Source organism: Glandiceps talaboti, chromosome 10 (genome assembly GCF_964340395.1).
Source record: "Glandiceps talaboti chromosome 10, keGlaTala1.1, whole genome shotgun sequence".
Classification (NCBI taxonomy): Eukaryota; Metazoa; Hemichordata; class Enteropneusta; family Spengelidae; genus Glandiceps; species Glandiceps talaboti.
The window spans coordinates 16,834,332-16,905,770 of record NC_135558.1 but is presented as its reverse complement, the minus strand read 5'-3'; the positions used below and the strand labels follow the sequence as shown (position 1 = coordinate 16,905,770).

Here is a 71,439-nt window from a genome sequence, read left to right as displayed (position 1 = left end):
TTGATTTAGCATGTATACAGCTACAAAAAAAATCCGTTTACCCAACGGTGATGCAATATTCTTCACGGTGTATGATATGATAAGTAAGTTATTGTAAAAAAAATGAACGTTCCAGTTGCAAATACACATTAACCTTTATATCTGCATTGACACGTGATTTCATGTAATGTCTGAATAACCATAGACCAATTAAACATTTTATTATAATCATAAAGATATTGATCAAAGTATTATCAACTTTGCTACGACAATTAATGGTCAATATTGCAATATGAGTTATCGATCGAAGGATAAAGAAATTTAAATCCGCCATTCAAATTTTGATTGCAATAAAACGACGTCTTTTTGTATGCATCGACTTTAAACTATGTAAATGACAGCTATAGACTTAGTACTTTGTTTTTGCTAAGTGCACCTTAAAGAGAGACGCCGTCATTTGAAAGCGACTGACGCATGAAGGTTGACGATTTAATAACTCTATCTGAGTCAACTGAGTCAAATTATTGTTCACGACTATATCTGTGTATCAGCAACCCCCCATGTGTTATAATAACCACGAGGTGTTTGGTATCGCTGATATCATTGATATAAAAAAACTGACACACCTAGCCTGAAGGTCATGATCATTGAACCCTCTGACGAAAATAGACCGGACATTACGCAAAATTGTCTTGTATAATTTTTCACACAATTGCAACAAATCGTGACTGGCTGACGTAACAACCGCAATTTGACACACTTTACCAAGTCAGCCGCAGAAAGTCACATAAACAGTACATGTATGCACACACACATACACACACACACACACACACACACACACACACACACAGACAATATATATATATATACATATATATATATATATATATATATATATATATATATATATATATATATATATATATATATATATATATGTGTGTACATGTGTGCGTGTGTGTGTATTGTGTACTCTAAAATGGCTCTAACGTCTTGAGAGGTCAGATTACAAGGTTATAGGAACTGGAACATACGTTAGGTCGGTAGAGATGAGTCGTATATATATATATATATATATATATATATATATATATATATATATATATATATATATATATATATATATATATATAAGCAGAGGTCGATATTCACTTGGTGTATACATATATACAGAGCAGTTATGATGGAACTCCGTAGGATGCATCTCTCGGGGGTGAATGACATACTCTGGGTAATAAGATATCACCCTGTTCACAGCAGCAGATCTAGAAGTCGATATTCACTTGGTGTATATTGATCGCCCTTTATAGAAGAGTCAGGGTGTGACCACTATCTTGTGATCGGAGATTTACAGCAGTAAACGTGTACATTCACCGAGATTGAAATATACACAATTTATGATACATAGCAATTCGAATTTAGTTGTTAGGTACGATGGAGAATGGGTAACTATGGATTTAAAGCAATAAATGTGTACATTTCACATCCAGATTGAAGTAGACAGTAACGTACAACACAATATCAATACATATATAATACTAAGTGAATTGTAAACAGTTTCGTATTCTTATATTTACAGTACCATGATTTTCATACCATATATTTTTTAATCGATTGAAATATACAATACTGTACAGCACACGCAATTGCACATGTAAGACCGATGCATTAATAATACTAAGTGAACTGTAAACAGTTTCGCTTTCTTATATTTGCAATGATTTTCTTACCTTGAAAAAACGTAGATTTCAAGTAGTGAACGTGTATATTTCACATCTTTGAAATATACAATATATTCAAGTAACGATATATATTATTCAAAACATGTGGATGTGAACGCCTCACCTGAATTGAATTGAGTATTTTGTATACATCACATGGTAACGACAGTTCAGTTGTTAGGCGTGATTGATTCCGAGTAGAACCGGAGATTTGAAAAAAAAGTGTACATTTCACATAAATTGAAATATTGAAATATACAATATAGTACAACACGTGGCAAAGCATTGAATTTTACGGTATTATTGGTATTGTATAACCTTAAATTTAAAGAGAAGCGTGTACATATGACATAAATTGAAATGTACAATGTATGCTGTACAACACATGTCACTTTCAATATAGTTATAAGGTATGATTGATGTCCATTAACCAACAAATTTAGACTAGTAAATGTGTACATTTGACGCAGTTTGAAATTTACATAAATGTACAACACGTGGGAATTAAAATACAGTAGAAAGGTACGATCGGTATTGAGTAACCTTGGGTTTTATAATAACAAAAGTGTATATTTCACATGAACTGAACAGGAATATATGCAACACATATATAGTATTCACAATGTGGTGATATATTCATTCGTGTAATAAATTCATTCCAAAATATAAACAAGTGAGTTACAAACCTTAGTAAATGCGCACTCTCTTCCTCTTTATCCTTGACCACAATTTCCTCGTCTTTCTTTCTATCACTCAGGTACGTCAGTATCTCGTGGAAGAGCAGTATGTACAGCATCAGTACTAGTGCCCCGGCTACTGGAATCATCCCTGCATCATTTCCCCATCTTCGTGTTCATCTTATATAACCATTCTGTCGAAATACTAATCATTACATGTTCCTTTTATCTGTACGTACAACACAGTTGGCCAAATACTGCCTGTCAAAATATTGATGGCACCGATATGGCTAAGGTGTAACCCGGGGGTGTAACGCACGGCATGTGTTATGATCATCCTTTGTAAAGCATTCTGAACTCTGACCCTGGCAGTCCTCTCTCTCTCTCTCTCTCTCTCTCTCTCTCTCTCTCTCTCTCTCTCTCTCTCTCTCTCTCTCTCTCTCTCTCTCTCTCTCTCTCTCTCTCTCTCTCTCTCTCTCTCTCTCTCTCTCTCTCTCTCTCTAAGCTATAGTTCTTATTGTTGGAATATTAAAGTGGAGATAAAGGTAACGGATTCCCTCTTTCGTAAATAAAAGTGTATACCATCTGACATTTACAGGATTGCGACAAGTTGATTCATTGTATTGCCATATATAGATAATTAGAGAGATACATGACTGAATATTTGCACGAGATAACCACGCCTCTCTTTATATCTAGCAATACGAAGCCGAGGTTTCTTTATAATATTTACCCATAATTCGATCTAGAGAGGCGATGATATTATTCACTATGTTGTCATTTGGATCGATATGCATTATCACAGTGTTGCACGTCCTCTGTCTGTCTGTCTGTCTGTCTCTGTCTGTCTGTCTGTCTGTCTGTCTGTCTGTCTTTGTCTCTCAAACGTGGCAAACGGATGACTGTAGCTTTGAGTGGATGAAACTATAGAAAAATGGGAATACAAAAACGCTACAACTGCACGAAAACGAAAGTTGTATGAAGATAGCTAAAAATGGAAAAAGACACCACAGACGAGAAATAATTTACCTAACGGCTAATATCGCAATGTTATAAAATTGAAAAGTAAATTCCGGAATATTGTTTGCTATTAAAAGACACAGGCACTTTATAATAACACTGTACGTCACACCAATTTTCGCTCTTATAATGGTTTCCATGGAGTTGAATAATCTACTTTCACTCCATCCCACTGGCGTAGTTTTATTTGAAACTGCAGTAAATGGGTTTCGCTTCTTGATTAGATCATCCATGACTATGATTGCCTTGGCGTTATTCATGTATATTGTGACATAGAAACCACGAATCCTAATATCAAATTAAAGTGGCAAAATGAATGAGAAAAGGGTGATTTTAAATTTACAAATTAAACAAATTTACCATGCCTTCCTACATGAAAAAAAAAATATTATGAAAATATAGACAGGGTCCGTGTTTTTAACTGAATAATTACAAAAAAAACTTATTATAAAAAGAAGTATAAACAGTTTGTTCATAATCCGTAGTGATTCGCATCCATCATTATTGTCCTTTCTAAATTTTCAAGAAAAGGTAATTGATAAAAACTGTTAATATTATCTATTTTGCATTAAACCGTGTTATGTTGAACCATTGTTTTAAAAAAATGTGTAGGCTATATTTATTTTAGTATCAATGTACTGAAGGAAAATTCCATTCTGTGCTGGCTTTGCTTGATCACATTTCACTGTCCTAATATCAGAAAGAGTTAAGCACACTCCTTCACGTGACGTCTGTTTTTTTCTCCTTGTCGCTTTCTTCCCTTTTCATCATAATGGCGTGAGTTCAAATTGGGCAGAGTTTACTTTTTGAGTTTTTCCCGCGTGTGACACTGCATGCACATGGAGGATTTATATGGGCGACATTTTCAGATTCCGGTAGAAATGATTCACATTCATTTCCCGCCAAACGGTTTGCTACACCTTTCCTCAATATTACAGCACTCATGTTTATTTTTTTATTTTACGAGGAAATACAATTTAGGTCAGATATGCTTTCCGTCTCCAATAGGTAGGCGATAGTTTGTACATATTAGGGCATGGAATGCCAAGACAACTGGTTTATTAATTGAGGAAAGCTTCACGAGACAGTTGATTTCCGAGGGACATAATCACGGCATAATCACTGGAATTTTAGATATTGTCTTTCTATCTGTAAGTTTGGGGGATGTGTGTGTGTGTGTGTGTGTGTGTGTGTGTGTGTGTATGTATGTATGCGTATGTATGTATGTATGTATGTATGTATGTATGTATGTATGTATGTATGTATGTAACATGTATATATGTATGTATGTATGTATGTATGTATGTATGTATGTATGTATGTATGTACATTTCGAATGTTTTTGTTTCCTTAATTGAATACAAACACCAATATCAATGGGGCTAGTAAAGATTTACCATTGGTGATGTGTCGGTTGAGTTTAAACTATTCTTCTACTGCAGTAACCTCTACACCATCATCACCAAATGAATCGGTAACAAGCAGCCAAAACGTAAGGTACGTTGGGGCGCAATTGTTAAGCCAAAACATTGTGATTTCTACTATGGGCTGCTAAAGATTTACCACTGAGGGCGTGATTGTTAAATTTAAAGTATCCTTCTCTAGTGATTTCTTTCATAATTATGATTTTAAAAGCATAATAGTGACCAATAAGATGGAATGATAATTGACAAAACTCTTCACTGTCAATTCACACACTTTTCACTTGATAGTAATTTCACCAAAATCTAAGACAAGAGGTTTTTGCAATTTTGATCAAATGCAACTTTATTTCTATTTCATTACACATTGTTATGCATAATAAATGTACCTTGTTACATTTCCTAGCGAAAGAGTTGTTAAATCACTTCTTTATTGTCAAAAATATAAAAATACACAATGTATATGACAAAATATAATCTCCAAAATACTTTACAACTAAATCGAGAGTTTGATATATAAATACTAATATAAAATATTAATGACACTGTAATTTTGGTAATAATTTGTAAACGTGGTCATTTTCACATTACAAAATTATATTGTCAACAAGAATTACAAATTCATGTATCGAGCCAATACTAAAATGTATTAGTTTTTGTAAACTTTACTCTTGAAGACATTTTCTTAAATCTTGTACTAATATTCTTCCTATATTATGCTTCTGGTATATGTACAATTTCAGAGTGCGAAATTGTTTGATGTGCTTTGCTTCCAAACCATTCATACTTCATAAATATTATAGTGAGATAATGCTCACCAAATAATGAACCCTCTCAAATGCATCTACATTACAATTGCAAACTGCCAATTTTTGTATTTTACAAGCAAAAATCAGTTACATATTCATGATAACAAAATAGTTAATATTTTTGATTACATTTGACATGGTTGTACATGAAATAGATTAAGTACTTAAATCTTAAACCATAGTCATCCACACCGTGGTATTATAATGAAGTACTGTTTCAATCAATTTATGGATTTGTATTCTTAACAGGTGATGGATAGGCAGACACTCTGTGTATCACTACTGGTAGAAAAGGGTATCCTATGTAACAGAGAGGAATCAGTTCAAACACACAGAAATCTGACGCATTTTCTGTTGAAAGTAGATCCATTATTATTCCTTGTTGTCTGGTCCTTGGATTCTCTATAGCTGCTTCTACTGTCATACACTCCAACTGAATTCGCCTCTGTGTCATTAATTTCACTACTGGCAGCAAAAAATATTCAATATTAGAGAGTAAACCAGCTATATGAGAACTTAAACAATTGATAGTAAATGACTTAAGTGATGAATTCAGCTTCAAAGCTTGACATAGCTTACTTTGTACTCTTACTAGTATTTCATCGTTGGTGTCAGTGTTCATTCGTTCATTATGTTTACATTTTTTAGACTGATCGCCTCCTCTAAAAATGTAGAGGAGGCGATCAGGCTAAAAAATGTAAACATGTACTACGAAGGTCAATTCAAGCTAAATAACGATGGTAAGATAGCAATGCACGATTAGCCGACATCTACATCGGATTTTAATCAGATTGCTGTGAGATAAGAATACAAGTTGTCAGATTAACTTGAGTGAATGTTGAAATCTTTGACCGAAGTCATACTTTTCCTGATAACTGTTTGCGGAGCTATTTTTCAGTCAAGGAGATTTAAAATTATCTGAATATGATGATGCAACAAAAATTAGCAGTTTGTCGCAGTTTGTCTTGCTGTAAAGAGGTCTGTGGTTTACTACAATGTGTTGTACACAAAGAAATCATTTCATTACTTATCAAGTAATTAATGATAAGTAATTTAACTTTTCACCATTGAGGGACCTGTGCTATTCTTTACACATTTGTATTTACTTGTTTACCAAAGCAGAATTCATATATTAAAGAAAAGGTCGAATCAAATGACATAGCCATTTCTAAAGATAAAATAAATGTATGACAAATGATTTATACCATTTTGTGAACTCAGTTGTCTTTGGAATGGTTAAACCATAATGCCAATAGCATTGTAACACAATTGTATACTTAATTTTTTTTGTCCACATGCTAGGTATAGGTGTTCATTTTTAAAAATATTTATTCACTTGTCTATTTATCCCTGTTATCTTTGCAATATATACGTTCATTTGACTGTTGCTATGGGCATGGTGTTGTTGATACGCATATTTGTAGCAGAATCGTCAACAAGGTGCTGATGCATTTGAAGCAAACAGTTGGGTATCCGTACTTATTAGCTCCCAATTGGTGCTGCCTGAAGGGAGCTTATACATTGGGTTCCATCTGCTGTGTGCGTAAGTGCGTACATGTGTGTGTTCAACCTAATATCACAATATGCATCATAATTTTGTAGGCATAATATGTAGTGATTTCATTCAAGTGCATACTCCCACATTATCAAATATGACCTTTCTTTTACGACCTTGATCTTTGACCTTGAAAGTCTTCTTCAAGGTCAAATAGCCAAATTTGGGTTTTCTTCATAGCTTTTCGAACCAAACATTTCAAATTAAAAGCCTACTTTTAATCGTAAATGTGTGTAATACCTTGAATTTGAATGAATGAATGAATGAATGAATGAATGAATGAATGAAAGGATGGATGGATGGATGGATGGATGGATGGATGGTTGAATAGGTGGGTGGGTGGGTGGATGGATGACTGTATGGATGGATGAATGGATGGATGGATGAATGGATGGCCATGGATGGATGGATAAATTGAAATGAATGAATGGATAAATGGATGAATGAATAAATGGAGGAATGGAAGGAGCAATGAATGAACGAATGAATGAATGAATGAACTTTCAACATTGTCTTGTATAAACAATAGATTTCACTGTTAAGATGGCAAAACAAAACCAAATGAAGACAATGTAGTCTATACATTTATGGAGCACTTTCTCTATGAAGCAACCTTCAATGTCACAATAACATTGGATTTAAAATTGACACATTACAGGCACATCAGATTGAGTATGAGTATGAGTTAAGGACTAAAGGTGGTCCTCTTTATGTCTGTGTTTCTCTTGACATGACTATTAAACCCTGTTTATCTTGAATCGGACAAACATACGCCCTCTATGATCAGATCAGAAAAGTAACCTTCACTGTTGCCGACGACATCTATCATACTAAGCAGTAGTTTTGTCCGGGAGTATTTTTCAATTCGGCCGAATAGATTAGAAAAATGTTGGCACAGTTTAATATTTTCACAAAACAGTTGTACACGAAATGTGTGGGATACCCGGGATGGGATATCATTGCTGTCGATGATGGCAGTCGAGCACTACTCCACAGAAACGATTTGAAATTTTATGAATATATCGAGTTGTGATTATGTCATATACTATGTCTATACTACTAAGTGGACATTTTGTCCGGAGGTATTTTTTTATTACGAAATTTAGATTTGCATAGAATTCGTCACTACCGATGATGTCTGTCGCTCGTGCTGTTCATATGAAGCGATTGCCATGTTTGTGCATAATAATATTTAACTACTAGACGAAATTCCAAACAAGAACAGGACATTGATTAGATTAGCTGAGCTAGTTGTGTTTTTCTTTTAATTTTATACAACAGTGAAACGATACATGTACAGCCGAAAGCCAACAATGTTCATATTTATATGTGCGTATGTATATTCCTTCAATTCCGCCAGACAACACTCACTAAACAAGAAATACATTGCCATTGTACACTCGACATAGATTGTATCAATTGAATCTAACCCAGCAGTTAACTATAATTAGGCACAATAAAAACTAGACTTAATTCTTGCATAACAATAAACATTAGAAAAGTACATTTGATTTTGAGGACATTGACAGTGTAAGTGGCCGATAAGATGTAACGATAATTGATAAAACCCTTCATTTTCAATTCGCACACTTTTCTCTCGATAGTAATTTAACCAAAATTAAAACACAAGAGGTTTTTGCAACTTTGATGAAATAGAACTTTATTTATATTTCATAACACATTGTTATGCATAATAAATGTACCTTGTTACATTTTCTAGCGAAAGAGTTGTTAAATCACTTCTTTACGGTGGCCCTACATGACAACACGAAATTTCTTGCTTTGAATAAAACTTCCATTTTCCAAGAATAAACTTTTAGTTCTTGAAAGGAAACTTTTATTTTTCGAGAGTAAACTTTCCATTCTTTGAATAAAACTATTCTTTCAAGAGTAAACTTTTAATTCAATAAACAAAACTTTACTTTCCAAAGAATGGACTTTGAATTCTTGAAAGGAAACTTTTATTTTTCGAGAGAAAACTTTTAATTCTTTGAACAAAACCTTTCCTTCCAAAGAACACACTTTTGATTCTTTGAATAAAGCTTTTTTCCCAGAAAACGAACTTTGAATTCTTGCTTGATATAGCTTATTTAGGAAACTTACTAGTCTATCATTTTTGAAGTCAATGTACATATTAAGAGGAAACTTAGTTCTGTATTATGGTCAAATACCTGGATAGTTTAAAAAAATTCTGCCAACTTGATTACAATTACCATGAACGTGTCCGTCAACAAGTATTCATACTAATAGTTTATTTTTATTTTTTCATCCGTTTGTTTTAAAGTGAGCATAAAATTCATTACATAATCATATTTTCACTAATTAAATGATGCCATTTTACAACAAAAAATCGTTTATAATTTGTGACGAATCATTTCCTCATATAGCGGCATGAATGTTTCAATCCATTTTTGCAGCTCCTCTGGTAATTCTGATAGGTCGATGTTTTGATCTGATGAAGGGTGGAAATTTGAACTACGCATAGAGGTGCCATGAAATGCTGCCATGTATTCAGGGTCATCCCTTAGTATTTCAATGAAATGTCCGGAATTCCCTGGTTTCCAGTTGAGGAAGGATTCCTTGAAAGTAATCCCAGTTGCCTGGCAGTATTTCTGTAGTGTTTCCCTGGGTGAATTGGCCAGATCTTCTGAATCTATCACTATAGGTCGCTGTTTGCTTTCTTCCGTCATGTACTTGAAAATTTGATAAATAGGTAACACGCTCCCATCTTGCTTGGTAAGCTCAATCAACGTTTCGCCATCGATGAGGTGAGATTCGACTGATTTTGTTGCTCTATAATATGACAGGATAGAAGCGCGAGGATTTCGGACTAGGAACGTATTCAGATAACCTCTTGGAATATACTTGTAATGATCTCTGCCTACTAGTGCTCCGGCCCCTTCCTTTGCAAACACTGCTGTCTTTCCAGGAAATGACTTTTCGAGTTTTGCTTTGATATCACTATACCTAAATCCCTGCATTGGAGGGTTCAGTCTACTATCAATAAGTTTCTCATGACATTGCCGTTCCTCCCCTCGAAAGTACGCATTGTAAAACTCTTCGTGGAAGACCTTGATATTTTCGTCGGATGCAATTGCCATCTCAAGAGCAGTTGATCTCGACCTTGCATGGAACCATAGAATCACTCTCGTTGACGGTGGCAGATCTTCAGAGGCCATTGTAGAGTGGTTAATGATTGACGATTTTTTTGAACGACTGTATACAACAATTTGGTTATGTGTGATTGAGATACTGCACTAGGGTCTCCGTGATGATACCTGAAAGAAATAATGTTTTTCATTATCATATACCCATCAGATATAGACCGTATTGATGTATTAGAAATTACAATAATTATTGATTTTAAAAACCGGTGTATACTGATGGGCCTTTTAAATCCGCAGCTACTCGCCTTTGAGGGACATCTATTGACCTGATCTCTAGAGAACAATTACTTTGGGTTACTAAATAACAAGAAACCTGACATATCTTAACAGGCTTAAACCCCCCCCCCCACCCTTAATACAAACACCTGACCTCAGCTGACCTACCTTAACTGAAAGAAATTAATTAAGCCTTAATTAATTACAAGGGGTGGGGCCGGGGAAATAAGGGAGGGTCACATTTTGATTTTGACTAATTTATTATCAGATTTGCATTTTTTCTTAATCCCATTGCTGATAACAGTGCCATATCCAACTGCTGTCACATCCCACCACTGCCACCATTGTTCTGTAATATCGCACTATACGAAAAGTCATATTTGACCATATCTTTCCACCGGGGTAAATCTTTAGCAGACGATGTGTAAATGTGGTGAGCATGAGACGAAGTTCCACCTTTTACTGAATTTACCCCCAATGCTCTCTCCCCTGGGGCTGTAGACAGTCAAAAGTGCCACTTCTTGATATACTACCCCTGTACAGAGATGGTGGTTATGTGGGTCACAGGTAGGGTAAATGTGGGTAAATTGGACTTTTCGTGTAGTATATCTGAAGATATCAGTCAAATCGATTCTTAGATTCCTGCAGTGAATCAAGTGTTAGGAGATGAGTTTCACAGGAATGAAGGGGTCAGTGTAGCAATGTATTCAGGGTATAGTGTGGTAGAGTAGGGATTTTGACTTTAGACCCGAGTATTGTCAGTAGAGTACTCATCAGACTAGTCTTTTGTGGGTTTTTGCAATAGTCAACTTCTGATAACATCATTTTCATAAATTTCTTGGCTGCATCTGGTCCCCTATACATAACACTTTCTTTACTGAATGTGTCATCATGACAACAGACAAGTTTATAACCAAAACTACATACTTCATGCTTTTGGTAACGGTGTGTGTATACTGTGTTTTCGTTAGGATGGCAGGTATTCACTGTTTTGAGTTATAGATTCAAAATAAATAACAAATGAAGCATTTAATTGTTTTGGGTAATTTTTAAATGATAACCACTTGTTCTTCTCAGTTGGCATTCGTATAGCTTGTGTCCCATTTATTTCAAAACTAATAGGAATGTGTTGCTCTAAAATCTCTACAGTTGTAAAGTGTTGTAAACAATATCTACAGAAATGCTTTCTTCCTTTATAGTTTGTTATACTGTACATGAATCGATTAAAGTCTTTAATCCAGACATAATGACTTTTATCACCATGACTTATTCGTAGTAAGTCAAGGTGATCTTTATAAGTTTGTTTATTAACATAAATTGGATATGCTTTTTTATTTTCATACCCAAATACAGAAATAGATATATTGTTTTGTTTTTCAATCTTTGGAATTTGTTTTATAGTAACTGGGAATATTATTCCTTTATAATCTACATCAACGATGTGTTGACTGTATAAAGATGGTCTATTTTTCTTAATTCTGACTGGAAACTTATATGCTAAGTGACACCATCTAAAACATTCTTGTCATAGTTTTGTATATTAATGAGACCTTTCATTGGATTTTGTAACTCTTTTGGTAATTTAATATATGAGTTACCTTGTAGAGGGTTGTATCGTGCAATATTTCCATAAAGATTATGAAGTGCTTTTATTTGCCAACCAGATCCTTCACGTAACCATTTGGTAATGTGTTCAATAATTCTTTCGAAACTTGCATTCACTTGTTACTCTATTTGTTCAGTAGTTATTATTTGTAATGAATTACTATTAAAATAACCATCACTTGTTATCTCCTCCATGTTTTTACCACTTTTAACACATTTTATCTTCAAGGTTAATATCGCTTTTATTCCATCTGTATCTTGTAAACTTTGTTCTAAGATTTCCTTTATTAACAATTTATTTTTAGTTAATTGTGTTTGAGGTTCGTTCCCAGTTATATCAATTTCATATGACTTCACATATCCTTTAAAAGCGCTCTCGAGTTCATGGTATTTGGGTGGTATAAAAACACCACCTACATGTCGGTAGCCTCTGTTAATAAGAGTTTGATATGTATCATTACCTATTTTAACAATACGTTTTGTGATAGGATTCATGATATATTCTTCTGTTAATGGTCGAGGAAGATTATTAGGCACCGGCCAATCCAAAATATTATCTTCCCTTAGAGGTGTGGTATTAGGAATGGGTTGTAAAACACCATTCTGTATAAGCTTAAAGTACACATGACCACCGATTTTTATCATTCGGTTAGTGAATTGATTCTGAATCTTAACCATGTTATATAAATAAAATATATTTTTATCCATATTTATATAATATTGTATTTGATCAATTGGTAATTCACAACTTATAAATTTTCTTTCTATGTCTATACAATGCAAAATAACTACCTAATTCTAAACCACATTCACAGAAATATCTCTTGGGTTCTTTAACGCAATGTGTTCCTCTGTTAAGATGTTTCCTTAAATGACACACATATTTATCAATCTGATTAAAATCCGATGTAGATGTCGGCTAATCGTGCATTGCTATCTTACCATCGTTATTTAGCTTGAATTGACCTTCGTAGTACATGTTTACGTTTTTAGCCTGATCGCCTCCTCTACAGGAGGCGATCAGGCTAAAAAATGTAAACATGTACCAAGAAGGTCAATTCAGGCAAAATAACGAAGGTAAAATAGCAATGAACGATTAGCCGACATCTACATCGGATTTTAATCAGATTGACATATTTATATGCAAACTTACATTTATCACATGTGAACTCTGTATAAACAAGATCACATGTTGGGCATACATAAGGATATTGACATTTTTTATTCTTCTTTTATATTTCCATGTTTAATAAAATTATGTCTATGTTTAAAACGCTTGTTGCATTTTTTACATTTGAAGTCAGGCGCTGACCTACCACAAATAACATGGTATGTACTACTATACATATATTTAATAATGATTTGTTTAGATGGTCGCCCCAAAGGTCATACAGGTGAAGGACGATGACGTCATAATTGATATGTAAATGTATTGACCTTTGAACCCTCCGAACAGTATGTTGTGCCTATTTAAACCATGGTCGGGAGTAGTAATAACCTAAGGTCGTTGTCCTCTAAGGGGTGAAGAGGGTTGTTGTTCACTGTCGTTCCAGATACCCTTATCTATAAAACGGCAGTGAACAAGAAAGGCCATATTTGTATTTACTAAAATTTAACATAGATTGGACAATGAGATGTATCAGGGTGGCACTGAATTTTCCAAAAGAGACACGTAACACATTTCACAGTTCATAGTTCTCGAACACCAAATCCCACAATACGATTTGTGTTGTTACACAACCTCCCATGCTGTGTCATAGTATAGTAGTGTGTGCACGTGTGCTACCTGACCTATATATACTTATTTATATTCTGAAACAAACTCATGGGCCAATTGCCCAATTAACACATTGCGCATTGAGTGTAAACATCTTCTGATCAGACTAATGGCAGTACACTGCCAGTGCCAGCAAGATCTATCGACAAACAAGTAAACGCCTAACCCCGAAATCACTGAGTTCCTAAATTTGCCAGGGTATAAGGTCAAAATACCTCATTTCTTTTCAGTCATTGACTGCTGAATACCCAGACGTCATCATAGGCACTGAGTCATGGCTAAACAAGGATATCACAATTGGAGAAACATTTCTAGATGACTACCAAGTTTTCAGGAGGTACCGTATCCATGCCACATAATGAGGCGGGTTTATAGCAATCAATAATAAAATAATTGCTACAGAAAGGCCAGATTTGGCCAATGATTGTAAAATTGTTTGGGTTACGATATTACTCACCTAAAATGACTAAAATCATTATTGATGCAATTTTACATACCTCCATCAACTGTTTCCATATATCAATGGACTACTGAAATCGCTTGGAAAGTACCTGATCATGCTCATGTATGGCTGCTAGGATTATGAAATTAGAGGACAGATACACAGAAAACAGAAAATGTACATTAAGACTTGAACATATGGCAATTATCGTGGATAAAAATAGTAGCAGTGAAGTTACCTTATTAGAATATAGTTTTTGAAGCGAGTAGTACCTTTCGTCCGAATCACTCAGCCGTCATCAGCATAATGATTTAATGTCGTTTGGTCAGGTGACTTCGTAGTGGAATCACCTGACAGTTGACTATTGTAAATAGGTGGGAGATGGTATCCATTGTCACGGTGTTGACGGACGGCTGGTGTTCTCTAATTTAAATGCCATTCTCATATTTTACTAGGCCAACATTTGTCTTCTCTGCCCATGACCTTTGACTTACTAAACTGTATTTTTCCAGTTATAGCTAATATTATCTACATTACTGAAGGTCAATTTGAATTCGAAAAATGAAAAACAAATTACCACTGTATGTTTTAGAATTAAGATATAGAATAGACGTATGGAATTAAAAAAAATAAATTCCATCACATCCTACAGCTGTTAATTAATGTACAATACTTCTTATTAATTCATTGAAGCCAGTGGGCAGTCAAAGTCAAAGACCTCAAGAAAAATGAAAACTATACCTTTCTCGCCATAAGAGGTGGACCGGTGACAAGCACCTACACCATATCGTTGGGGACGTGCTTGCTAAGCCAAACATTTCTACTGTTCTTCTCCATACTTGAATACACACACACACACACACACACACACACACACACACACCAACAACAACAACAACAACAACAACAACAACACCAAATGGGCAGGTAAAGCAGCTTAGATTTACTACTAAGGGCGTGATTGTTAAGTTTAAACTATTCTCCTCCAGTAACTACTTTCATAATTATGATTTGGAGAACATTGACAGTGTAAGTGGCCGATAAGATGTAACGATAATTGATAAAAGTCTTCATTTTCAATTCACACACTTTTCACTCGATAGTAATTTAACCAAAATTAAAACACAATAGGTGTTGCAACTTTGATGAAATAGAACTTTATTTATATTTCATTACACATTGTTGTGCTTAATAAATGTGCCTTGTTACATTTCCTAGCGAAAGAGTTGTTAAATCACTTCTTTACGGTGGCCCATAGGTGACAACACAAAAGCTATTGCTTTGAATAAAACTTTTAATTCTTGAAAGGAAACTTTTACTTTCCGAGAGTAAACTTTTCATTCTTTGAATAAAACTATTCTTTCCAACAGTAAACTTTTAATTCTTTAAACACAACTTTACTTTCCAAAGAATGAACTTTGAATTTTTGAAAGGAAACTTTTATATTTCGAGAGTAAACTTTTAATTCTTTGAACAAAACCTTTCCTTCCAAAGAACACACTTTTAATTCTTTGAACAAAATATTTTCCCAAAGAAAGAACTTTTAATTCTTGAAAGGAAACATTTCTCTTTCGAAGCTTGACATAGCTTACTTATTAAACTTACTAGTCTATCATCTTTGAAGTCAATGTACATGTTAACAGGAAACTTAGTTCTGAACTCTGGTTCATTAACTGGATAGTTTTAAAAAATGTCTGCCAACTTAATTACAATTACCATGAATGTGTCCGTCAACAAGCATTCATACTAATAGTTTCTTTTTAGTTTTACACCCGTTTGTTGTAAAGTGTGCATAAAATACATGTATATAGCTCAACCTAATGTAAAGGCTATCCGTGTCTTCGCATATCTTCTCGCATCTAGCTCAATGAGGTCCTGAGATGAAATTGCAAAAATCCAAAACAAGCCACCCACACAGTCATTAAGACATTGTCATTGTTAATCAATCACAGAATTCAGCTCAATAATAAATTAGCGTTTATTGGAGGCCGTTACATAAATGTCCATATTTGGTACATTTGTCATGTCAGGATGATACTTGTCCACTGTTTACATCATTCTATATGGCGATCATTCCTAATAGCTGGAGGGAGTGGGGGGGGGAGGGGCGGTTACAAATTCGCATAAGTAATTTTTGGTTCAGGATTTCTAATTAAGCTATACGGGGTGAAGAGAGATCTCGAGATTTGAATAACGGATACTATCTTGACTACTCTCAAATGCAAAATTGATTTATCTTTAGACCAAGTTGTTAACCACTAAGCTGTAAAGTGGTACATAACAAGCTGTGTTTTGATCAATATTCCTCTTATATTGAATACGATAACGAGTAAGTATTATAGTAATATACACTGTATGGTGTCTTTAATTAAAATAATTAACACTAAAACACTTTTTACGTTTCACTGCTGGGTATTATATAATCATATTTTCACTAATTATGCCATTTTACAATAAAACAATTTGTTTATAATTTGTGACGAATCATTTCCTCATATAGCGGCATGAATGTTTCACTCCATTTTTGCAGCTCCTCTGGTAATTCTGATAGGTCGATATTTTGATCTGACGAAGGGTGGAAATTTGAACTACGCATAGAGGTGCCATGATGTGCTTCCATGTATTCAGGGTCATCCCTTAGAATTTCAACGAAATGTCCGGAATTCCCAGGTTTCCAGTTGAGGAAGGATTCCTTGAAAGTAATTCCAGTTGCCTGGCAGTATTTCTGTAGTGTTTCCCTGGGTGAATTGGCCAGATCTTCTGAATCTATTACTATAGGTCGTTGGTTGCGGTCTTCCATCATGTACTTGAAAAGTTGATAAACAGGTAACACGCTCCCATCTTGCTTGGTAAGCTCAATCAACGTTTCACCATCGAAGAGGTGAGATAAGAGTGCCTTTGTTGCTCTGTAATATGACAGGACAGAAGCGCGAGGATTTCGAACCAGGAACGTATTCACATAACCTCTTGGAATATACTTGTAATGATCTCTGTCAACTAGTGCTGAGGCCCCTTCCTTTGCAAACACTGCTGTCTTTCCAGGAAATGACTTTTCGAGTTTTGCTTTGATATCACTATACCTAAATCCCTGCATTGGAAGGGTCAGTCTATTACCAATAAGTTTCTCATGACATTGCTGTTCCTCCCCTCGAAAGTACGCATTGTAAAACTCTTCGTGGAAGACCTTGATATTTTCGTCGGATGCAATTGCCATCTCAAGAGCAGTTGATCTCGACCTTAAATGGACCCATAGAATCACTCTCGTTGACGGTGACAGATCTTCAGAGGCCATGGTAGAGTGGTTAATGGTTGACAACTTGGCTGAACGACTGTATACAACAATTTGGTTATGTGTGATTGAGATACTGCAAAGTGATGATACCTGAAAGGAATGATATTTTTCATTATCATATATTCATCAGATATAGACCGTATTGATGTATTAGAAATAACAATAATAATTGACTTTAAAAACCGGTGTATACTGACGGGCCTTTTAAACCCAGTTCTACTCGCCTTTGATACCTTCCAGTTGTTGGTTATACACATGTACAATGGGAACAGGTTGAATAAGTCAAACAATCATTCAAAACTCAGCAGCCCGACTTAAGGAAATATGTGACCATGTTACTCCAATTCTTCATGATTTACATTGGCTCCCTGTTCAGCAGTGAATTGAAATCAAAATTTTAAGTATTACTTTTAAAGTTCTCGATGGAATTGCACCATCTTTTATATTAAAGCTAACTGCTCACAAGACGGGCCACTGATCTTACCCTTCGTTCGCAGTCCAATGGTGCCATTAATTTTAAATCGGCATATTGGCTGTACTATATATTATGGTAATCTAGCTTCAATCTGTGGCGCCCCGGACCCTCGTCTATGGGCCGGAATCCCTTGCCATCACATATCCCAGCTTCTCCTTCTTCATTTCGAGAGTACCATTTTAGGTCATTTTATCATTTGACATTTTTAAATATTTTACCTTTATGTATAGGTAAGGTTGTGCTAGTTTTTATTGCATTTTATCAGCTTTTCGAATGGATTATTTTGTTGTTTTTTATTCATTCCAGTTGTACAGCACATAATTTTTAATGTAATGCGCTTTGTAAGAAATAAAGGTTATGATCATAAGTATTCGAGGACTAGATATAACTGCAAAAACATTTTTTTAAACTTAAATTTGATACATCACATAACACAAACTACTTTCTTTTTGATATGTGGATGTCGACGAATTAGCCAGGATTCGACCTACCTACCGAGAGAGGCTGTCAGAAAAGGACATGTTTGCGACAATGCAACGGGGTTTAAAGGTGTCACGCTGTGACATCACATGATATACATTGTGTCTTGTTTGTTGAACGATTAAATCCTAGGATAGCGATGTAATTTACTTATATGAAATCCAAAAAAAATGTATTTTTGCATACTACCAATGTTTTCCCACTGTAAGTCGTCATGTTATGTCAGTTTATTTAACATATGTCATATCGTTAAAATAATTTATGGCTAAACAACTTGCTAACTCGACAACTGTGGCCATTTTATACTTGAATAATCGTACCACTCAGACAGTTACTGCACTTTGCCCTTTAATTTTTTGTCGATCATTTTATTTATCAACATATATACCTTGTTTGTGACTGAATTCTGCAAGCTACATCTCTTCATATGGCGACAGCTATCTTTTTGATTTCCTGACACAATTTTACATGTTGACAGCTGTTGCTGAGTGGTTAGAAATATACTTTTGTATTTTCCTAAATTTTAACATTGATATTTTATACGCTATCCTCCAAATCTCGCTCGTGGTACGCAGATCTTCTACGAGTAAGAATGATAAGAGTATGAAATGAAGCATATAATTCATGATATTAAATATAATTTACAAACTATTCACTAATTCAGTGGTGTGATTCTAACACACAATAACAAGTATGACATCAAGTCAGATTGTCAGCAAATGTATAGTTGTCAGGGAGGTCACATTTTCAAAACATTGTATAGTTTAATCTCTATCTAAAGGATCCTTATTTTGGTGACGAATGTATTCTACACCATATCAAAACTAAATCTGAGTTTCAAAAGTGTGATGTTTACCTTGACCTGTGCTATTTGATGATGTTGTAGTCCACACTCTTAGATCTGTACTGATGTCTCCTCTGTTAAGGACACTTGACTTTAGAAACGCTACCAATGAAAGACTGTATTATACACTAAGTGGAGTTAATATTTAACAAATGGCACTATACCAAAGTTTGATGTGAATTGTGGGCACAAATTATATTGAATTCCGAATCGTAATGGGTCCAAACGGGCATCCATTTTCCTGATCTCTAGAGAACAATTACTTTGGGTTACTAAATAACAAGAAACCTGGCATATCTTAACAGGCTTACCCCCCCCCCCCACCCTTAATACAAACACCTGACCTCAGCTGACCTGCCTACACTGAAATAAATATATTAAGCCTTAATTAATTACAAGGAGTAGGGCCGGGGATATATAGGGGAGGGTCACAGTTTAATTTTGACTCTATTATCAAACTTTACATTATTTCTTAATCCCATCGCTGCCACCGGTGCCACATCCCACCAATGCCACCATTGTACTGTAATATCACACTATTCGAAAAGTCATATTTGACCCAATCTGATTAAAATCCGATGTAGATGTCGGCTAATCGTTCATTGCTATTTTACCTTCGTTATTTTGCCTGAATTGACCTTCTTTTTACATGTTTACATTTTTTCAGCCTGATCGCCTCCTCTACATCTGAACAGGCGCACATGCAAACGAATTTCTGCTCAGTGAGACACACAGCCAATCAGGTTGCGTCTTACTTGTCATGGGCATACATGTACGCATTGAATATCAACAAACATCAACAAACATTGAATACCAACAGGAAGTCCAGTAATGGAACGCGTAGGCGTTCTCTGCAGTAGGCTTCTCCTCGAACGTAATCAGGTTGCGTCTTACTGAAGACAGTTGTAGTGTACGCAGCGCAATGCAATTCAATGCAAAGCGACCGAAATTTTCACGATGAGGACTTTTTTTAGAAATTATATCTTAAATTTTACAATTGAATCCTGCATAAATGGATGCAAATAGAAGCAAATACTTGTACTCTCACATAACTAGGTGAATCCTGCAGATCTTAGACATGCAGTTAATGTTTACATTCTCTTCACATGTAATGGGGCTTATTCTCTTCACATGGGGCTTGGGCTCAATGAGTGATCTAATCGTTGAAACAAACAAACAAACAATCAAACAAACAAACAAACAAGCAAACAAACAACACATGAAGGTAAAAAAATATGGGATGAAATAATGTAAATAAAGGTATTTATCCATAGAAATTGACAGTCATATTGCCATCACACTACATATAACTTTATAAGAACAGAGGTCCTGGTCCCCACCTATAAGTTTACAGGTCTACAGGTAGGACCAGTACTACTCCTCACCTCTTACATATATAGTGTGATGGCAATATGACTGTCAATTTCTTTAGATAGATACCTTTATTTACATTGTTACTTCATCCTATAATTTTCAACGTCATATGTTGTTTGTTTGTTTGTTTGTTTGTTTGTTTGTTTGAATGGTTAGATCACTAGTTGAGTCCAAGCCCCCTGTGGTCTGTGATGCTGTAAAGCTGTCAATGTTGCTTGCAGGTTTATTATTCTTTGTATAACTCGTCATCTTCCACAAATTCTGCACTTTGAAACCAAAGCCTTTATTTTGACAGTCAATGCAACCCAGTCATGTTTCAGTGCCATTTACGCTATGCTTTTTGTGACAAGTCTTTCACTACGTTACATTTTCCTGCCTTGAAATAAATGCATGCTGTTCATATGAAACACTGACTCATACTTTGTTTTAAAAACCCATCTATTTATTTTTTCTAAATTGTTGGATGTGGTGAATGCTGTTTGTGTTTAATAGTTGTGTGTTGAGTTGGTGAACATGCTTTCAACTGTACCAAAATAATCTCATAGCTTTCTCAGCATTAAAAGAGGATTATGTTACTTGATTAGCCATACTGCTCTTTGTTAGCCTATATCTGATGGGATGGGTCATGTTCACACATCACATCATTTCAGTAGTTTTTGGAATCTTTTCATAGCTTACTTTGTACACAAGTTTTCCAATGTACTCCCTTGCATTTTACAATCAGCTTTGTCTAAATACATATGTTTGTTGTTAATTCAAAATTTGCATCAAAACAGTGCTATAGAGAAAAACAGCATAAGACTGTAATCTTGCGCAGATACTTTCTAATTGGTGTTGTGATGAGATGAAATTCCATTCATTATGCCAATCAAAATTCTATGTAATTTGACTTCTGTAGATATCTATAATAAATGTTCATGCAAAACATTGATAAAGAAATTTTCAGCAGAGCATACAATCTACACTATTTCTTTCACTGGTAAAAATATTTAAGGGCATCTAAGCTCTTGGTGTAGCATGTCTATGAATGACCAGCTTGTTTTAATGCCTCCTTTTTTGCTTTTTCTGTTTGTCTCTTATCTTAAGATTTCACATAAATTCAACAGTGCCCTAACTCATTGCCCTATTGGCAATCTTAGGTACACTCGTTCTAAATTTAACAGAGATATGTTTAATATCTGACTACATATTCACTAAGAATGAAAGACCATCAAGATTGCGATCGGTTCAAACTGTAAAGTAGTAGTAGTAGTAAAGGTAGATCCAGCCGTTGTACTTCGGCTCAGGAAGTTGAATTACTGGACTTCCTGTTGATATTCAATGTTTGTTGATATTTGTTGATATTCAATGCGTAAGTAAGTAAGACGCAACATAATTGGCTGTGTGTCTCACTGAGCAGAAATTCGTTTGTGCGCCAGTTCAGATGTAGAGGAGGCGATCAGGCTAAGAAATGTAAACATGTACCAAGAAGGTCAATTCAGGCAAAATAACGAAGGTAAAATAGCAATGAACGATTAGCCGACATATACATCGGATTTTAATCAGATTGTATTTGACCATATCTTTCCACCGGGGTAAATCTTTAGCAGACGATGTGTTTAAATGTGGTGAATATGAGACGAAGTGGCACCTTTGACTTAATTCACCTCCGGTGATCTCTCCCCTGGGGGCTGTAGACCGTCAAAAGTGGCACTGTGTTATATACTATCCCTGGACAGAGATGGTGGTTATGTGGGTCAGAGGTAGGGTAAGGGTTGGGTAAAGGTGGAAAAATTGGACTTTTCGTGTAGTGTATCTGAACATATCAGTAAAATCGTTTCTTAAATCAATGCAGTGAATCAATTGTTAGTTGAACTGTTAGGAGATGAGTAATAATAATATATAATAATATAGTTTATTGTATTCAAAGGCCTCCGGCCCATATACAAATTATCGTTTCAGTACAAAATATTATATTACATCACACGGTTGCAAATCAAAATAAAATCTCTCTTCTTAAACGCCAATTGAATAAATTTACAAAGTTTGTACAGAACATCTGTGTCCCTAGTCCTCATAATTCGTTGAAATTTAATAATGGTTGGTTCTGACTGGTATTCAAGTGGAAGGTATTCCTTCCTGAGAACGTCATATTGTGAACACATTAAGAGAAAATGAAATTCATCCTCTACTTCACTCGAGTTACATATCTTACAGACTCTGAGGTGTGGGTCAATATCATGATGTCTTCCCTCCTCGATTGCCAATGAGGTTGATGAGCAGCGAAAACGGGCAAATGCCTGAATACATGTTCTGTTGCAGTTCAAAGTTAGATATTTTTCTGGTTCGAGTATATTTTTGAAAATTATATATGTGCGCAGTTTTGGTTTCTGAGACAGACTGGTACGCCATTGTTGTTTACAGATATCTGACACACGAGTGGTAAATTCATTTATAAACTTTTGCTTGTCGCCGACCTCTTTGGCTAGCCAAACATAACCAAAGCCATAAGAAAATAGCGTGTTCTTTATGGACGTAGCCCAAGTGTGTCTGCCTAACGCGTCTAGTTTATACATCATCATGTAAGCTTGTTTTGGCAGCCTGTCATCTGGCATTTCAATTAATTTCAGCCAGTAGTTTATGCATCGCTTTAGAGTATGAAAGTACACAGGTAGTCGGCCACATTCGCCCAAAACTGCTTCATTAGAAGTATTATAGGAGACACCAAGGAAAGTTATACACCACTTTCTTTGGACCTTTTCGATGGCATCATGATATTGGTGGCCCCAGACCTCTGCGCCATAACATAAAATTGGTAGTATCATGGTATCGAAGACCCTGAAATGACAGTTGTATAGCAAATTGCCGATACGATACGATGCGACAGAAATAATTTTCATAGCTTTACTTGCCTGGTCTGCTAAATTCGAAATGGCTTTAGAGAAAGAATTTCTTCACGATAAAAGGAGACCCAAGTATTTATAGTATGAAACTACTTCTATTTTGGACTACCCGAAATACCAGTTTTCAAATTGTGATCTATGCCCACCTTTCCGGAAGATAACTGCTTTGGTTTTTTCTAAGTTAATATCCATGTGCCATTTAGTGCAAAATTGACATAATATATCAATAAGCTTCTGTAAATTTCCAGCTGAGTCTGCGAACAGAACAATGTCATCAGCATAAAGAAGACAGAAAATGTTGTAGGAGATGAGTGTTACATGAATGAAGGGGAACAGTGTAGCAATGCATACTGGGTATACTGTGGTAGAATAGGGATTTGACTTTGGACCCTACTATTGTCCTCAGTACTTCATCGAACTAATCATTTGTGGGGTTTGGCCTTCAGAAGTCGAGGCCTTCCCACCTCCTTGTAATTAAACTGAATGCTCTATAACCATAACATCCTAAATGGAGAAAGAGATGACGAAGGCTACTTGCAGTGACCATTTGTATTTAATGGAGTAGTGACCACAGTGTAAACAATACAACAGCCTTGACTGAGCATGACATAACGGCTATTCACAAATAATCAAATTTAATTAGAGAATGTCTATGTGCTATTTCAACATGACCCTGTAACTGTAACATTATCGAGATCCCTTTAATCACCCAAACCCCTCTCCCCATCCCTCAACCAATTGCAAGCGCACCTCCACCGTCAACACTGATGAACCATCGTATTGTTCATGTAGAATATCAAATTTCTGTTTCTCATATATTTAGTTGTACTAATGTTTCTTCTATTTGTACATCATACAATGTTACAAGGAGAGAGTTGTTCTCCTAGTGTAAACTTCAAGATAATAAATGATCTAGTCGGGAATGCATAGAATGGCCAGAACACTTGTCGTTATCACTTTAAAAGAATACATTAGAATATTCTTTGAGACACAATGACAAATGTCTAGGCTACAAATTGGTTGATATTTAATAAAATCATTCTTCGCGGGTACTACCTGACATATCCCAAAGGAAGTAGGAGAATTTACAACAGAGTGAATGAGAGATGAGAAAATATTTTGGTAAAAATACTGAAATGAAGGCAAGAATTTCAACCCTAGCCCCCCCCCCCCGGCTACACAGCCTCATGTAATACATTATCATTCAACTGCATGGATATATTGTCTGATTTGATGTCATTTTCTTCAAAGAATCAATCTTGAGAGAGAGAGAGAGAGAGAGAGAGAGAGAGAGAGAGAGAGAGAGAGAGAGAGAGAGAGAGAGAGAGAGAGAGAGAGAGAGAGAGAGAGAGAGAGAGAGAGAGAGAGAGAGAGAGAGAGAGAACAAGCAGACTGGAGAGAGATTAAGACATACGCATTCTAATGGCTGAAACTCACCAAATTACTGAATATAGGCTGAAGAAGTTATTGCGGCAAAGCAGAACTATTCGTATACGATTGCTCATGAGTTTTGTTCAAATAAAATATTTTGTGTCCCCCACCCTTGATACCTTCAAATCGTCATGGCCCTCCCTTTCTATACCACAATTTGTTTCGTGTTCCCACTTCTCCTCAGCTCCAATCCTTGCCGTAATTTCTGCTTGCTCCCTAATAACCCCTAAATGACAAATACCCCTCTCCTTTGGTGAATAGATTGTAAATGAAGCCTAAAGCTACGGATTTCTTCTATTTGTGTCCCCTATTCCTTAATTAAATACTGACACAAACATTAGGCTGAGGTCAGAATTTACGGCGGGGGATGGAGCTAAGGAGAAATTATTTTGGTGAAAAAAATATATTGCGGCCCCAAGCCCCAACCCGCGCTCTCAAATATTTCTTGTCTCTCCCACCCCCTTCCCCCCAATGAACTCAATAATTTTCGTAGCCCCCACCCGGCTACAAATATACAAATATAGATTAAAGTGTACTAATAAAATCCGGCTGAGAGAGAGAGAGGGGGGGGGGGTACAGACAGACAGACAGACAGACAGACAGACAGACAGACAGACAGACAGAGGAAGACATACTCAAATATATTCGCATTGTTGTTACCCAACTCATCACTGATTTTAGGTTTAGAAGGCTAGGTATTGTAGTGAAGAAATTTTTCAATCTACTCAGTAAACAACCACTCCTGAGGTTTATAATTTCATTCACATCTTGAGCAAACTATTTCGCAACCCCCACCTCCCCATCAGAATGTTCATCCCCTTTGAACCCTTAATTTATTTCATGAACCCCCACCCCCCACCCCCTTGACGTAAATCTAACACCAGCCCAACATAAGTCTGGCTGGTAAAGATTTACCATTGAGGGCGTGCTTGTTAAGTTAAAACTATTCTTCTGTTGCAGTAACTTGCACCCAAAACGTACCGTTGGGGGCGAAATTTATAAGCCAAAATATTTCTACTTTGACGCTGGTCAAGACTTACCACTGAGGGCGTACTGTTACATTTAAACTATAATTCTCCAACAATTACTGTCATAATTATGATTTTGGAACCATCAACCCTGTAAGTGTATGATAAGGTGGAAAGATAAATCACAAAACTCTTCACTGTCAATTCACACACTTTTCACTCGACAGTAATTTCACCAAAATCCGAAACACTGAAACAAGAGGTTTTGCAATTTTGATCAAAGGCAACTTTATTTCTATTTCATTACACATTGTTATGCATAATAAATGTACATTGTTACATTTCCTAGCGAAAGTGTTGTTAAATCACTTTTTTATTATCAAAAATATAAAAATACACAATGTATATGACAAAATATATTCTTCCAAAATACTTTATAAACTATACTGCCTATCCAGAGTTCGATATATAAAAAACTAATATAAAATATCAATGACACTCATTTTGGTAATAATTTGTAAAAGTGATCCTTTTCACATTAGAAAATTATATTGTCAATAAGAATTACAATTTCATGTATCGAGGCAATACTGAAATCTAGTAGTATTTTGTAAAATTTACTCCTGAAGACATTTTCACAAACCTTGTTGAAATATGTGCTTGTTACATTATGCTTCTTGTATATTTACATTTGTTTTCACAGCGCTAAATTGTTTGATGTGTTTTGCTTCCAAACCCATTCATACTTCATTAATTATTGAAATAATGCTGACAAGATGACGAACCTTCTCAAATGCATCTACATTACAATTGAAAATGCCAATTTTCTATATTTACAAACAAAAACAAGTTACATATTCATGATAACACAAGTTACAAGTTACAAGTTACATATTAATGTTAACTTTCAACATTTCTATGACACTTGACACGTTAATATTTATCACAACTCTAATATAATCAACTGAACTGGTCACTACTACATGTATTTGAACGTGGAAATAAATAAATAAGTAATTACACAAAAAATAATGTATACTATCATACATGCACTAGTAGACAGTAGGGTGTCGTATCATACAAGTACAGATTTAAAAGTATAATTACAACATACTTCTGTCGGTACGGTGTCTGCTTGTATTCGTTACAAAGTGAGTACTTCAATCAGAAACCAAAGTCATCCAAATCAATCATCGAAAAAAGCTATTTCAATCATTTAAGAGTTATAACACTCATGGATTTATGTTCTTAACAGGTGATGAATAGAACGACACTTTGTGAACATAATCATAATAACAACATCCAACATTATTTAGGTCATAAACTTCATACTCACAAAAATCTAATGCACGTTTGGGTAACAGTTGATCCTCTCTAGATTTAAATATGCCTGGTTCAAAATCTGAAACTAATTCAATGGATATACATGCTAACCGACATTGCCTCGCTGACATTAATGTCCATACTGGAAGCAATAAATGTTCAATACATAACAATAAAGTTTCTCTAAAATCATCATGCATCATGAAATACATGGCCTTGAGAGTAAATGACGTAAGTGATGAATTCACCTTCAAAGCTTGACATAGCTTACTTAGTACACTTACTAGTGTATCATTTTTGGACTCAAATTCCATGTGAAGAATGAGTGACTGTATGTGACTGTTGCATTGAATCAACTCACACAGACTATCAATCAAATCTAATGGGAGGTACAGACAGACTTCCTCCAATGATTTGTTAGTTTTCAGAACATTAATAATATGCTCCATATGTGTAGGTAGTGTAGCTACATTTCGAAACCCTAAGCTGAGTGATGTTATGGCAGAACTGACATGAGAAATAGCATCTGCAACTTTCAATACAAATCCTTCACTGTCATGATACTTGTTTAATTCTGTACAATACAGCTTTATAGACTTTGTTTGTGTTTGTTTAAGAAACTGACACAGATTATCTGTTGACCCTTCAGATACATCAATCTCATTCATTACATTGGATTGAATTTTCATCAAATTCATCATATTGATGGATGATATTATAGTAGGTAAATGTAATGAAAGTATCTGCAGATGTTCCTTCTTCTTAAGCAATGAAAGAAGATCGGATATACACTCTGATGATATGGCTTTACTCCCTATAAAAGGCGCTTGAACGTGACAGAAAAACTCCTCTAAATCTGTCAAAAGTGGTAAAACCTTAATACAGCATTTCAAACCCTCTTCACAGTTGTTTGCATCCACTGAACTAAACCCATGCCTATTATATACAATGCCAAAAGATTTCAAATTCTTCATTTCACATAACACAGGTACAATCGATGTAATTAATTTTGTTTCTCCACTGAGTTCAAGGCCTTTAATTGTGTTATATTCAGGTTCGTTCATCTGTTGTGAAGAATAGAGCAGCAGAAGCCTTCGAAAAATAGCAATAGTGTTATTTGATAGTGCGATGATATGCTTAATACGTTCATTCCTGGATGAAAATTGTAAACTCTCACATGTGCCACATGTAGAACTAGATTCACATATAACATATTGAGGTTTCCACTGTGAGATTAAATAGTGGATAAACATCTTATCATATTGACATTCCAATAAACACTCTAAACAAAATTCTATAGGTTTACACAATATCTGTAAAGTTTCAGGGTTTGAACCAGTTTGACATTTTACACTTTCTATACACATCACCTCAAAGAAAGGAGCAGCTCTGTCTTTAAGTAATCCTGAACAAAATAACAACATTTGCCTATTATTACACCACTCTTTCATTTGACATTTAAGATCTTCTGAAATGCTAGGTTGACCAATATTTTCACTCATATGCAGAGCACAAAAGTACTCCAACCATGTTTTATGACAAAAATAACAAAGCTTCCTAGGTGCTGTTAGTGAGATCCCTGAATCTTTAACTAACAATCCCAATGACAGTAATACAGGGTCTGGTAACTCACTTTGTTGAAATGTTTGATCACTGAGTATGAGCATGTTGTTTGATTTGATAGTATTATACACAAAATCAGACAATTGTTTAATCATATCTCGAACAACAATTGGTATTTCATCTTCATCAGTAAGCTTGTGAGACGATTCGTTGGTTTTGCTGCAGTATCTTTTCAATATACATTCTAACATTCGTGTATATAATTGTGTAACTCGTTGCGGGAAATGACCACTTTTACCACATTCTTGCCACAGTAGACACAGAAATGAAACATGTAATGGGTTACACAATAACTCATCGCTGACTTCACTCTTATCTAATTCGACAAACAAATTAGCAGCCATATCTTTACCCCCTTTCAATTCTTTGAAGTACTTCTCAATATAACTTCTCATGTCTTTCTTACTAAATCCCTTGATATCAAAGCGTACATCACATTTCTTTAAATCTTTATCACACTCATGTGGTCTTGTAGTTGCAACTACAGTACAGTCTGACAACATGGATTTGTTAACAATATCACAAATATCAGAGTCAGACTTAACAGAAGGATGTATTTCATCCAATGCATCCAAAACTAATAACAAAGACTCAGAGTGCTTATCAATATATTGGTGGAGGTTATCTTTAGTTACTTTGGCATCTTTAGGAAGTTGATCAAAAATACTATCAACAATATCATTCTTTGTGACATGCCTTAACTCTAACAGAAACAACATTTCAAACTGTGTAAGTTTACCACAAGCCCAATCATATGCCAACTTTCTACAAAAGATAGATTTGCCAATAGCAGGAGGCCCTTCAATACGAATACGTTTTGGTTTAAAACCTCTTACTTCTGTAAATATGTCAATATTACTGTCTATTGTTTCTTTACATTCAGGACCACCTCTCTTGCTGACTTCTTTCACTTCAAGTCTTGTGTAGACATCATCCAAATGAAAACTGAGGTTGTCATTCCATGGAAGTGGTTCAAACTCTGCCAATTCTGTTCTGTATCTGTCTTTGAGATATTTTATCAACCAAGGAATTCCTGTTGAACCATCACCTACACACATACATACATAAAATGTTTAGTTATTTGTTGTTGGAAAAACATAGCCACATCCACGCTTTGACACTTATTAAACCTAAGAAGTCTCAATATTAAGATAAAAGTTACAACTAGTGAATTAGTTGATAGCTAGTTGATGGTTATATCATGGTTACATTAAGTCTACAATCACTCCCATGTGTATATCAATACTGGTATTCTTTATAAAAATGCATAATGTTGAAAATGTTCCAGTGACTTAATCTGATGTCATTAGTCAGTTTCTGGAACACCACTAATGAATGTATACATTAATTTTGTAATGTGTGACATTCTTACAAAGCATTGTCTACATATAGATTTGTGATAACTGATTTTTACCTTGATCAGAATGCTGATCTGATCTGTCTTCCTTCAGAAATCTTTGTACCAAGTCTTGTCTTTTAACTTCACACAACAAGGACTCTAGTTGCGATGTATTAGATTTACTGATGACGTCCATCTCGCGTAGTTTGTTGAATAGATCAAACGTTTTTTCCATTTTCTCCAAATCCCCCTTTGGTATTCTCGTGTAGTAGTAACTTTTCATTTTTTCAAACTCTTCTGTGAGATAAGAATACAAATTAACAAGCAATGAGTAAATGTTGAAATATGTCACCAGAATTATGGCTTTGCTGATGATTTTGCTATTTTTCCAACTCTCAAGATTCCATCTTAGTAGTATCAATTATCAGATTAAGTAATTTCCATTTTCAGCAAGGACTATCTTATGCAAGTTATTGTATATTTATTTATTTGCATTTTGTCATGTGTTCACTTAGCTCATTTGCATATTTAACCCAATTAAAAAAAATATGACAAAGTTATTTTCACCACTGATTCGGAATACAACATTATCAAAAGAAGCTTGATTGACTTGAATGAGTGTAACAGTGCTGTTCGATAATATCAGCTTCACATTTGACAAACTATTTATTTGTCTCAAATTTATCCAGTCAAAAATAACATACCGCTATGGTTCCACATTTACTATCAGGAATGCATTAACATCATCCTGTTAGTATGCATTATAAACAAACAACCCCTTATGCCTTTGATATATTTGTACAATCGCCGAAAAAGCAAATAATTGTATAGTATGCGCACAGCCACTAGGGGTGCTGTTCTGAAAAAATGTTCACCATGAGAACCAGTACTATATAGAGATCTTACATTGAAAATATCAACAGTTTTCAAATTGTTAGAAAGTCACAACCCCTTCAATTATTAGTTGCTCTTTTCCTTTTATGATGAAGGAATATGTGTCCATGAAGTGACACACGTTTTTTTTTCATTACTTTAATTATTAACTCAAATGAAATCATGATACATCGTTTATACTTAGAAATACTGGCTAACAGTTATAGTGATAGTGAAAGAAATACTACACACCATCTGTAATTTCGTCAGACAATGCCACCAGCTTGACAATAAATGGATTTAAAAATCGTCTTTTATCTTCAGGCTCTTCTTGAGTTGTAGAAACAGCAGGCTGCCCTTTGGTTGCCATAGTTTCACTGTTATATATTGACGATACACTATGGATATCTGTAAGGGAAAAAATGATTCGAATTATGATAATATCAAAGACATGGCATGACCGATCAAGGACGTGACAGGCTGGTGTAATTTATGCACATATCTATTTATATCAACTTGACTAGGGTTCACACTGGGCACATTAAGTTGAGTCAGAGTGGACAATAGTCTTTTAACTCGACTTTTAACACCTTTAAAAGTTGTGAAATAAGTCAGGTTAGGTTAGTTAAGGTACGAAATGATGCAATGTACTTATGAAATCCAAAAATGTGACTTTGGCATAGTACCAATTTTTTCCTGCTTTAAGTCGTCATGGTGTGATTCTATCAAACAATAACAAGCGAGAATGAGTCAGGTTGACAGCAAAATGTATAGTTGTCAAGGAAATAACATTTTCAAAAAATCGGACAATTTAATCTCTGTTTAAAGTATCCTTATTTTAGTGACAAATGTATTGTACATCATATGAAACCTAAATCTGAGTTTCAAAATTTTGTTATTTACCTTGACTTGTGCTAGTTGATAATTTTGTAGTCGACACTCTTAGATCTGTACTGATGTCTCCTATGGACACTTTAGAAATGTTACCAATGAATAACTGTACTATAGTTAATAGTTAATAATTGGCACTATACCAAAGTTTGATGTGAATTGCGGGCATCAATTAAATTAGTCTGGATGCCGACGTGGTTTCTAACTAAACCACGTCTAGTCAAAGTCCCTCAATCAGCACAAAAAGTTGTTCATCCAATCAGTGAACCCTAACTGTTATAGTGACGTACAGTGTATAAGTAGCATCCTGAGCTGACAAATATACCATATTTGGATATTACATAACTGCCCCAATAAACTCTAACTTTATGAGGGACTGTGTTATTGGTTAGAAGTTTGTGATTGATTAACAAAGACATGATGTTACTGACTGTGTGGGTGGCTGCGAATGAATGTTAAATTGCATCTCGTGCATCTCAGGGCGTCATGAGTAACGACTTTGACTATACTGTGAGTGAAGGTGTAAATGGTAACGATACTGTATAGGAATTCGACTATGTGAGTGGAGGTGTAAATGGTAACGATACTGTATACTGTATATATATTGAATTTTGCACCGTTATTGGTCCAAAGGGACATCCATTGTCCTGAAGTCTATAGAACTATACTCTACATTAACGTTTGGTTACTAACAGCAGACTTGACATATCTTAACAAGCTTATCCCCACCCTCAATACAAACACTTGACCTCAGCTGTCCTACACACTGAAATAAATATATTAAACCTTAATTAATTACAAGGGGTAGGACCGGGGAAATAGGGGAGGATCACGTTTTAATTTTGACAAATTTATTATCAAACTTTACATTATTTCTTAATCCCATCACTGCCACCAGTGTCACATCCCACAACTGTCACATCCCACTACTGCCACCATTGTACTGTAATATCTGAACACATCAGTCAAATCGATTCCTAAATCCATGCAGTGAATCAATTGTTAGTTGTGGTGTTAGGAGATGAGTGTCACAGGAATGAAGGGGAACAGTGCAGCAATGCATACTGGGTATAGTGTGGTAGTGTAGGGATATTGACTTCGGACCTTAGTATTGTCAGTAGTGTACTCGTCAGACTAGTCTTTTGTGGGTTTTGGCCGTCAGATGGTATATGTCAAAATTCACTTAATGAGTTTAAGGTATTCAACTCTACATTGATACAATTTTATAGCCAGTATTGCCGCTCAAGGACATGGCAGCTAGTGTAATTTATGTACATATTCATTTATATCAATATGACTAGGGTTCACACTGGGCATATTAAGTTGACAATAGTCTTTTAACTCGACATTTAAACATGTTTAAAACTTGTGAACAAAGTCGGGTTAGGATAGTCCAGGTGCGAAAGGGTGTAATTCACTTACGAAAACCAAACGAATGAATGTTTGGCATAGTACCATTTTTTACCGCTGTAAGTCGCCATGTGATGTCAGGTGATTTTTAATAATACATGGCTGAACTAGTATAGGGCTAGGGGTAAACAACTTGTTGACTCAACAACTGTGGCCATTTTATACTTGAATAATCGTACGACTCTCAGACAGTTACTGCACTTTGCCCTTTTAATTGTTATCGATCATTTTATCAACTCACATATACCTGGTTTGTGACTGAATTCAGCTAGCAATATCTCTTCATATGACGACAACTATCTTTTTGTTATCCTGACACAATGTTACATGTTGACAACTGTTGCTAAGGGGTTAGAAACATATAATTTTTGTATTCTGCTAAATTTTATCATTGATATTTTATACACTCTCCTCCAAATCTCTCTCGTGGTACGCAGATCTTCTACCAGTGAGAATGATAAGAGTATGAAATGAAGCATATAATTCATGATATTAAATATAATTTACAAACTATTCACTAATTCAGTGGTGTGATTCTAGCACACAATAACAAACGAGTATGACATCAAGTCAGGTTGTCAGCAAATGTATAGTTGTCAGGGAGGTCACATTTTCAAAAGATCGTATAGTTTAATCTCTATCTAAAGGATCCTTATTTTGGTGACGAATGTATTGTACACAATATCAAACCTAAATCTGAGTTTCAAAAGTGTGATATTTACCTTGATTTTTTGATGATAATTTGGTAGTCGACACGCTTAGATCTGCACTGATGTCTCCTCTGTTAAGGACACTCGACTTTAGAAATGTTACCAATGAATAACTGTACTATATTTAATATTTAACAATTGGCAATATACCAAAGCTTGATGTGAATTGCGGGCATAAATTATATTGAATTCCGCATCGTAATTGGTCCAGAGGGGAATCCATTGTCCTGATCTCTACAGAACAATTACTTTTGGTTACTAAATAACGCGAAACCTGACATATCTTAACAACCTTACCCCTCCCCCTCCAATACAAACACCTGACCTCAGCTGACCTACCTACACTGAAATAAATATATTAATCCTAAATTTATTAGAGGGGTAGGGCCGGGAAAATAGGGGAGGGTCACAGTTTAATTTTGGTAAATTTATTATCAAACTTTACATTATTTCTTAATCCCATCGCTGCCACCAGTACCATATCCCACTGTTGTCACAGCTCACTACTGCCGCCATTGTACTGTAATATCTGAACATATCAGTCAAATCGATTCTTAAATCCATGTAGTGAATCAATTGCTAGTTGTGGTGTCAGGAGACGAGTGTCACAGGAATGAAGGGGAACAGTGTAGCAATGCATACTGGGTATAGTGTGGTAGAGTAGGGCTTTGACTTTGGACCCGAGTATTGTCAGTAGTGTACTCATCAGACTAGTCTTTTGGCCGTAAGATTGTACATGACTGTCAAAATTCACTTAATGAGTTTAAGGTATTCAACTCTACATTGATACAATTTTATACCCAGTATTGCCACCCAAGGACATGGCAGCTAGTGTAATTTATGTACATATTCATTTATATCAACATGACTAGGGTTCACACTGGGCATATTAAGTTGACAATAGTCTTTTATCTCGACATTTAAACATTTTTAAAACTTGTGAACAAAATCGGGTTAGGTTAGTCCAGGTGCGAAAGGGTGTAATTCACTTACGAAAACCAAACAAATGTATTTTTTTTTACCGCTGTAAATAAGTCGCCATGTGATGTCAGGTGATTTAATATATGGCTGAACTAGTTTATGGGTAAACAACTTGTCAACTCACCAACCTTTGGCCATTTTATACTTGAATAATCGTACGACTCTGAGACAGTTACTGCACTTTGCCCTTTTAATTGTTAGCGATCATTTTCTGAACACATATACCTGGTTTTTGACTATATTCTGCAAGCAATATCTCTTCATATGACGACAAATATCTTTTGATGTCCTGACACAATGTTACATGTTGACAACTGTTGCTAAGGGGTTAGAAATATACTTTTGTATTTTCCTAAATTTTAACATTGATATTTCAAACACTCTTCTCCAAATCTCGCTCGTGGTACGCAGATCTTCTACGAGTGAGATTAATAAGAGTTTGAAATTAATTCATATTCAATATCCGTTACAAACCTATTCAGTGGTGTGATTCTAGCACACCATTACAAGTGAGTATCACATCAAGCCAGGCTATCAGCAAATGTATAGCTGTCAAGGAAGTAACATTTTCCAATAAACGTACAATACAATAAAATCTCTATCTAAAACATCCTTATTTTGGTGACGAATGTATTGTACACCATATCAAACCTAAATCTGAATTTCAAAATTGTCATATTTACCTTGATTTGTGTTAGTTGATAATTTGGTAGTCGACACTCTTGATCTGTACTGATGTCTCCTCTGTTAAGGACACTCGACTTTAGAAATGTTATCAATGAATAACTGTATTATAGTTAATATTTAACAATTGGCACTATACCAAAGTTTGATGTGAATTGCAGGCATAAATTATATTGAATTCCACATCGTAATGGATCCAAAGGGGCATCCATTGTCCTGAAGTCTATAGCACTATACTCTGTATTCACTTTGGGTTACTAACAACAAACCTGGCTTATCTTAACAAGCTTACCCCCCCCCCCCCACCACCACCACCATCAATAAAAAACACTTGACTTCAGCTGACCTACATGTACCTACCTAAGAAAAAGAAAACAATTACTCTGATATTAGTGCCAAATTCGTGTATGACATAATTAAGTCGCCATGTGATATGATGTGACCGAATTTATAATTGAATAGTTTCGAGGTAAACAACTTGTTGACTCAACAACAGTGGCCATTTTATACTTGAATAATAGCACCGCATGCTGTTATTTAAAATTTGCCCTTTTAACTGTTATCGTCCGTTTTATCAACATATATACAGGTTTAACTTGATTCTGCAGGCACTACGGATTATATCGCAATACATTTCTTTTCCATGTTTTGGCACAAAATATTTTACATGTTGACAACTGTTACTGAAGGACTAGAAACATACTCTTACAGTTTCTGAAAACAACATTTAAAACTTTGTTGATATTTTTACCGTCTTCTTCAAGTCTCCCTCATGGTATGCAGATCTCCTATGAGTGAGAATCATAGCAGTATGGAAATGAAGTACATGATTTAATGCAAACATATTCAGTTGTGTAATACTCAATATCCCACAATTACAAGAGACTGTGACGTAGAGCCAGGTTGTCAGCCAGTTGTAATATTTTCAAAAAATAGCGCCAATGATTGTAGCACAACTGTAGTTTAAAAAATGCTTATCCACAAGCTGGGTATATAGGTTTTCATTTGCAGAAAGACTATCCAGTTGCCTATCCAACCCTATTGTTATCTTTGCAATATACGCAATCATTTGGCGGTTGCTAGACATATTTGTAGACATTTTTTGAATGTTCGTTCACTTGTCTATATGAATCCCTGATACTATTTTTGCTTTGCAATATATGATATTATTTGGCTGTTGTTATGGGCATGGTCTTGTTGCTAGGCATATTTGCATACACTTTTTGAATGTTTACATTGCTCATCACTTGTCTAAGAATCCCTGTTATCTTTGTGAAACACACCACCGTTTAGCTGTTGCCATGGGCGTGGACATGGTTGCAAGGGAAATCTGCATACATTTTTTGAATGTTTACTCACTTGCCTCCCAGATGATGTTATTTGACCAACATATACTGCCGTTTGGTTGTTGTTAAGGGTGTGGTCATGGTTACTAGGACCAAGTGTGTCAAAATGTTTTGTAGAAAATCTACAGTATAACACTTCTAGAAACATCTCACCAAGTTTCAGTCTCATTGACAGTGTACTTTGAGATATAAGTTTTTGACCAAAATTCCCATTTTTACACTAATGTGCGTATCACTGACGAGAACATTATAAGCTTAACGTTTTTTCATATATACATATACCGATAGATCAATCACCATTAAATTTCAGCCAAATGTGCACAGTAGTTTTGGAATTCAAGATTTTTGACCGAAAAGACACATTTTTATATCTAATTTGCATATCAATGATGGGATCATCATGCCCTAAATAATTCTAATTCTAAACACCCCTAAAAATGTTCCCACCAAATTTCAGAACGATCTACCCAGTAGTTTTTGAGTTTAAGCTCACAAGATGCTCTTTTTATGAAGATCACAAGATGCTCTTTTTATGTCTGTAGCATGAATGAACCTGTTTTAATCATAGATAGTGTCTATGACTTAATTCAGCTGTGCTATTAACGGCATTTCCAAGCAATCTCAAACAGAGATTAATCTTGATGCCATTGACATTGAGATGTGAAGTAACCCATAAAAGATTTAATGATTTCAATGCATCAATAAAACAATAACACACACACACACACACATTCACATACACCCATCCACCCCCCCCCCCCCACCCCCGCACACACACACACACACACACACACACACACACACACATTTCACCATGCCTATAGCCCTACTGAACCTAGTTCAGTTGTGCTATAAAACGATATTCATGTTTGGAATGTATGCCCCAGTGGTAGTTAGAAACTTTTAATCTACATTTTGTAGTTTATGTTAATATATGCTATAACCCCCGACTTCTCTCATACTTGCATATTAATGAGTAATATCACATGATTACCCCACACATATTATAGTTAAAAAACAAAGTTGCTGAGTAGTTAATCTGAAAAATGCAAAAAATACACACAAAAAAGGCAGTCAAAAATTACACATCACGTCAAGAGGTGTCATATCTGACCACTTTATGAATGTGGTACTCTGGTAACCCAAACATGTTATATATTTATCTTTCCCTGTTTCCAAAATTTCACTGAGTTTTATCATGGGTGATACTTTCATGGCCCAATCGAATTGACCACAGATGAGGAAAAGATCTTTTCATGTCTGTGGTTCGACATTTGTTATTACTGGTTTGTTTTGAAATGATTATTTGAGGACTGTGTCCCTTTCAATTGTTTCCCAATTTGATGATATTGCATCCATTTCAAATAATCTCAGTCTGTTTTCAGGTTTGGATTATAAATAACCTTGAATGTGAGTTTTTAATTGTGATCGTGTTATAAAATAATCATCTTAGTTATTCAAAAGTTTTTTTTCGATGGAAATTGATTTGGTTAGCCAGCAAATAGTATGCTCACAAAAACTCTCTAATGGTGCAAAAAAGGATGTTCTTGTGCCTCATTGCTTGTACAGTAGGTCTTTTGAGTTTCTATGTTAATAGATAAGGCTATGTATTTTAAATGGATAAAACATGTGACACATGTATATTCATATAGAATAGCCCTATCCTATAAAAAGAACAAGATACAATGGACTTGAAACAATAACTTTGGGGGTGGGGGGGGGGGCAGGATGAAAGTGGTGATTAGCTCTCGAGTTTGTTTCCCCGGTAGGTGACACTTTCATGGACTCCAAGAATCAGTGTCTCTTCCAAGTGTACAGCAGGCCTCTTCTAAGTTTCCCATTCAATCTACCATAATTTTGATTGGGAACCCAGTAAAATGACTAACCCCACTAGATTTTACCTGCTTACAGCCCCTATCAGGAACACTGATTGTGTTGTATAGTATTGTATTGTACCTTTGATATGGTGTGTGTCCTAACCAGGGTAATTGAGAGACAAACAAATCTGTAAGTACATATACTGACAAAAACAAGGTTTTGTATTGTATTGTAGTGTATTATTTTGTATTGTATTGTATTTGAGTGTATTGTAATGTAATTTTTAGCTATGATTTGTGTGACTTGACCAGAGTATGAACTGAGAGACAATTTTATACAGACAATTTGTTTCACATCTATTAACACTGACAAAAAAGGTTTTTGTAATTGTCTAGTATTGCATATCATTTGTATCGTTTAGGAACCCTGGTAAAATTACAAGGGAACCCCGGTATATTTTATCTGCTTACAGTCTTTTACAAAAACATTGATTGTGTTGAATAGTATTGCATTGTATTGTATTGTATCATTATTGTGTTCTATTGTAACCTTATAGTGTGACTTAAGCAGGGTAATTGAGAGACAAACAAACCTGTAAGTAGTATATATTGACAAAACAAGATTTTGTATTGTATTGTATTGTATTGCATTGAACTGTATTGTATTGTATTGTATTGCATTGTGTGTATTGTAATGTACTTTTAGCCATGTTTTGTGTGACTTGACCAGAGTATGAACTGAGAGACAATTTTATATACACAATTTATTAGACATGTATCAACATTGACAAGATAGGTTTTGTAATTATCTAGTATTGTATATCACTTGTACAGTGTAAAAGCATGGGATAGGTAATTTTTGATATTTATTCCTTGACTGGACCACCAAACATTTTACTCATAGCCTTGGCATACTTCTCATCCTGTTGTTTCCTTCTCCTACTCAGTGCTACCATTTCATCTTTCACTGCCTTATTTTGTGGTTCAAGTTTTAGAGCTTTTTCAAAATCCTCCTTTGCTCTGTCAAACTCGTTTAGTCTAGATAAAGCCTGCCCTCTACGGTACAACCCTTTCACATTGTTTGCATTGATATTTAGTGCATCTGAACATAAACTAACAACTTTGTCAAATTGTTTCATTTTGAGTACACATGCAGATAAATTTAGCAGACATGAACATTTCATTGTATTGTATTTGTCTCTCATACTTTCAGATAAGTCTTCCTGGTCCCTTTTATTTCCAACTGTGATGAGAAATTTCAAAGCTTTGCTATATCTCCTGGCAGCTGCTGTTATATGACCACTTTGAAAACAAGCTGTTCCTTTCATTTTCTGGTGTTCTGCTCTCTCAATCTTATCGTCTGCTGAGAGTTTCCAAATCTCTTTCACCCTGATGAAAGATTTTAGTTCAAGTTTAAATTTTGCAACAAGTTCATGTTTTTCATCCACATCGGTAATGGTGTCTGGTTTGATATCTTTGAAATTGTCTCCAAGATGTTTTAGCAAGGTTGATTCTGGAATATCAAGTTGGCAAATTTCTCCAGATTTCATTGATTCGAAGCATACATCAAAAAGTTCTGATAAATCTGCATCAAAGTCACCAACACATATCTCAACCTCCTTCTGTAATGGATAGCCAGTGATACTTTCACCCACGTGATATGGTCCAGCCAATGAATCTACTTGTACTATACATGTGGAGCCTTCATTAGGTTTGACTAATCCACTGCCTTCTTTCAAAATCACCTTGGTAAAAGATTCATCAGGTGGTTGCCAAGGTGAAGATGATGAAGGAATGTCTTCTGCCATAGGTTCCATTTTTGTAAATTAGCTACATACATATATCTGGAGAGAAAGAAAATACAAAGATTCATTTATGGTCTGCTTACGCCTTAAAAAATTTGTTTCCGGTTACCCAACCCCACCTAGTTTTTCACTGCCGACCCTAAACTTGTTTTTTTTTTTTTTTTTTTTTACATATTTGAGAAGAAAAGAATAATAAAATCGCAAATATTGTGAAGTCTCACAAGAAATAGTGGGTGTGGAAAGTGATATAACAATATAAAACTGTTCTTCCAATCTGTAATGGTTGTACATCTGATGAGAAGAAACCATTAACACAGAGACTATATGGAAAACAACGGAAAACATAACTACCTGAACTAGACACTCACATATGAAAAAGATATATATATATATATATATATATATATATATATATATATATATATATATATATATATATATATATATATATATATATATATATATATATATATATATATATATATATACATATATATAAAGAAATCTACCTAGCCCACCTATTCTAAAATTGAGTGAATTTGGAATCACTCCTGGGGGAGGGGTACTCCCATAAAAAGGTGTACAGGTGTGTGCCAAGTGAGTCACTTTTTCATGAAAAAATCCCTATAACATGGTTTGACTTTTCATCCAGAAATAATCATTAGATTGACATCTTCATTCTTTTAGAAATGCCTTCACAGTATCAGAATAAAGGTAGTTGACTGACTAATTTGTCCTAACAATGAGTCTGTTTATGGTTGATATTGTACATGGGTAGATACTTTAAACTAACAGGCTGCCTTTTTCGATATTCAGAACTAGCTTTTTTACAGTTGTATTCTATCAAAATGATAAATTGTCTATGATATTTATGTTTCATGTTTTTGTTGTCATATTGAAGGTATTTTTTTTTACAATTCGCAAATGTGTTTACGCTTGTATGTAACTAATTGTATTCGGTTCAGAGTCTTCAGACTATGTATTTTGACATGATATGGATAAAACGTATTCGGTAATCTATTCGGTAAAGGAGCGAACAATAAATGAAACATACCAATGAACGTTTCTAGCAGAACAAGCCAGCTTGACTGTACCAGCCTGGATCGATGGACAACACTGACATTCCGACCTTCGACCTATGTTGCGGTTACCTTTGACCCAAAAATGATAAATGACGTCACCAACTACACTGCGACTGCGCCAGTTGCCACGAAAGTCAATATGGCGTCCGGCTACATATTGTAGTGATATTTTTTCTAACAATTTGGCGAAAGGTAAGATATTTATCGATAAGTCATTTCGTAAATCCACTATCATACTTTTTATGGTTTAATTTCCAATAGCATGAGTAAATTTCCCGAAAATAGCCGTATTTCATTATGAAATTGATTACTGGTTGCATCCAAAATGTGTCGACCAGAGCATATCAAAGTTGTGATCAAGGGGAGGTACATTAGATTTGTATATATATGTATATCGTGTATTAGATACAGGTTTCTTGAAATTGAATCAGTTTTTTTTGTAGTGGCTATGGGTTTGGGAGATGTACTGATCTCTATTCAGGGTTAACTTGGAGTATATTTGTAGAAGTTCTACTTCAAAACACGGCAACATTTAAATATTGACAATATTGTCACTGAAATGAATGTACTAAGAGAAGTCTACAGACTACTACATAGTAATAAAGTACTGATCGAACTTTGATATCTGTATGGTAAAGTGAAGATTGAATACATTTGGCATAATTGAACTAGAATATAATTTCGTTCGTTTGATCTTTGCTGCAAAATTTATAATTCACACCCTAATTTACGTCACCCGAAGAGAAACGTAGTGTGTCTGTGTGTAAATTTTGACACAATGACAGGGTGTCTACTGAGTCAGTGGAATCATGGAAGTATAACCCACGTGGGTTATACTTCCATGGTGGAATGAATGAAATTTACTGACCCACAGACGTTTGAGGGGTGTATTAAATCATTGAAAGGTTTAAAAGGAATATATGTTTGAATCCTGGGGTCATTTCATTAGTGTATGAACATTATTTTGTTCTGTACCAAGTTTTTTGGATATCATTGTCAAACAAACAATCCCTTTTCACACCAAGGTTTTAATCTATAGTAGATATTATTACTTCACTTTATTTCTGTGTTCTATTTGTATGCTTCACCATGCTTGCTATAGTATAGCATGTTGTTATGTAATAAAAATTGACTGATTGATTGATTGATTAATTGATTGATTATATTTCTTGTTGTCATAAATAAAATTTACTTTCGATTTTTTCCATTTTTTTTTCAGATCTAATACATCGTACAAGATACACATGTGTACTGGTTAATTTGGGTTGGAAAAATATCCAAAAGCTGTAACATATGACTGTTACATTCAGAAAGGACAGAATATCATTAAAATATATGTGATTTGTAGACCCAAGTTTTAATTGTAGAATCTGTACCGACAACGCACTAAGGAATTTTTACAGCAGACAATTTGTGGGCAGTTAATTGGTATTATTGGTAGTCTATTTTGTGAAAGTAAAGGCACCAATATATCAGTGGGAGAGAAAGAATTGTTATCTGGCATACTCAGGACCTTTATATTGTGAAGAAGGAAAAATTAATTGTGCAATGTTTCATTAATGGCATCAAACTTTTAAGTTATGAATCATAATTTTTGAAAAGTGAACGTACCAGCGATCAAAGAAAAAAAAGAACAGACTTTAGGGGATATTCTCAAGTGACTTGTCAGACACATCACTACCATGTTTGCTAAACTAAAAAAGAAATTGGTTGATGAGGAAGGTGAAGTGAGTTTGAACAGGAGCTTTAGTCCAGGGGGTGCTGCACCGGTTCAGTCTGCAAGAAGAGATTCGTCGCAAAATAGAACCAACAGTGGAAGAAGAGAGTCCCTACAGGGTAGAGAGAGTGACAATGACACTGCAGCTAGGAATAACTCCCCTAAGGTAAATTATACTTTTGATTTTTTTTTAAATGGAAAACTAAAATCTGGATGAGCTTCATATATGTTTACATGGGTTTTACTTTGAATAATTGATGATACCTGATTTCCCTTTCTGTTTTTGTGCACTGCATCTCATCTCATCGTTTAGTGATCTGAGACAGTATACATATGCATAGTGTACATGTATGTATACAAAGTGATGTTACTTGCAATGATTGCATACATTTGTACACCAGAAGGTGTATGAGTACAAATTGCAGATGAAAATAATGTTTATGAGTGCAATTTTAATCATACATTTTGGTAGATATACATGATAATATTAAAGGGGAGTATTGGAAATGACAAAATAATGATGAATTGATAAATCTAGCTAGTCAAACACCCTTATGCGGTGTGTGATATTCTGACATAATTTTCATGGACCTATGAAATCAGGAAGTAACAAGTTACATGTATATGTATAGTGCTCACAGATACAACACTGGTAATCCAGCCTTCTGTTTACTTAGATAGCAAACTAAATCTGTTGGTCTTCCATGTGGTAGATTACACAAGTTGGTGATGGCAGTTCCTCTGTTGTGTGATTGTAATCACCCTGTGATCAAGATAGTGTAAACATTGGAAGTCCCAAAACAGCACTGCAAGTTCATGGAACTCTAAATAAACTAGTTTTCAGAGACACATCCCTACAGAGATTATAATTTAACTAACATCCATTTCACTGTTGTATCAACATGTTGTCACAAATACATGTAGTTTTAGTTTGTGTCTATCTCAGAAAACCGAAGGATCAACCACCAGGGTAATATGATATCTTGAAAACATAACATTTTTTGTACTGATGAAGTATACAGAGGAATAGTCTATAGTATTTGATATGATATGGGACATGTAATATCTATTTGTTTACATGTAGGCATCCTACCTCATGTATTCCTGCAGTATACACATACATAGACACAGATGGACAGACACAGACACATACAGACAGACAGAGATAGATACAGCAGACTGACATGCTCTTACTACATGTGACTCACACATGCACACATACAGACAGACAGATACGGCAGACTGACGTGCACTTATTACATGTGACTCACACATGCACACATACATTAACACACACAACATACATGCATACGTACATGATACATGTACAATTTGAATTTTACATACATGTATTGCATCCACATACAATTGCAATGTACATGTATACACCCTCACCCACTCACCCCACACACACCCACCTATTATGGTAAGTTAAAAAAAAATACAGGACTAGTTTAAGCAATATAATACAAAATGTAGTTACTATACTACTAGTTTCATAATGGGTAGGATGTATCAGTTCTATGTAATATTTGATATTTTTTATTCTTGACATATTTATGGAAGTGCCAAATATAGACATGATGCGTAGTCAAACAGCTGTCATTAAGCTCTCTCAGCATGGTGGACTATGAGTTATAAATTAAAAATTGATACAATACATAACATAATGTAGTGTAGGGGCAGTTGTTGGGAATGATTTATATCTCAAGAGAAAAATCTGTACTGGTGATAAATTTGACCACTCGTAAAAATGACCAAATTTGGGCGAAAAGTTATTTTTTATGGCATGTTGTGTGAATATATACAAATTGGGGTCTATATTGATATTTATGATTTTGATTTTGATTTTATAGTTAGATTTCTCAAATGAGTATCTTACAAAACTGCAATTTTGAATTTTGACAAGGTACCACTTTTACTTCAATTTGTACACATGTACAAATAATAAATATGTGTCCAATGTGTCCAATGGCAATATACATGTAAAATTCCTGGAGTATCAATCAGAATTTCCTCTCTGAAAAAAAAAATGGCAAAATTGCAAATGATGATGCACATACTAAGACCTCCTGCCTGGCAATTAAATGAGCCAGGATATGTATCTGAAATAGATAATTCAATTCAAATTCATTATTATAATGGATGTAATAAAACAATATTCTTCAGGTGTGTAACTGTTACTAACCACCCCCACCCCCCGCACACACACCTCTTTTACTGGGGTCAGAAATCTTATATACAAAAGCAATGTAAAGAAGTAAAGATACATTATACATGTAGATGTATTCATGCTGCCAACCATGCTATTTGTATCTAGCAAGATCTGTCAAATTTTTGAGTAATTCCGTATTTGTTGTTTCAATTTTTCTATGGTAGCCGGTCACCAAGGAAGAACTGATTGCTAAACTTGCTAAGAAAAATGAACAAATCAAAGACTTGGAAACCAAAGTGTCAGAGTATGGTGCCATGTTGAAAGATGCCATGAAAATGAAGGAAAGAGTGGAAGGTGCACTAGAGAAACAACAAGATGGTGAGTTTTTTTGTATGTTAATAGTTTTTGTGTATTGGATGGTAACTTTTTGATGTGAGAATGATGTATTGTACTAAGGCATTTAGTCTAGTTCCTACATGTATATGGTATCGTTACCATTTACACCTCCACTCAGTATAGTCAAAGTCATTACTCTAGAAGCCCTGTGTTTGTTAATTAGTCCCAAAATTTTAACCAATAAACAGTCCCTCATAAAGTTAGAGTTTATCGGGGCAGTTATGTAATGTCCAAATGTGGTATATTTGTCAGCTTAGGATGTTGTTTACATCATTATACCAGTTGGGGTTCACTGATTGGATAAACAACTTTTTGTGCTGATTGAGGGACTTTGACCAGATGTAGTTTAGACGATGTTGGCATCCAGACTAGAGGTATAAGGCATCCTGCTCCAAAGACATAAACATGGTTGTAAATGTAATGTTTACCTTTCCTGCTGAACGATAGTATGATGGGTATACATAGTATACAATAGTATACATTAGTTGTTGTATTTATTTTGTCATAAGGTTAGATTAGCAAAATTCCAGAGCATCATTTAAAAATTGTGATTTAGACAAAGTACAACTGTTTTGCAGACCAAGAATTTCACCTGAATTTTACCTGAAGTCGTAATATGAATATCCCTGTCCACCCTCATAATCAAACCTCAGTTTCATAAAAAACGTCTGCAATAGAACCAAGGTCCTAATCCATTATTCCATGCTGGATTCTCAAATCATCAGGGGTGATTTTGAAAACTTATAATTTGTCAAAGGATATCTACTGGCCATGATTTATAGCTTTTTTCTGTGTGTGTATGTCTATATTGTTAGGATGTCATTGAAACATTAACCAACAAATTTCATTTTTTGAGCAATATACATAACAATCTGAGAGTGTACGTCAAAAGCTTTCTTTCTCTAGGTATTGTTCTACAAAATCATACTTCATATAGAAATGTCATGTGACGAATGCCATGTTTTACTCTCACAGCTGCATTGAAGAGGATCCAGGAAATGAATGAGGATTATCAAGGTCAAAGGTCAAGAATGACTGAAATGCATGCATTGGAGATGAAGAAACAAGAAGAGGAACATCAAGCCAAAGTTAAGAGTTTGACGAAGGTACAGTGACAGTTATATGCATGAGTATAGTAGGTCCTCCTCACCTGCGATTTGATTGACAGAATTCAAGTTTTGATACAGGAAATGAAACAAAGTAAAGAGGTACAGAACACATCTGAGGCTTAAGATGAGTTAGTGCAGCAGTCAAGGCAGTAAAATGGGTAGGAATTTTAATGATTACTGATGAGAGCCATAGATGGAAAGGTCCTAAGGAACTCTTTGTCATTCCTAACACTAATATGACAATCCCCTTTATTTTGTAGTTCCAATATTGCATTACCCTTAGATTAACTACATATATGTCAGGCCCAGTGTTCTTATGTCTTACCCTAGCCCCCTAACCCTATGTTCATAAACTTAACTCCATTTTGCACCAAGAAATACTAGTAGCTCACCAAAGCTTTCACCTGATATCCACCATGGCTTCGACAGTATTTTCTGAAGTCATGACGAATGTGTGTGACTTCATTCTCGGATATCTTGAACATTCAAAAAATGTATGCAATATGAATAAGAATATAGCATGCGTGGCATGTCGAGGATGATTTGGTCTGCATGTAAAGCACACTTTAGTGTGAAAACCAGTTGTTTGGCAGAGCTATAGAAAAGAGTTTGGGCAGAACAAAAGAATGATGCCATTTAAACCATTGATATTAAGATAACAGTAATGGAATGACCCAGGATTGAAACATATCCCTTTAAAAATTATCAAAATGAATAATTAACTCAAGATGGATGCATGAAGGAAGGAATCACATATTTGCCGCTTGTTTACTGGACTCCCAAAGAGGTTACTTTCAACAGTGTTCCCTCAGTCATGATTATTAAGATAGTTACTTGCTTTGTTATAGCCTTGTAACAAGACCCCGGATCTGCCCTCAGAAAGTTGACGTCAGTACCTCTGGTGCATCACACCCAAGTGAAAATAATGCTACCTTCAGTCACCTTATATCAAAACAAAGCCTGGTAGTTTAGCAGCTAGACTCTAGACTCCTAATGAGTGTTACTTACCATCACACATTCACAATTGTCTCAACAGCAAAATAAGGAGCTTCAAGAGAAAGTGGTTAAGTTAGAAGCAAATGTTTTCAAGAAAAGAGAAGAAAATGATGAAATAAAAGAATTTCAAACCCAAGAAATAGCTAAAGTCAAACACTTGGTGAGTTCAAAATAGTTCAAATGTTAGTTATTCTTTACAGATATGTATGAAAGATTTATCCCACTTTCATGAACCCACACCATTTGCCATTATGAATCAAAAGCATAATTATTAATATCAGTTTAATACTGTTCAGTCATTATTTTTTGTGGTATATGTGTAAATTTCACCTTACCCAAATATCACCTTGCCTGTCTCTTTAAATCCAAAAATATTTTATAAGCGGAATTTTCCATATGTAAGCTAAATATGTGGTTGATTTCAATATCAAGGAGTTTTGTATTTATTTATTTATTTATTTATTTATTTATTTATTTATTTATTTATTTATTAATGAATGTTTGTTTGTTAATATTCACATTTCATATTTGTATCATTATTATTGACCATATGCAGGCCACAAAATTAACAGTTGTCCTGTGTCCACAGACTACCAATTCTTGTCATGGGGCTACCATAATTTACAGCTGGTAGCCAACTCAGGCTACCACTGATTATGCGATCATTTCAAGGATAGCAGATGTACGGACATAAAGTATTTTAATAACAGATTTCCATTAGAGGAACTGTGTTTTGAGTTCAGGAATATAGGACTGTTGGTCTCCATCCTTGGGCTACCACTTTCTGAAATTGGTAGCCCATTATGACTACCAAAGAAAAAATGTTAATTTCAAGCCCTGATATGTATATGCATTCGTTTTTATCATAATGAGGATATAATGTGTTGTGTACAACGTCTTTCTCGGTTATAGTTCATGAATAGTCAAGAGGAGCTTGGGAAGTGTCAACAGAAATTAACAGACACCAGTGAAAAATTAGGAGAAAGCTTGAAGCTACAGGAAAGTCTACAAACAGAGTTAGAGACAGCCAAGAAACTCTTGGAAAAAATAACAACAGAGAGGTAAACTTGTGATTTTGTATAATTATTATTTGTTTTTACCTGATAGTAGAGCATTTCAATGGATTAAATAGAAACAAAGGTGAGGGTTGATTTCCTGCCAAACTTTGTAGTTGATGTCAAGAAGGCACAAAAAATCACTTTCACCCTCCTCTGCATTGTACAACTTCTCCAAAAATAATTGAAGTGAAATTATTCAAACTAGCTATTAACTGATGTCTGTATGCTGGGTCTGTATGCTGGGGTAGGGAATTCTGTCAATGCAACCAATAAAGGTATCCAAATGTGTATGTTGATGTCACCAACAACATTACTTTGTGTGTCCAGTGGTATCTTAACCCTCATTTCCATACAGATTATTAGGTAGTCAACAACAGACAGACTGATATATATTATATGTTTGGGTGTAGTTGACATCAGCATACGTAATTGGCACCTCATACTCAGAACTCTCTACCCCAGTATTCAGTAGTCAGTTCATGGTTAATTTAAATAATTTTATTTCTCGCATTTTGCAAGATATCACGTGATTCAGGGATGGTGAAAGTGCCTTTCCATGACTCACCAGATAACAGTTAAAACAGCTAGGACAAAACCAGTCTAACCTTAGCTTTCATTTCATAAAATGCCATGGTCAAGGTCTTGGAACCCTTAAACAGAATTGTTTATTTATTAAAGAGATTGTAGCACCTCTAAATTTAGCTCTATACTGAAGAGATAATGAGGTAATCTAGATTTGGTATGAATATAGACATCATCCAATGAAATACTTTCCGTGTTTTCAGGGATGACTTCAGACAACATAAACTGGACAACGCCGATCTTGTCATCAAGCTTGAAAGAGAAAAAACAAAATGTATGGAACAATTAACAGAGCTGAATCAAGAAGTTGCAGAGGTATGTACATGTACATGAATTCAGTTGTTTGATAATGGATAAGAAGAGTGTTGCTTGTTGCTTTGGTCACAGGCCAGGGGTCAAGGGTCAAAACAAGATAGCTGAAACTAGAATTGTATTGAAGTCTCACAATTTCACTAAAAGTAAGCATGCAGAAAAGATAATTGCAATTGATGCAGCAAGTTAGTGGTTACATAAGTGTCTGGTTATGTAATACACTGCAAGTGAGCAGTTACATATTATGTGGACCACTGTCTGGATCCTTCAGACTAGTGCATTGCAAGCATTATCAATTCTCGGTACCTGAAATACGTATACTGCCTAGGTACATCATAAAAATAATGAACATTCAATTCCACTCCACGCACTTCACATGCATTACTATAGGCATGCATGAGAATAAGTCGACCTTCTTGTTCTATTGTGACCCTCTAGCGTGACGTGAAATGCTGTTGCAGGTACCGAGAATTTGCTAGCATAAGTGATACATACGATGTGTTGTGTGCATTGAAATAGAAAAGCACAGAGATAATATCACAACAGACCATATGTTTGTATTTTTACAATATGGTACAGTGATTGAAGGATTATCAGACAATGCATGTATCTAAATAAAGAATAAAACTCTGCTGTCATTTGCATAATCTATACCCTAATGGAATATTTCCGGAAAGTATGTGTTCAGTAATAACTATTGCTATATCTAAGATTACAAGGCGGTGAAAATCTATGAAATTTTCTGTAATTTTGAATGGTTGTAATTTATATTTTAATCATAAAAGTAATTGATAATTAATTATTTTGTTAATTATGTAAATGCTTAATTTTTTCCATTTAATTAAATGTTAATTTAGCTTTTATTAAAAAAAATACTTGAGATTACTTTTCTGTTTTGGGGTTTAAGCCAGGGTGCTTTATTTACATCAGAAGTGCTGTAAATTTATGCTTATTTTGCTTAGCTGTAAATGTAGTGGAAGTTCTAATTATTAGATTTGTTTGATATTATATCATTTTATGTCATGTGAATTATATCAGATACTATTATACAGGTGCAGGACTAGAATTTAATTTTATGCTTGGTAATCATGTTTCGTCAAGTAAACTGTATCAGCTACAATTTTTCTATTGAATTCCACATGTTGTTGTATACATGTACTACTATCGGTACTACTGCACCCTACAAACTTGGTAGTCCATTTATGATGGTTGTAGTAAATCGGTACTACTACACCCTACAAACTTGGTAGTCCATCTAAGATATGCTACTACTGCACCCTACAAACTTGGTAGTCCATTTATGTTAAGGAAATCGGTACTACTGCACACTACAAACTTGGTAGTCCATCTATGACGTTAAGGAAAACGCTGCTACTGCACCCTACAAACTTGGTAGTCCATATATGATATGGTACTACTGCACCCTACAAACTTGGTAGTCCATCTATGATGTTTGTAGTAAATCGGTACTACTACACCCTACAAACTTGTTAGTCCATATATGTTAAGTAGTCTATACAGTACATGTACACGTATGTACCCTGGACTTACTGTTAATTTCAAATCCAGAGAGGCTATTTATACAAAAAGTGGACTGACATATATTTTATATTTTAAAGTTAAAGTCATTCAATATATTCCATAGAAAACATATTTTTTTTCATAGTATATGTCTTGTTGACAGCTATGAAGTTATTAAATATTGTTTGTGTTTTCATATTAATTATGTTTATTATATGCGTTTCCTGCTAATGTACTACATAAGAGTGCATGGCAGTTATTTTTAGATATTTGCATGCAATTCTGTTAGATCTAGGCTGTCAATATTGTCTCATTACTATTATTGTGATTATCATTACTATTAGGAGATAGTGTTTCTTGCATGTAGTTCAGTTTGTTCTACTGATCATTGATGTTGTCTCACTACCATTATTGTGGTTATCGTTGTTATTTGCATGCAGTTTTGTTGTATTTTCTTACTATTACTACCAAACCAGGGTGACTATAGAGTTGCAATTGGATGGCATGATGTTTTTAACATATCACACAACATCTTTTGTTTTGAATTACGCAAACAAAATACAGACACTAATACAAATGAAATGTTATATTTGATCTCACTGTTAACACAAATAAACAACTTACATTAATTTTGTTTTTATCTTGCCACATTCGACAGAGATGTTGATTTGTGTTCAAGCCTAGTAGTTTCAATCTGCCCAGTAGTTTCTGAGTTTAAGTTATTTGACCAAAAATCACATTTTTTGACCCAAATCACACACCTGTGATGCGATCATTTTGATTTGAACAATTTCCCAACTAGACACCCAAGGTAATGGATCCACCAAATATCATGGCAATCGGTTCAGCAGTTTTTGACTTTAAGTTGTTGATACACACACACACACACACACACACACACACACACAGACAGACAGACGCCGGGCGATCCCTATAGCACTACTGAACCTCAGTTCAGTAGTGATAAAAACTGTTTGTTCCAGTTATCCAATCCCACCTAGTTTTTCACTGCCGACCCTAAACTTTAAAAAAATAAAATCACAAAAATTGTGAAGTCTCACCAGAAATAGTGGATGCAGAAACTGACATCAATAAAAAGACAATAAAAAACTGTTCATCCTATCTGTAATGGCCGTACATATGATAGGAAGAAACCAAGAAGACAGACCATTTGGAAAACACATAACTACCAGACCTAGACACTCATACCTGAAAAAAAAATATATATAAAATAAAGTAAAACATCTACCTACCCCACCTATTCTAAAATTGAGCTTAATCCAAACCGCAGTTTTTTATTAGGCCTTTACGGTGATATAAAAATGTATCATTTTATATGCCTGTGTTTTGTTTATGCAATTTGTAATAAAGACATGCAAGACTTTGTGCTTCCTAATTGAAACTCTATAGTCACTCTAGTTTGGTAGTATCATTGTTACATGTTAGAAGGGTGTGTTATTTGCATGTAGTTTTAGTTTCATTAGATTGTTGAATGTATGTATTTTCTCACTATTTATTATTATTGCTGTATGTATTTTTTCCTTTCCTTTACCCTTTGTATTGTAGAAGTCCAGTAGTATCAGCAAATTAGAACTCAAATTAAATTTCCTGCAGGATGAGTATGATTCTCTCAGACATAGTAATGAAGTCTATAGACAACAGGTAATGTCTTTGCAATCCACGGTAGTCTGGTGGTGATGGGTTCTAATAGTCTACCATTTCTGCTTATTACTAAAGTAACTAACCAAATAGTTTCATCACAAACAATGTCTGCTTCTTATTATTAAAGTAACTAACCAAGCGTCTTCATCACAAACAGTGCTTTTAGCTATCGGCAAAAAACACTGCAGGTAAAATCTACATAAATTCCGTAGGTAGTTTATCAAGGCTAATCAGTATAAATACTGGTATTAAAGATTTAGTCATTCAAGTTTTACAAGATTTTTGCTCTCTGTTACCAAGGTGCCCCACCAAAATTATGGTACAGGGTATAGCAAGCTATGAAAGTTTTACCAAACTGGGTTTCCTTTAATACCAAAGTTATGTATGTATATGGAAATCTATGCAAGTTTTACCAGGTTGCTATGTGTACTGTTACTGATTGCCCTTCCAGCTACTAACATAATATTTACCTTTGTGTTTCTTACTAATCTTTCAATGGGATTTGTGATACTAAGAAAAAGAAGGTAAAATTAAATTCCGGTTTTCATTACATTTAACATGCACCATAAAATTGTTCAATGATATCTTGGTGTATAAAATGGTCTAACTAACCACATTAACCATGAGCGCAGTTTTCTTTTAATTGTTTACCTTGTACAGCTCATTTTCTTCTGACATCACCAAAAATGTGTGTGTGCGCATGTGCATGTGTGTTTCTATGTCTGTGTCTGTGTCTGTGTCTGTGTCTGTGTCTGTGTCTGGGTCTGGGTCTGTGTCTGAGTGTATGTAGTGTGTGACAGCTGTTTTAATACAATATGTACTTATAATATTAAATATTATATGAATATATTTATATTTGAAAATATGAGTGATACATACTTTTGCCGTGATGTACAATAAAATAGACTGTACATGTAATAATGTATTTTACCCATATTTGTGTTATATTATCAGAAACCATTTTAAAAGGCACAAAGAAGGTAGAGATGGAAATATATTCCACAAGCCATAAGATATCTGTTTGTCATATTCAATACGAATGTTATACTCATGAATCATTCACACTATTTTCAGTTCTCAATTTTCATTTTCATGGTTCAAAAACGAAAAATGTCAACCTAAAACAAATCCATTAATTTCATAGTAATTAATGTTGAGCTGTTGCTTAAGCTTTCAACGTCACTTTCTGTAAACCTGGAAATTTTCGCCAAAGATTTATTTTCGCTTATTTCACTAAAAAACAAAAACGCAAAAATATGCAGTTACTGATATGCCTTCTTGTACATGAACACAATGTACCAGTCTGGTAAATAGTCAAAATTAGTGTTTGAGAACTAGCTGAAGACATTATAAAATCGCATGACTTTCTAGTAGCGAATATATCTAGGTTTACACTATCTTATTACGAAAGGAACACCATTCCGATCTTTTCATTGTTACCATTGAAGGTTTCTGCAGATCTGCACGTAAATTGTATGTAGGCTACCTTTCCGAATTATAATGATGGGTTTATAATTTCAGAGAACAAATGAAATACTGTAAACCTAGATATTTTCACTAATAGAAAATTTTGCGATTTTTAGTTTCTTCAGCTAGTTCTCACACACTTATTTTTACTACTTACCAGACTGGTACATTGTGTTCATGTACAAGAAGGCACTTTAGTAACTACATATTTTTGCGTTTTTGTTTTCTAACGAAATGAACGAAAATAAGTCTTTAGCAAAATTTCTGGGTTTACAGTAGTGTATACATTATTACCAGGGCTACATCAAATTGAAATTGGCTTGAAGGTTTATAGCTACATTGCGTTGTGATAGTGAAAAGACTTGCAGGACACTAGCATGTATACACTTAGTCTAGCATATATATCTATGCCATCACAAATCCATTCTCAATGCACCAAAGAGTGAAATTATCATCATCTGAACTATTAAGTCTGGTCACAGGGACCAAAAGTCTAAAGATAGAATCATTATATTCCAGATGGCCGCCCAAGTTGAAGAAAACCAAAGTACAATAACTCATTTACAAGAAAGAATTACAACATTGGAACAGAGACTACAGGATAGTGACTTGTCTGGAGATGAAAAATTAGATGCAGTCAAGTCAGAGGTAAGTAAATAAAAATTCAATCACTGTATGTAAACGGGTTATCAGAAAAACAAAAGATTTCATAGTTTGGCCACTAGGAGTGCTCTTCAACAGATTTGGTGTCCACCAGAATTTTTTGGGACTCTGAACTATTCCAGTTATCAGGTAAAAAACAAAATATTGTATATTGTATATCATGCTACATTATAAATGACAGAAAGTAGATATCTGAAATATGGTGTATTGGTTTGCTTATGTTGAGCATAGAGTCAACATTAGTTAGATTCGTCGGAGGGCACTTTAGCAATTTTTTATGTCAATGTCAGATTTATTTTCTGGTGTGATAAATACTTGCCTGGTAGTGCTCTTCAATTGCCATGTTTGAAACAATGGAATAATCCCGTAGAATTCACATCTCCTTGAAATAAACCAAACCCCACCACATTCAACATGCCCCTTTATACATAGCATATCAGTACTATAGGGCATTGTGTATTTGTATACATATATGGAATTTGAATCATAGTGTTAGATCCAGTTAGACAAGTGATTTGTTCAAAACATGTCTGTTTCTCAATCAAAAGTGGAAGAGAATGTGTGTATGAAAGCATGACTTGTATGGAAAGTAAGGCTGTACTGCAATACCTCCTGTTTGTATAATTTTAATTTTGATTCCAATATTCCACTTTGACAGAGAGATCAACTCGAATTGAAACTTGAAGAAGCGAGGCAGCATTTGAATGATATTAAATCAACATGGAGCAACAAAATTAATAGTTTAGAACAACAGGTATGTATTCAGTTAATAACTGTCATGTGTGTTTAAAAAATTTCATACATAAAAATGATTTTCAAACCAAGTTTTTGTGGTTACCAATAATATATTTATGGTCATACCTATTGCAAAGCCAAGTTATTGTCTTTGAACACAAAGTAGCAATTGCAACAATGCAATGAAGTTCAGGCAGCCACAATGCTTTCTCACGTGATCCTGAAGTATGGGATAATGAGAAAGACTATGTAGATTTTCAGCAACGTACTGTACTTGGAAGTATCATGGAAGTATACTTCCATGGAAGTCTAAAGATGTATTCACCTTTGCTAGGGAAATGTTTTGGTACATCAGCAGTTTCAAATTTTTACACACACACACACACACACACACACACACACACACACACACACACACACACACACACACACACGCGCGCGCGCGCGCACACACACATATATATATCTACATACACACACACACACACACACATACACACACACACACACACACACACACACACACAGTAAGGATGACTTTTATTTGATGGAAAATGAGAACATTTCTAATTTTCCTTCGCTCAGATATCCCATTTAAACACTAAGATATCGGAAGACAGTGAAGAACTTGAAACAACAAAAAGCAATGCCAAATCTATGGAAGAAAATTTTGAAAAACAGGTTGAAGATTTAAAAGCACAACTTAGAGAAGCTGATGGAAGAGCCTTGAAAAATCTTGAAACTGTTAATGACAAAGAATCTAAATTTGAAACACAGGTAGGTGAAATTGTTGTGAAGATTTACATATGGATGGATGGATGGATGGGTGGGTGAGAGAGAGAGAGAGAGAGAGAGAGAGAGAGAGAGAGAGAGAGAGATAGAGAGAGAGAGAGAGCATGTTTGTGTATGTGTATTATGTATTTGAAACTGCAAATAACACTATAGACAGTAAGTGATTGTGTATTTGTGTATATAATTATACTATATGTGTGTTTATGTATGTATGTACATATGTATGTATGTGTGTGTATGTATGTATGTATGTATGTATGTATGTATGTACATACGTGTGTGTGTATGTATGTATGTATGTATGTATGTATGTATGTATGTACGTACATATTATGTATGTATGTATGTATGTATTTATGTATGTATGTCTGCATATGTCTGTGTGTGATTGTGTGTGTGTGTGTGTGTGTGTGTGTGTGTGCATGTACATGTATGTGTGTAGATATGGTTGCAGCTTCTGACTTATTTATTTTGAGAAAAACAAAATGCATTTACCTTTTTTTGTTTTCAGAAAGTGCAACTTGAGGTTGAACTTCAGAGATCACGGAAACAGATAGAGGAAGTGAAACAACAATCTGCTGAAACAAGGCAGAATCTACAGGATAAAATTAATGCCTTAGAAAGCCAAATTACTGCCCTAGAAACTGCCAAAGAACTGGACAAAAATACTGCCCAACAAAAAATAGTAAGGAGAAAACAAAAGTGTTTTGCAATGTTATTATGTTATTCTCCAATATTTTTCTTTATTCAGCTTGGAAATACTCATGACCTAAAGGTTTGTCACTATTGTCTAGCAACTTGTAGTGACAAAGACCCCTTAGGTCACTCATATTTTCCTTGGCTGAATGAAGAAAAATATTGGTGAATAACATCTACATGTACTAGTCCATTAGAATGAGAACTCATAATAGCTGAATGGTTAGGGTGTCTGACTCATAAATTTCCAACTTTTGGTTTGAGTCTCTCTACTGCCATTTTTTCAGAATGGTTAGTCCTTGGGAAAGATTTGAACCACAATGCCCCTGTCATCCCTGGTGTATGGATGGGGACCTGGTAGAACATAGGTTGTTTGTGAAGGATTTACCTGCATATGCTGCTGGGATATGCTGTGCAGGAAGTGTAGTCATTGAGGGCCGTGTTGTGCACAGGTCTGTGACAGGAGTTATAATTGTATGACATTTTGAACACAATTTGGTGAAAAGTTAAAAACATTGCATATGTTCTCCCTTTTGTGTTTCTACTCTGGGAGTAAATCATTTTATTAACAATATTTATTGTCTGTTGTTTTGCAGTCACAACTAGAAAACTCACAAACTGAATACCTTGAAAAAGAAATAGAACATGAGAAACATATCACCTCCATGGAGGAGGACAGCCAAAGGTTAAAGGTCAGTTCAGTTCAGTTCTATTGTCTGCTCAATGTTGGCGTCGTCTGATTTAGTACCGTAATAAAACAATGATTTTGTTCACCCATCAAATATTTTATCAGATATAAATGCTAAAACAGTATCTAATAACAATAAATTTTAAATTGCATTTCTCAAAATTTTCATTTTTTGTTCATGGTTATATTATGAAAACCTTGTAACTTTATATGCAGTACACCTATTATAATATGACTGTATATTTGTGAAGCCGATACGTTATTTCCCCAACCACTATATTTTTCTTCATTCAGCCAAGGAACATACGAGTGACCTAAGGGGCCTTGTTGCTATGAGTCAAAGACGAGTAGTGACAAATTTCGTAGGTCACATGTATTTTCTAGCTAAATGAAGAACAAATATTTGGAATAACGTACTTGTACCTGTGAAAACATACTTTATGAAAAAATTGTTAAAAAGAATGGCTATTTTCAACATTTTGACACATATTGTGAGTAATGTAGAACCCAATGTCTTGTGCATAGTAAGATAAAGTAATTTATCATAGCCAAATATTCACTAAAGTGTACTGCAACGAATCTAACTAATGTTGACTCTATGGGCTTCATGTGTATAAAGCCAGATTACAGTACCTGTGTTTTGCCAAATACTATAATAGGGTACCAGTACATATTTATATATCATTTACTTACACTAAGTATAGAAGAACTTTATAACTTATCATCAGTAATAACATATATCAAAACTTGTTTCATGATAGATTTTTCCACTTGATAAACAATGTTTAGTGTTGGTATTTTTTGTGTCCAGTGTACAGACTTGACAGAGACCTCTCATAACCTTTGACCTTACAGGATCAACTACAACAAAAAGAATCAGAAGTGTCATCCCTTTCTAAATTATTGGCTGAAACCAAAGCAAAAGCAGCTGCATTTGAAAAGCAGGTAAGTTGCTGCAGTATAGCTCAATTACCATGTTCTGGTTTGTTAGCCTGAACTAGTCTTGTGTTAAAGGGCGACACCACTATGAAAATAGAGACATGTTCATAAACTATGTGTTCTGGAGAGTTTTTTCATGATTTTACATCACATACAATTACTACATGTAGTACTTGCAATTTCAGAGATACATCAAGTTGATCTTGTGCCTTTACTAGAATATCTTTGCTATGCACCACAATGCCTCATGGGAGTCAGCAGAAAGAGAGAGAGATACACACAGAGAAGTTATTCAAACCTTTTAGTCTTGAAGAGAATTGCAAGACTATTTACTTTTATTGTAGCTAGTTTATTGAAGGACTTAGAATAGGCATTATATGACCAGAGACTTTAATAGTACTATTGTGTCAACTATCTTTGCAAAATATTGGTCACCCCTGCTATGTCCATCAGTGCTTGATGTATTCTCAAGACAGTATTATTTTTCCTTCATTTTGTTGATAGATCTTGGAGGAAACGCCAACTCTGCTAAAAGATTTGGAATCATTGCAGCAAAGATTGACAATAACAGAGACGCAATTAAAAGACAGCAATCAAGGTAAATGTATGAAATTATTCAGGGTCTGTAAAATCATGAGTTATGAAATTAGTGGGTCTGTAAAATCATGAGGTTAACATGAAGATGTCTTTGAAATCATGAAGTTTTTGGTTGCAACTTTTAAAATTGTTAATTTGTCTGCTTCCATTACAGAAAATGAGAAGCTACAGGGTAAAAATCAGCATTTAATGAAGGAAATCCAAGACCTTTTAGAAAAATCACAAATTGTACAAAATGAAGCTCAAAAATTACAACTAGCAAAGAGTGATACTTTTGATATGCTTCAAAGATCTCTGAAAGAAAAACAAGAACAGTTAGAGGAATATCAAGAAAGGGTAAGTAGACATGAAGTGGTGTATATTAATTGGTAGTGATGATATGTATTTGCATAGCTTTGAATCACAGTAGTTTCAGACACTAAGTACAATATATAAAGGAATGTAAATTGTATTTTAGCAAGTATCAAAGTCTTCAAATGGAAATTCATCTGTGTTGGTAAACCATACATGTAGTATTCAATTTGAACTTTTGTTCAGAACACAACTTGAAAATTTACCTGAAATTATCGACTGCACACTTCACATGTAAGGCTCACGTGGCTGCTAGGTCATGTGTACTGAATAGCAGGTCAATCTGTTGACAAAGACTGAAGTGTACAGTCGAAAATTTAAAAGTTCAAATTGAATACTACCGGTAAGTATCAAAGCCATTTAGATCCATTTTGATCCCATTCAGTGCTCTAAACTTGGAAGAATTTGTGTCAGCAAGTTGGACTAATGCCTCAAAAATCTTCTTACCAAACATGATTTTCTCTCACGTTTTGTGATTTGGTGAGCAGGCATCGGAAACACTGAACCATAAACATGATAAATTCTAAAGATTTTGTTGTAGTTTTGGGGACCAATTTTAATAAATATATCCATTTTCATAGCTTGAAATTTATTGCTGACAGTCGGTTGTTTTAACCAGCTTGCGGCTATTTTCTACATCCCTGAATTATATTGTACTAGTGTGAAATAAATTACTGAAATGGGTGATTGGCAGTATTTTAATGATGTGGATATATTTATACTGTATTAGCGACAGTGTAAACACTGGAAGTCATTGAAAATTAAACAAAACACTTCATAAGTTTTCCTATAAACTTAACCTTTCTTTCATAGATAGTAAATATTACTGCTGATCTAAATATATGTTACATTAGATGTGAGTGTATTTATTGATGTCTGTAGATATATGTCACCATGTCACATTAATGGTTTTAGTTTGTGCTTGTCTTATTTTGTCAATGCGAATGTAGCCACCATTATCACACTAATTACTAGCTTTGTTATATTGTTGGTTTACAAGACACAGTTCTTCATGGAATTCTTTTTTATTTTGTACCTTTCATGACTTGTGCAATGCTTATTATTTTAAGCCCACTGTAAATAGGGTTTTGACAGAACAACTTCAAACCCTTGTGTGGAAAACACATTGTACATATATGTTAAACTCTTTAATTTCTGACAATCAATACAAGACTCACATATCATCTAATATTTTAGCATGCTGTCAAATGGACTAGTAAGTCTATCTCATACCAGCTGAGACCAGGATCAGTAAGCACAGATTTAAAATATAGTGCATGGGTGTTTCTTTCATTTCAGTATGGGCACACTAAATTGGTCTCTTCTCTTTAAAAAAATATGACCATCCTTTTCTTTCTTTTTTTAAATAAGTAAGTGACGGTTAATTACGTGGAAGTGCATGATGCAAGAAATGAACCAGATTCCTTTTGTAATCAAAGTGATAACACGTAAACAATTTATAGGAATCACTCATATCTTGCCTTCGCTGACTTAGAAAATGAAAAAAAAAAAGATAAAAAACATACATGTATGTTTTGTAGAACATGTAAAAAAATTTAATTTATGCATACCCACATATGAAAGTGTTTACGTACCCAAACATGTAACTAAATTATCAAGTATTACTGAGGTAAAATTTCTTCTGACATTTTTTGTTTTTCACTGCATTATCCTCCATGTGTTATTTAACACTTATCAATCATCACTTCCAGAAGTAGCAGGTTAAAACAAACAAGCAAACAATTATTTTGATTTTATGCAAGTAAAAACTTCATACAATTGTATTTTGACTAATTTTTTAGTTTTGCAGTATTTGTTACAAGTCTGTCCATAACAAATCACAGCTAAACTGTTTAATATGATTACACTTGAGGCCAGAGTTCCAGAAAGACTTGGGTTTTGGTGATATTGAAGGCTGTTCTTACTATCTAAACATCTCATTTTCTGGTCTGTGTGTGGGACTGAACTTGTAGCATGTTATGGGTCATTGGTACTTTATCAATTTCTCTAAATTATTTTGTTTCCCCTTGTGGATGTGTAGCATGTGTGAAATTCAGACAATACAGGTGGATACAGGGTCCTAATGTCTCTGATGTTACATAACCTGAGAATTTTTTAACTTGAGCAAAATTGTAGGGTCTATAGCAAAATGGGCAAGACTTTGATATCAGTGGTAGGGATAGTGGAATAGGAGTGGAATTCACTGGGTCTGAATCTGATATATTTTTATGATATATTACTGAACCTATTTCCTTTCATTGGCTTCTGCTTCCAGTCATACATTTCATGTAAAGCTGCTATCATTTGTGGCCACATTGGATTTGCCACCACTTGAGAAATAAAAACATAACCATGCACATTTTGCTGTTACCAGATACAACCATAGACCCTACACATTTCCTGTGGGGTCTATGATACAACACACTCATGACTGGTTAGGTGGAATAAAATATCACACTGTGTATAAGGTTCACCCACCACCTCAATAAACAATGAAATCCAAGTTTACGGGAAAAAGAAATGCATTAAATTTTACACTAAGATTATGTGTATCCTGCCATCTTGTTTAGAAGTTCAAGTCATTGCAAGCAACCTATCAGAAATCAAAATATGGTCACTACAGCTGATAGACAATAAAATATGTCATGTCACTCTGCCCTCACACACGTTCGGTGAAGCAATGTCTGGCTGTGTCACCAGTGAATTTAAATAAATTATATCATAAAAGTGTGATGTCATGGTCATTGTAACATCTGATTGGCAGCAACCAGATCATGTTGCAAATGTGAGAAAGGGCACAGTTCAATAGAGATGTGAAAGAAGTTGACTGATGTGTGAAGGCGTCCCATCATGGCATATTACAGACTACACAGATGGCAGCAATACATACTGGGTATCAATGTGTAGAAGCTTTCAATTTATCCAGTGAGACAAAATTACTAGAGAATTAGGTCTGACTTATATTTTTCTTTTGTGATGTCAGATAAAAGAGTTAGAGAGTCAAGAAGAGAGAAAAACCAGAGAATTGATACAAAGAAGTACAAGTATACAAGATGGTGAACTTGATGATTCAGAGGTAATTATCAAGGAATAAACCACTATTTCATCTCTTATCTGACCTTGGATTAGTGCCCCCCCCCCCCCACCTTCATTGCCAGGGGAGGCTACTAACAGTGGGTTTGAAATGTGTGTCATTATATTGCTGCTGTATTTTTTCATCCTTTTACAACTATATCCCTATTTAATAATGCTTAGGTCTGTTTCATTCAAACCTCGTACAAAGGTGACATACTAATAGAGAGACTACAGGAATCTACATTTTGATTTACATTTTTTTCAGAGAAAGCAGGATTTTATCTCATTTCTGTTCATACATCTAATGAATATTAAATTTTTGACAGAAAGTATTCACTTGAAGTTATTCACTTTCTCAGAATGAATGAAATTAGAAGATTTACTCCAACTCAATATTATGTTAAATTGAGTGTTACCAAAAACTGGGCCATGTTTACAAACGGAGCCAATTTTTAATGAAATCATTCCAAAAGTTCATATAAAGACGGTAGTAAACAAACAAACAAACAAACAAACTTCACTCTTCTTTAATCTGTTCAAAAATATTATTTTAACACAAAAAAATGTTAATATATGTAGCGCATACACAATGCCCAGAGACTTGGCTATCTGACTCACATACTGACTTGACAATGTTTTTAACAAGTACATTTGTATGTCAAACATGATAACCAAGTCTCTTTTGAGCACAATATTTACTCATATATCGAACACAGCAGAACCAATGGCATACAAAATGTAGACTCATGTTGTTGTGACGTATAATGACCAGAGTACAATATATTCCATTTGTTGAACCTGGGATAATTGGTAATATCTGCATGTTCACTTTTTATCACCTCATTTTGTTCAAAGGTGTCACAATTGAGGAAACTGGTTGAAGATTATGGAGATCAGCTTGCCGAGAAGAATAAAACAATTAAAATGCAACAACAGAGATTATCAGATTTAAAAAAGACATTACAAAGGGAACTGGTAAGATATGTTGTTAAAACTAAATCATACGTAAGCTATACTTTGAAATATTGCTACTGAAATATCTTGCTATCTATTACAATAGACATACGTTGATTTTCTTGTCCAAAGATTCACTGCGTGAGACAGCGTCGCACATAATGTTATGTTTAGACTTGTTTTGTCTTTATTACATGTGAAGTAAGATTTTCATCATGAAATGATGGAAAGAATATTGACCTCTTTAATGTGAGTGATTTTGTAGAACAAAGACTAAAAACACTATCAATGACAGAGAAGGATTTTACTGGTAAACCCAATATAGGTACATGTATATATGGTCAGTAGACAACCATTCCCCAAACTAGCAATTGCAAATCCCTGTGCATGTACAGAATACATGGCATAAATACAGTGTCAATTAAATGATCTCTGTTGATTACCATGTTGCCCCTGACAACCAATGTCACCTAGTTTGAATGTGAATTTACATATGAAAATAAGAGATAAGGATGAAGTGATGTAATGAACATAGTCAAGTCATCACCACAAAGGGGGCCATGGTATTAGTAGGATAGACAACTCAGCACTAACATGCTTGGGTTTACTAAAACCATGTCAGATTCTGCTTGTGTTTTGATGCATTCTGGTGATATTTGCTTTGATAATACATTTTTATTGAGTTCTCCAAACCTTTCGTAATAAAAGGATGAACACATTACTATTATCAATTAATGAGTTAGGTTCAAAGCAATCTCAAGAATACGTCAAGTCCCAAATGAAACTTGATAGGTCAAGAAGCTTGAGTTGGTTCAAGTGTCTACTACCCCTATATTATACAACCTTTCATGTGATATCATTAGATACATGCTTCAATATATAGTATTTCTATTGTTTTCACAGAAAGTTCAAACTGCTACAGACCTGGACATACCAGAGAGTAAGGAGAAAGAGAGGGAGCCAATGACCAGATCATCAACAGTACCGAAATCACTCAATCAATCAGTTGGCCAAACTCCACCCCTTCCACCTGCCCATGGCCATATCTTATCCACCGTTAACTTTCATGAAATTCGTGAAACCAATTTCCAGTACCTTAGGCATGTCATGTTTAAATACATGTGTGGCTCAGATACAGAGGTAAGGATTTAATACCCTTAGGTTAACAGTAGTGTTAAGATTTCTTCTCTTTTTTTGGTGAAAATGAACCAGAATATTATTTTTTTGTGAGATCTGTAAATTTGCATGAGCTGACTGGATTCCCCTAAATTTTTCCAATACTATTACAGTATGTGTATGCTTTCATTTGCCCTTTTTGAGATAGCCATGTTTGTCAAGTTGTTGTAAAACTTTGTAGTAGGATAACTAGACTTTGGAAAACTACATGACCGAAGTGATCTCGTGAAAAGAAAGAAAAAAACATGTTAGGAGACTTGGTATTGAAAATGCTTGATAGAAATCTGACTTGCCATACCCTATAGCTGTTTTTGCAACAAAATAATGTTAAGGTATACTTTTTGGCTGACATCATAGTTTGACCACTTGATATACCGGTATTATTAACACATAAGCTATGATAGTACTTTAAAAGGATGAGTGTAATAAAAATGTTCCTAAAATTACAGCTAATAAATACCATAATTTACTTCACTGTTATTAAGTTTATCATTTGCAATCCCCTTGTGCCAAATCTAAGTAACTTTGTAGCTAAGTACATCTTGATGTTTGGTTGGTCAATGCAGGCGGTACAACTCGTCAAAGCAGTAGCCACACTTCTACATTTTACAAAGGAAGAAGAAAGACTGGTTAAAGATACAATTGTCTGGAAGGTATGTATTTATGTATGTATGCGTGCGTGTGTGTGTGTGTGTGTGTGTGTGTGTATGTATTTATGTATGTGTGTGTGTGTGTGTGTGTATGTATGTGTGTATATATATATGTGTATGCAATACATACAATGAAAATTAATGAGGGGCATTTGTATTTTTCTTCATTCATTCATTCATTCCTTTTCTTTAATTTCATTACAGACATCATGGTTCGGAAGTAAACCAACACCTGCAAAACCCCTCAAATTTCCATATTATAGGTGAAACACAGGTGTATCCAGTACTGCATTCCAACCCTAGTGAAACCTGAACTCAAACCATAGTACCGGTATTTAATGTAAACTTACGACAGTATGGATGTCAACAACATTATTTATCACTAATAATAATGTTTTGAATAGAGACTTTATATATTCAAAGACTATTGTTATTTAATGAATAATAGTCTGAAGTTTAAAGTGAAATAACTGTTTACAGAATGTTAGTGACAAAATGGTTGGTTTTCATGATTCTTGTAAAAATGTGATTTAATCTGTGTTACCCATAGGATCATTATATTTCACCACCGATACTTGTCTCCATTTGAAATAAGGAAAATACGCACACGAGTTCCAGACCTTGTCGTTTGATGTTTTGTTCTTTGTCTTTTTTGTTAAATGTTGTCAAGCCTTCTACATTAGAGAGGTTTGGATGCATGTATTTACTTGTGTTCTACACACATAGCATCATAGTCATGAATCGAAGCAACCCGCTCGTTCTGTATCAGGCAATGCTATGTCAAAAGAGTGTGTAACTACATGTAGCTGTCAATATGTGTGCAGTTTTTATCGTTTTTCTTCTTTTAAATATCGTAATTGTTTATGTTAAAGTTCAGAAATGTAACTGTAAACTAATTGTTGAGTTTTTCATTTGGGTACGTGATTAAAAAAATGACTAAAAGTACAAACAAGTTTGGAAAACAAAGTCATGTTTGGCCTTCTGGACAGAAGATTCCAACATACGTATACACATTTCACTATCTTTCAAGGTCAAGTTCTGAACACTTAGCTAAACACAACTTTGTATGCGTCATTTCGTGAACGCCTGCACAATCATGCTTCTGTGCACATATGCATCACTGAAACGCGTATCTAAACCTCTGTAATGTTCTACTTACAATCGAGTTCAGTGAACACTACCTGCATTGTATACATTCAATACTATAGAGGGCGCCAGTATATCTCTTCAACACAAACAATATCTATTCAATGTACAGAATTTGAATAATTTGTTCCATTTAATATGTCAACAGACGAGTGTCCATTTTGTGTACATATGATTATGTAAAAAATCCTTCCAGTGTCTCAAATGTTGTCGATCCGTTGTTAAAAAGTCACTACGTTGCAAATATTTCTTTTAAAGAATTGTAGAGATCAATCAATCAGTCAATTAAATTGCTATGGCAGTGATCTCCAGAGCAATGTTCTGAATGGCTAAAGCACACTGTAGGGTCTGGTGAACAAATAATTAGTCTTCAGTTTTGTTTTGAAACAATCCAGGCAGGAGGCTTGACAGATGTCAGTTGGCAAACAGTTCCATAGTTTGGGAGAAAAATGTGAGAATGAATGACATCCATACCTGATTTGTCTGTAATTTGCTGTTGTGTAAAAAGCAGATTGTTGTTGTTCGTAGAACGTGAATTGTGACTTTGTGTGGATGGCTTGAGAAGATCACAAAATGTATATAGGTGTTAAGCCATGGACAGCCTTCTATGTTAACGATAGCAGTCAAATTTTGGAACCAATCTGGAAACAAAGTGTTAATCAGTGATGTTCTGTTCAAAATGTACATTTAGAAACATTTTAGCAGCAAAACCTTGTCTTGTAAGTTTGAAATTCCATGTATAAACCTGAGCCCTTATATCATTGTTTTATTTTCTATATTTAGAGCATAGATCACCTCTGTACAAAAATAGTTCTCCTACAATTTTATGAAATTCAATAAAACTTCTTGATAAAAAAAAATGTTTAGGTGGAACACTAGTCAAAGATTCAAGCCATTTTTGTTGTCATTCATTACTGATAAAATCAAAAAATGAAAATGAAAATTTTTGTCCAGAAAAGTAGATATTTCACCCATTACATGCTGCTTGACAAATTATCATATTCTGAAGATGAACCGATTTCGAGATTGTGTGTTATTTCGCTATCATTGTACACTTTGTGATTATTTTGAAATACTCTTTGTAATTTGATTCAAAGATGAAAACAATTATATTTATCCATATATTCTTTTAGAAGATGATGGAAATCCTTCATTTGTCCATCTTGTGCAATTCAAATATCGGAAGCACTGAAGTTTGAAATTTTTGGGGTCGATTTTGAAAGAGTTGTGTTTAAATGTTCTGAAAGGACCATTTTTTCTAATTTTAGTGAATGAAACTGAAAATATAGTACAAACTTGATCTGCTGAAGTTTATTGAGACACAAAATTTGACAGACATGGTTGCTGTTCTTGTGTGCTATGTGTATTTTATGCCTAAACTTAGAAATACAATTATGGGTGACACTCAGAATGAAGTAGTCTTTGGTACACACCTCTTTAGCAAAAACACACAACCCCCCCCCCCCCCCCACAATGTAACACCGATGAAATTACATTTAGTGTTACATTGCCTTCTCCACTAACAGTACCCTAGTGTAGATAATATTGCACTGAACAAAGACAACAGGGTGACTTCGTTACTAATGTGACCTCACCCCACATATCATTAGAGTCTATAAGAATTTGTATGACTACAGACACCACTAAAGTACCATTGCATTACTGTCACTGGTACATAATGTAGATTTTTAAGCATTACGTCAGTGTGTACACTTCAGTGTCCTCTTAGCCCACCAGCACCGATACACTAGTGATTAGTAGTGTACTTATTTACTGCTGTATAACTATGCTGCTGGTACATCAGATGTAATATAGTGAGTAACTCAGCAGACAGTACCACTAAAAAACTAGGTATACCGACATAGCAAAAAAAAGACAGTAACACTGAAGTTACACTGTAGTGCACTGTACACATGTAGAGTTATGCTCGTGGCGAATTTGCATGTGAAAAATGAGAGCTCAACCCCAAGCTGTATTGTAAAGTTTATACTATGGCAGTCTTAACAAATCTTAATGATCAGCATAAAATGATTTTATTGCTGAGACCAACATACACATGTAACTTTGTATGTGTATTTATAGCTGTCTGTCAGACATATAGCAAAATATTTTGAAACTTAACATATATTAGACGTACCTTGAATATATAATATTTGAGATTTTGCTGACACTCAAAAAAAAAACTTTACAAAGTCTTCATACTAACTTTGCTTGAAGTAAAGAAGGAAGACTCCAGCCATTGGATAAAATGTTAATAAATTATTAAAAATGTAACTAATAGACATGGCTGCCAAACTGCTTGTGAGAAAAATAATTTGTTGTCTTTATTAAAGCAATGTGGGGGCTCATTTTTCTTTTCTATCAAAGAGGTATTTTTAGTACACTAGAAAAGATAAAACGTGTCACTTACTTGTTTCATTACAGTGTTAATCATCTTTACCTCTCCACGCTTTTGAGAACATGTAGAATTGATCCAGAAAGCCTGACCCCCAAAAGTTATCAAAACACTTGTATGATAAATTTACGTAATTGTGTGTAAATTATCACACACACACACACACACACACACACACTTCATTTGCTTCATGTGTTAACTCCTGTATGTATCTCTAATTTACATGTACACTTACATATTGACTCCATTTGAATAACACTGTGGTTGTAATCAGGTTATTGGGTGTATACATTTACAGAATGACTCCATTTGGATAATGTCGTTGTAGTCAGTTTATTGGGTGTACACTTACATAATGACTTCATTTGAATAACATGATGGTTGTAATCAGGTTATTAGGTGTACACTTACATAATGACTTCATTTGCATAACATGGTTGTAATCAGGTTATTGGGTGTACGCTTACATAATGACTTCATTTGAATAACATGAAGGTTGTAATCAGGTTATTAGGTTCACATTTTCAAATCATAATTATCAACATGTTGATGCTTGGTATGAGAAATAAACAGTACAGCTAGCACCATAAACAAGCTAAGCATATAGCATCAAAACACAAGTGGACACAATTTATTGCATATTAGTTATTATGTCATAGTTAGTAAAACCACATACATGGTCATTTTCTGTGTCAAATTTTTCATAAAGCATTCCAGAGATAGTCTTGAAACATGTGTGAGCTGTAGTAAAGATTCTATAATACACATCTTGATATTCATAGAAATTTTTAACAAAACAGAGTATTTGCATTGTTGTTTCTAGAAATCAAGGGCTGAGAATTGTAATTTGTAGCACATATTTTTGAGAGGCAAGTACTAAATGAAACTCCATGTGATATTACATAGTGCATTGAAGTGCAATGAATATATAAGCCCCACCATAATACTAGAACATTTCTTCCCAGTCATGAAAAATAGGCTTACAAGGCCTGTTCATTGTAATTAAGATGTATCAGTCACTTGAGAAGTGATGGTACCAAAATTGTTGAGCCTCCAATGTTGGACATGAAGTATTCCCCCAGCATGCATTGCTCTAGGAGACAGTTCTAGTGTGGGTGAGTTGCAATTTTGTTTCCCCAGACCCTCTTCCGGGGAGGTGTTGTAGGTAGAGCTCCCAGGGGTGAGAGTCTGGGTAACCAAGACTAGATTGGCTGAGAACATTCAAGTGTAAACAAGTCTGGCAGTTTGGAGTCAAAAAAGCTCTCAGCTTGATCAGATTATGTTGCATGTATTGGTTCAATTTCGAGTACTTATGAGTCTACCTACCACTGTAAAATTTTGAAAAAATTGTAAAAATGTCATTGTAACTTCTCTGTTGTGAACATGTAGTTTCAAGGAACTAGTTTGCAGTCAAAGTATTCAGAGATTAAACATCTAGAAGTACAAAGTAGAATGCTGTAGGGATAGATTTTGTTCAGTGTCCATACTTCACTAACCGTTTTCTAGCCAAGTGATGCAAAGTTAATTGTAAACAGGGTTTTTGAGAGATACAGAAAGTTGTCATAGAAAAACATTACCATATCTA

General features: G+C 34.7%; 4 protein-coding genes across 4 annotated transcripts; 1 reads left to right on the top strand and 3 right to left on the bottom strand.

Annotated features, from left to right (window-relative positions):
- Positions 1-9,539: 9,539 nt before the first annotated feature.
- LOC144440679 (uncharacterized) lies at positions 9,540-10,364 on the bottom strand. The gene has a single exon (XM_078130063.1). The coding sequence runs from the start codon at positions 10,362-10,364 to the stop codon at positions 9,540-9,542; it is 825 nt and encodes a 274-aa protein (XP_077986189.1).
- A 6,495-nt stretch (positions 10,365-16,859) lies between these two features.
- On the bottom strand, positions 16,860-17,684 carry LOC144440678 (uncharacterized). The gene has a single exon (XM_078130062.1). The coding sequence runs from the start codon at positions 17,682-17,684 to the stop codon at positions 16,860-16,862; it is 825 nt and encodes a 274-aa protein (XP_077986188.1).
- A 22,317-nt stretch (positions 17,685-40,001) lies between these two features.
- Positions 40,002-42,047, bottom strand: LOC144440676 (uncharacterized). Its single transcript, XM_078130061.1, has 2 exons — positions 41,995-42,047; positions 40,002-40,979 (listed from the first exon to the last, which is right to left on the bottom strand). Exon 2 carries the CDS (start codon positions 40,950-40,952, stop codon positions 40,002-40,004), a length of 951 nt encoding a protein of 316 aa, XP_077986187.1. The 5' UTR covers positions 40,953-40,979; positions 41,995-42,047.
- A 104-nt stretch (positions 42,048-42,151) lies between these two features.
- Positions 42,152-68,345, top strand: LOC144441024 (golgin subfamily A member 1-like). Its single transcript, XM_078130535.1, has 21 exons — positions 42,152-42,214; positions 43,242-43,905; positions 46,119-46,272; positions 47,266-47,396; positions 48,436-48,555; positions 49,308-49,456; positions 50,239-50,350; positions 53,435-53,530; positions 55,517-55,645; positions 56,319-56,414; positions 56,981-57,172; positions 57,699-57,872; positions 58,480-58,575; positions 59,427-59,516; positions 60,015-60,108; positions 60,262-60,443; positions 63,442-63,534; positions 64,389-64,508; positions 65,391-65,627; positions 66,230-66,316; positions 66,518-68,345. Exons 2-21 carry the CDS (start codon positions 43,705-43,707, stop codon positions 66,578-66,580), a joined length of 2,616 nt encoding a protein of 871 aa, XP_077986661.1. The 5' UTR covers positions 42,152-42,214; positions 43,242-43,704; the 3' UTR covers positions 66,581-68,345.
- The last annotated feature ends 3,094 nt before the right edge of the window (positions 68,346-71,439 follow it).

Bases quoted from the DNA above. Each gene is read 5' to 3' on its own strand.
- LOC144440676 (XM_078130061.1), bottom strand. From the start codon at position 40,952: ATGGAACCTATGGCAGAAGACATTCCTTCATCATCTTCACCTTGGCAA.
- LOC144440678 (XM_078130062.1), bottom strand. From the start codon at position 17,684: ATGGCCTCTGAAGATCTGTCACCGTCAACGAGAGTGATTCTATGGGTC.
- LOC144440679 (XM_078130063.1), bottom strand. From the start codon at position 10,364: ATGGCCTCTGAAGATCTGCCACCGTCAACGAGAGTGATTCTATGGTTC.
- LOC144441024 (XM_078130535.1), top strand. From the start codon at position 43,705: ATGTTTGCTAAACTAAAAAAGAAATTGGTTGATGAGGAAGGTGAAGTG. The intron at 49,457-50,238 runs GTAAACTTGTGA...CCGTGTTTTCAG, and splicing joins GAAAAAATAACAACAGAGAG to GGATGACTTCAGACAACATA. The intron at 59,517-60,014 runs GTAAGTTGCTGC...TTTTGTTGATAG, and splicing joins CAGCTGCATTTGAAAAGCAG to ATCTTGGAGGAAACGCCAAC.